Source organism: Accipiter gentilis, chromosome 3, assembly GCF_929443795.1.
Source record: "Accipiter gentilis chromosome 3, bAccGen1.1, whole genome shotgun sequence".
NCBI lineage: Eukaryota > Metazoa > Chordata > Aves > Accipitriformes > Accipitridae > Astur > Astur gentilis.
In genome coordinates this window covers 12,403,932-12,464,879 of record NC_064882.1, presented here as the reverse complement: position 1 = coordinate 12,464,879, position 60,948 = coordinate 12,403,932, and the positions used below count along the sequence as shown (strand labels likewise).

The window sequence follows — 60,948 nt, the reverse complement described above, 5'->3', positions numbered from 1 at the left end:
CCATAACCTCAGCATGTGGCACCATCACCTCAACATGGAGCCCCATTACCTCAATCTGGGGACCACCACCTCAACTAGGGGCACTGTCACCTCAACCTGATGCACCGTCACCTCAGCATATGACCCCACCACCTCAACCTAGAGCCCTATCACCTCAACCTGGGGACCATCACCTCGGCTTGGGGCACTATCACCTCAGCATAGGGCGCCATCGCCTCGGCGACAGTCCCAGCTCTCTCCCCGCCTCCTGCGGAGCCCAGAGAGACGGGAGGGAAGCTGAGAGTCAGCACCTGAGGGGGGGCGGGAAGGGAGCCGGGGGCCGGGACCTCCCACCGGGAGGTCCCGGCCCCCGGCTCCCTTCCCGCCCCCCCTCAGGCGCCGCCTTTCCCCGCCCGACGACGCGAGGGGGCCGGCCCGGTCTGCGTAGGAGCTTGGCATCTAGACGGCGGCCGCAACGCTGCGCGGTTCCCCCTTCCCCTCCTCTCTCTTTCTCTCTCCTCCCGTGCGTGTGAGTATCCGCCTCGGCTGCCTGCGCGGTTACCACAACAAAGCCGGGGAGGGGGAGGCGGCGGCTTGCTGCTTCCCGGGGGCTGCCGGCCCGGCCCGGCCTGGCGGCAGTGGGGCCGCCGGTGCTCCGTCTCCGGGGTTGCCGGTGCCTCCTTCCCCACGGAAGGCGCCCGGAGAGCGGGTGTGTGGCAGTTGGGGGCGGCGGTTGGGGGCGGCGGGAGGGGGCGGCAGGCATTTTCTTCCCCCGCCTGTGGTAATTTTTGCCAGATCAAGCAAGGTGGGAGACTGTTTTGGTTTTACATATATAAAATTTTTAATCATCATATAATTAATATTGTTATTATTTTTTACTTTGCTGTCTTTCTGCTCGGTCCCTGCCTGAGCAACACGTATGTAGGTGTCTCCCAAGCATGTCACACGCGCTATATTTGGAGGGCTTCGGCTGGCGTTTAGCCGCCAGAGTTTAGTCATGCTGCCGCATGTTATGCCTTGCTTCAGTGCCATGCCTGCCCTCGTTGCTCCTCGGGGGGATTGGAAGAGTGGTGGGAGACTTTCTTCTGAGGTACCAGCCCTCTTGTTGGCATCGTAGTTGTTGGCTTTCGGAGTGAGTTACCGTGTCATGTGTGTTGCCATCCTTAAAGTTACCTGACTAGGACGGATACGTTGAAGCAACGCTCAAATAAGAGTTTAGTGTAGTGTTTTGGTTGGGTGTAGTTAGCAGGAATTAAGTCAACTGAAATGATTGTTGTAAACAGCTTGCCTCAAGGGTGTCGAATCATCGCAGTGGTCACATCTCCACAGTTTCCTCGGGACGACAGTGTTGTAACTCCCCCTGCCCTGCACAGGGCTGTGTTCTGCACTAGCGGATCCCAGCGTGGGCCTGTACTTTGGGAAAATAACCAACCACCAAATCTCTTGGTCCCTGTGTATTTGTGTGGAAGTCACAAAAGAGGCAACTGTAAATCCTGGGCCTTTCTTGGCTGTCATTTGTGCAGCCTTTGCAGCAGAACAGAGTACTGAATTCATTGCAAAGCATCTCAGTGAGATGATAAAACAAACAGCAACATATGTCATGCTCGTGAAGCTCCGTTTTTTTCTGGAGTTTTCACAGCATATTAGGGAAATGGGCAATTTAAATTATAGTTTAGCATGCCTTCGGGCACAACCTAATTTAAGGTCATGTAACTTCTATGCCTTGGTAAAGTTCTTCCCTTGTGGTTCTGTTAAACACAATTTTTCAGAAACTGGTTTTATTATAGTATGCAAATGTTTAGACTTGTTCAGTCTTACTGTAAAATATATCTAAAAAGCATCTAGTGTTTGCATTTGGGCATTTATATATTTAAAAACTGTGTGGTTAAAATTTCTATGCAAAATTCATAGAAGCAGCAGGAAAACTATGTGGGATGGAATGAATATAATAGAAATAGCAGCACTAAATTTCTTTTGTATCCCTGCTTTTGTCTGTTATGAGGTGCTTTATATAGGGCATTGAGTGCATTGTGCATGTTTTTGCTTCTATGAAAAAATAGTTAATCTCTCTTTCTTGGATAGAAAGTGATCGCTGGAGTTGTCAGTGGAGAGAGAACGAAGTTCCACAAAAAGTTAAATTCTTCAGAGGACCTATTTGAAGACTAAAATGAAGTCATCATTACTAGAAAATTAGTCACCGGATGTTAGCTTAAGAATGGGTTTGTAAAATAATTGACATTTTAAAATACAGTTTCCAAAAATTCGGACTCAGCTTTTGGAATGCTTCAAGCTCTCCCACCGCTTTTTCCTGTTTGTTTTGGTTTGGTTTTGGTTTTTGTTTGCTTTGGGTTTTTGTTTTTGTAGCGCAGACATTGTTCCTCTTTGTATTTTCTCAGCCTAGATAATCGTTGTAATGGCATGGAATGGAGACCAGAGAAAAGGAGAGAAGTGATTTGTGGACATTCTGTTCCTTTTCTTGGGACTTAAAGCTTTTATGACCTACTGAGATTTTTGTTTTGGTTTAGTGCTTGCCCATGTTTAAAAGGGCATTCAGAGGGTCCCATGTTTCTTCATAAGACTTACGCAGGCTCAGGTGGCCATCAGGACTGCTGAGCCTGTTGAGGCTTTGAAAGTACAATTGGCCAATCCCTTTAGAGACTTGACCCGGCAGCACATACAGGTGCTTCTCTAAGCAATATTTAAAAATTTGCAGGATAGAGGTGGCATTTGGTCTTCTGTGGCATAGGTGACAGGAGCATTTACAAGCTTTTTAAAGTCTGCCCAGTCAGGAGTTGGGTGATACAATAATATACTTGGAGCTTAGAGGTAAGAGCCTCAAAGTAAGCCAGCTCCTAGGTGAGCCTAGGTATCCCCTTAAATTCACGGGAGATAGGCAGACTGTTGTTATGATGGATGCACCTTAGTGCTTCTACCAGAGCTGCTCTCTGAAGTTTTTTTCATTCTTTGCTTCCTGTTATACTTGGCAGAGACTGGTGATGGAATGATCTAAAACATAACCTATGTTCCTTGGGTAAGGTTTTTCCCATCCAACAATCTTCACTGATATTTAAGTCACAGTTCAATGATGGGTATTTGTCATTCTTTAAGTGTTTCGTTTTAATAACAATAAACACTGGAACTCCAGAAAAACCATATTACGTTGAATTTAAGAGAGCCCTATCTTTCAGCATTTTATCTGCTTTTCCATACTGATACTTCCCATCTGAAGAAATGAACAAGACATAAAAATACAATGCAAGAGAGGATCTCAAGAGGCCTTTACCTCATTTGGCCCCAACACACATTCTGAGGAAACATAAACATACTTGGACTAGTCCTAAGTGATACTTACTTAAGCTGTTCTTTGTATACTGATTTAGTGACTGAATTTCTGTACTTCACCCTGCTTATCTGTACCAGACAGTGCTTGTTCCTCTTACATAGAAATATATTCACTGAAAATTAAAAGGACTGCATTTTATCTTCAGTGGCTGTGGAGAATGTGATTGCTATGTCTGTAAAACTGTATGTGTATTTTCCAAACTGTGATAATAGGTGTTATCTTGTGGTCACAAAATGCGCATCTACTTGATCTGTGTGGAAGCACATCTATGCAAAGTGTTGAGGGAAATGCTGATGACATGCCTATTTATGCAGTCAGGTCACTAAGCATACTAAATCCATAACATCAGACGCATGAACAAACTTCTAGTTCAGTGACCATTTCTGTTGTTGGAGACAGTTCATGTGTTGTGCCACTTGGTTAAGGATGGCCTGGTATTCTACAGTATGCTGTGATTTATGTGCTGCTGAACTCCGTCAATAGTTCGTGAAATGGTGCAGTTGCTTCCTTTGTGGTCTTACCATCTACTTCAGGACTGGCACAGAGTCAAATCCAGAATATGCCAAGGTTAAGTGGCATGTGCACGGTATGGATGGTCAGCTCTTGATGAAGTTTCAATGCTCTTGAACTCTGTTACAGATTTAGTTTTGAGGTCTGGCTTCCCAACAATAGCAGATGGGTGTCTGTAGATTCTAAGCATTTCTGGGCCATACCTCTATAGTGTGCAATGAATGAGGAGCACAGACTGAACACAACTGATCTGTTAAAAGGTGAGAGTAGGGCAGAAGTTACTGTACAAATACTGGTGAAATAATTGTTGTTTCTCATTTACTTTTGAACTGTGATGAAAGACAGGGTTTATGCATCTATGTAGGTTCAAATGGGGAATGATCAATGGTGGTTTGAGAGCTTGAAGATGTACACAGAGACCTTTGAGGTTTGTGCTGTACTTTTTGAGACAGTTGATCAACACGGAAGCATCGCTTACAGGAAGAGGCAGAAGTGGTGTATGTGTTGTCATTTGGAAGATGGCAGTACCTGACTCCCAACAAACAGTCTGCAGCAGCTGCTTGGATTGGTCTCAGCAGATTCCAAGGGAGCTAATGTTTGAGTGGTGTGCTTGGGGCTTAAAGAAGGCATGCATACACAGGCCGTCACCCGACTGGTGCACCAGGTTGATGGCACTTGTAACTCCAGCCTTTACGGGGCAGATATGCTGAAGTTTTGCTTTAATAAGAGGAATTGGTTTCCTTTTTCTTGCTTGCCATTGTGGACTACTGTGTCAGATTCACCACCTTCAGTTGTGGATAGCCTGGTTGGATGCTGGTGGCCCCAATATTTAAATCTTTGTATTGGGCAGAGACACTCTTCATAGATATGCACCAGTACAGCAGGAGCAAGAAAACTCAGCCTCCTTTTACCTTGCTCTTCACCCTCAATACCTGGCAGTAGAGTCTGTCCTTTTCTGGGCTTTTTGTACCTGTATACAAATAACTTTGCTGCCAGGAATTGTTCAACATCTGTCTATGTTATCAAAAGACTGTGGCTATGGATCCCTTCTGGGAAGGGTCAGTGCCAGTGACCAGTTTCCCCCTAGCATCTTGCTGCCTTTTGGTCCCTGAGATAGCTGGTGGTGGGACTCTTGCAGGTAGTGAGAAACAGTGTATGGCAGTAGGCCCGTGAGACTTTGATGTGGAATTGCTTATGCTTGGAGAGATGGAAGGGCCTTATGAAGGAAACCCTTCCAGAGGCTGCTGATACTTTTATCTAACAACATATGATTCATTGTCTTTATTTTTTGTTTTGATTGTAAGCTGCTTCTGTTCCCCCAGGGTTTGGAGGGTTTGCTGGCCATTTTCTTAGGGTTCTCAGTAGTGAGTGAGTAGCTGTGGCCTGTTTAGACAGGCCTGATGGGCATCATCAGTCCCATCATTTAACCTCAGTAGTCTCTGACCCAGCCTTTCTGCTCATGAGGTCACAAGGTGACCTCCACTGAAGAACAAATACTAATGTGTGCATATGAGTGAAGTCCTGGAGCTACACATCCATGCCTCTCAGCATAATGTATTGCGGCTTTTCATAGTAGGGGAGTGGCTTGGTTTTGGCTCAAGAGGAACTATTTTTTTTGTTTTCCCTCTTTTTTTTTTTTCCCTTCCCCCCTCCCCTCCCCCCCCTTGTATGTTAACTTTAAGCCTTTGCCCTGCAGTCTAGGATTCTCTGGTGGTCATGTGCTTTCGTTTGCTCTAACAGATGATGGCAATTGACTCTGCTCCAGGACTTTGTAGTGCCCATTTGGTGAACTGAATCCTTGCTTGACATAGTCAGGAGACTGAGGGCTTTCTGTCGGGATCCATTAAAAAGGACACTAAAGTACTTTGGAGCATCTCCAGTGGGCCTACCTCTGTTTGGAGGCAGAACTGCTGTTCTGAGGGCTAACGTCGTAGGTTCGGGAGTTTCTAAACTATGTTTAACAGCATGCAGGGAAAAATCTTTTCCTTTGTGTCCAGCAGAGAGAACCAGGACAAAAAACTGAACCAAAACCAAGAAAAAAATAAGCAAAAAAAAGAAAACCCCAGAGGAAAAAGTGCAGCAACAGCTGGGTATATTGACCCCATAGATTCGAAGTAGCAGGTCTTCCCTCCTTCCCCTTCTGTAGTTAGGAGAGAGAAAAAGACAGTGAAAGGCATTAGAGAGCCAGCTGAGAATCAGCTGGACAAGTGGTTTTCAGATGCACTAGAAACAATGGTAGTTTTGATCTGAGCTTGAATTAGGTCCTGTCAGATCTGATCTGTGAGGGACAAATGGTGGTTCCATGGCCTGTTCAGATTCCTCAGTTCAGGTGCAAGTGTACTACTGTCTCATGAGCCAAGAACAAGAAATTTGTCATGAATCAGCAGTAAATAGTTACATGTAGGTTGTAATCTGAGCAAAGCAATTCACCCCCATGGAGTTATGTCTAGGTGGTTGATTAGCAGCAACATGGTTACCTGTAACTGGGCAGAGCCAGATTTTTCTTGGAGGTGCACCATGAAAGAATAGAAGCTAATAGTTGCAAGATGTGACATGGGAAATTCTGATTAAAGAAAAAAAAAGTCATAGTGAGGGTTGATGAGTGCTGGAGCAGATACCCATGTGGGACATGAAGTGTTCATCCTTGAAAACTTGGTTGGACAAGGCCCTGAGCAAAACTAGATCCAGCTTTGAAGCTGACCCTGCTTTGAGCAGTGGACTGGACTGGATAATGTCCAGAGGATCCCTTCCAACCTAAATTTTTCTATGATTCTAATGCCAGCTCCTGTCTGCTTTGTGTTGTTTTGCAGAATAACTTGGCTGTGCCTCAACCAGCCCTTACGTCTCAGGGTGTAGGAACAGGTCCAGCGCAGGATGCATGACTGCGTGTAGGAACAGAGCTTGGATAGACTTCTAGTGTTGGAGTTTATTCTGAGCTGGGGTTGAGGGCTCGTGTTTTGTAGATTGGTTATGAACCAGTCATGGTTTGGATTGGGGAAATTGGTACCCAAGTTTGGAGAGCATATGGTGTGAAGAACAGCTGTAGCAGGTATTGTGCTCTGAGCTTGGAAAACTGGAATATGTACTAAACAGGCTGGTTGTTTCATTCATTGGGGGTTCCCCTCAAGGGAAATAGTTTCCTGAGATTTATATTTCCTCCTTTGCATGCTTTGTTGTTTCTTCCTAGCAAAAATGAAAGCTTTAATTAAAGAGGAGGTAGGTGTGGCTGGATATGCATGGTTTGTCACATGGCTGGAAGCAGCTGCAGTAGTTGATCTTTACCACTGTTCATTTTATCTGAGAACAAACTAAGTTTTGGATTAGTCTGTTTTACAGGTTTTAAAACTTATGTTTCCCTGTGTTTCCCCTCTTTTTAAACTAAAAAAACCCTCAGAAGTTGGACTTTTCTAATTGTCTTAAATTTTTATTGCTCTCTTCTAGACACTTTCAAGTTTGTCTTTTTAGTGCCTCAGCCAAAAATGAGGAAGGGAGGGAGGAAGGGGGGGGGTGACGTTTGAACTAATGTGTTTTTACATGGTAACTTGTTTAATGATTGTTATTTTTTAAAATGTTAGGTGATATGTTTAGCATTTTAACCCTCTCCCAAGTTCACCATACAAAGAGGTGATTTGGCAGTAAGCAGGTTTTAAGGGGGCAGGATCCCTGACAGAGGGGCAATAACGAGTAAATAGAGTCAGAGGATTTTGGAATGTCCTAAAGAACATCTGTTATTGGTAGTATAAATCTTTTAATTAAAACACTTTAACCTTCCAACCCCTTAGCTCTCAAATACTTGCTCTGCTTTCTGAGATCAGGAGGGTGGGTCCCTGTTCTGAAGAGGTAGAAATTTGCATCTGAAAGGAGAAGTGCCATCTGTAGGAGACTAATATTATGGGCAAGGAGAAGGTTGCCTGCTTGGTTACTTTCTTCTGTATCAATTATACTTGCAAAGCAAAATTAATAACCCTAAACCAGAAGGTGCCTTATTGGAGCTGAATTCAACATTATTATTTCTTCTGATGCTTTATAAAAATGTTTGTTAATACATCCTAAGATGATGTCTGTTTCTTTTTGTTGCAGAAAACATATTGTTGACTCATCTTGAGTGTACTGTAGCTATGCTGTATTATGGCCTTTGTGGTGATGCACAGTATGCATGCAGTAACGTCAGAAATTTCTGATTCAGCCCACAGCATGCTTAAGGGGCTTGTTTTCCACTTTTATTAAATACCAGGATCTTAAGATGTCCTGAAAGCACTTAGGGCCTTCAGAGGATGTATAGCATACAAATTCAGTATGGTGTTCTGCGTGCTAGGAATTTGTATGTTAATAGATAGAGAAAAAACCCACGCCTTTCCTCTCTGTATGAACCATCCTCTTCCTCAATTATGAAAGTAGAATGCTTAAATGGAAAGTACACTGCTTGTACTTTAATGTTGGTTTTTTTCTTTTTTTCTATGATTTATTTCAGTATTCTCTGATGCTTGTATTTCAGATGGACTACATTTAAAAAAGTGAAAGATTGAATGGATAACTTTAATGTTTAACCAAGGTTAAAACACCTTGAATCTTTTACTAGGTATTTAATGTCTTTCATAAGTGTTAGTTTCTAACTTTCAAAAAAAATTACCAAAAAGCAGTATATGTTCAAACACAAACCCACATCTAAATCTATATGCTCACTATATCACTCTTTATGTACTATCCTACCTTCGTATAAGATACTTTATATTGGAGCCATGCCTAAAGGCCTGCTATTAGGCATTACCTACAAAAATATTTCAGGTGGTGCTGTAGTTGGCAGAGTTGCAGCTGTCAGGGGAAAAACACTTGATACATTTAGCGTGAATAAGGTTTTGATCTTTGTTTAACATGGAGGAGGATGTCAAAATCCTGCTTGTCCTTTGGGCAGTGCAGCAGCAGGCAGTGGTTGGCCTGTACGGGAGCTGAATGGTCTGTGCTCTTGCAGTGGCCAACTGGTGAGAACATGGATGTGGTCTTGGTAGGCAGACAGATGCTCAGCGTGTCAACCTCTTGACAAGAAAGTGTGGGTCCCTGCTGCCCTGACAGCCAGACTGTGTGCTCTCCTTGGCTGCTTGGCCACTGCTTTCTGATCTTAAATGGGTCAAGCTTGGTGTTTACAGATGAAGGGATTAAAAAGTGGTATAAACTAGGAGGAACTACAGTGAGGAAGACACAAAGACGAACGGGTGTGCTTAGCTGGGGTGACGGGTGGGTGTTACAAGAAATAGGGGGAGAGAGGTACTGAATTACATGGGGAGAGGAAATATTACAGTAAAAAAGATCTGACAAATAATTAATGGCCAACCTGCTCATTTGAGTTGATCATATTTGTGTTAGAGGGTTTCATGGCAGAAAGCCACAGGAAACATGTATTTTTTGTAAAGTAATATGATGATCATTAGAATTGGCAGTTAATGATAAGTATTTGACTCTAATGACATTTTTCTTGGGACTTCAGAGTATCATTTGTTGATTCTGTATTTTAACAGTTGACAACGTAGCAGAACTCTGTACTTCTCACAGAAGTAAAATTACACTCTGCCCTGTATATAAAGGGGTGTGAGTGTTTGTGTGTGTGCACATGCAGTCAATTTATTACTTTAGGCATGGTTTATCAGCAAAATTGCTGCTTCTGTGTTGCTGCTGCTTGGCAAATTCCAGCTCCCTTAAAGACATTCTAGATGCATGAGGGGAGTAGGAATCAAGAATGCCATCTCTTCATCCATTTCCTCTATACTGTTTTTAGTGGAAACTACAGAATTCATTAATGTTTAGTTTGTGAATGATTAAGAGTGTCAGTTAGAGAAATTGACCAACACAGCATGTCTGTTTTCCATTAAGATGAAGGCTGCAGTCCGCAGGGGATTGTGCCAGAAAAGTGGAAGGAGCATTTGGCAATGAAAGGGCTGGTGTTAACAACTGCTGCTCCTTGGGCAGAGTCAGACTGCTAAACTGCATTTCTCCTGTAACAGTGGTTGCTGTCCATGAATCAGTTATGGCTCAGTCTTCATGGAAAACAGCCCACTGGCAGGTAAGCTATTCCTGAGTCATGCAGAGTGGGAAGATGTGTGCTCCTTGTCTGGTGCTAATGGTGGAAAGGAATGTACAGCCTCCTTGCTATATTTTATCACCTTTTGCCACTTCTATGCTGCCCTTTTCCACTGTCTTGAGTTGAATCCCATCCTTACTTAAGAGACTGTTCAGAAAAGAGACATCTGAGGAGTCATGGTGGGAGCGTGTATTATATTATAGCCAGTAAGATACTGTTAGTGTAGTCTCTTTTGCGGGAGTAGTATTACATAAACTAAAAATACATGGATGTGTATATTGCACTCAATAAAATCTTATATTTCAAGCTGTACTAGTTGGTCTGCATCCACCTGCAAACCTGGTTTTTGCCTTATCCCCTTATGCTCTTACAGGTACAACAGTGCTGACAGTGTATCAAATCTATGTATTTGAGACAAGTGAAATACACCACATGCCTGCTTTTACCAATCAGTCATAATCTAGCTGAAGCTACAAATTGGTGAGATGCTAGTGCCTTAAGTAATAAAAACCTTGCATTTTTTGTTTTAATTGTAACACTGTACTTCCTATATTCATTTTCTTCATAGACTTGACTTTGCCCAAGTTGTACTTGCTAAATAAATAATTCATGATCTATAGTCTACAGGTAACGCAGAAAAACTTGGCTTGCTTCCCTTCTGGTTTAGGCTAGATGAGGTAGAAAATTAAATGTAAATAATGTGTTACTTTTGTGATTATTTTTTTTTTCTGTCGTGCGTGTTTTGATATATTAAAATGCATTATCCTTTTAGGAAGCTGCTCTAGGAAAACTTCCAGGAATTCACATGACAGTTGGGCGTTGCACACTATGCAAGCTGCCTGAAGCCAGGGATCACAAGAAGTGACACAAATATGAAAAATTTCCAAATTCCATGTAGCATTTCAAACTAAGAGTTCCAGGTGTTTTATTCCTTTGTTCTGTTGCTCTTGGAGGAGCTAGGTGCTTTAAAGAGTTTCTCTTTATGGTACCAAAGCTGACCTCTGCTTCTATTGTTTAATAGCGTTTTCAGCTTTATACAGCATCTAACCTTATTAAGTCTCTCTTCAGTTCTTCAGCTTTGTGAATCTTAAAACCGCAGGAGATTCCACACCTTCTGTTTTTAAGGTTTATGTTGTGCTTTTGGTATTTGGGGTGCATATTTCAAATTCCTGTAAAACTGTATATTATTTGAGAAGTGGCAAGATAACTGAGTGACATAGACCTTTAAAAGTTTTGTATTTTGAAGCAATTTTAGCTAGAAGCTTTCTTGGGAATTGTCTTGCAGTTTCAAAGCAAGTTTAGGAATTCCTTTTTCACCTTTGTTTGCCATGGCAACAAACTATATGTGGTTTAAGGGAGACCATCCATCTTGTAAAATACTCTGGTTCTCCTGCCTTGTATAGTTGCTTCCACTGTCTCTGGTTTTGGTTTCCTTGGCTCTAAAGAATGTTATGTGTTTATTGATTGCAGCTTAAAAAAATTATATGAAACCTGTTGTAAATAGGAGAAAAGTATTGCTGGCTAGATGGGAACAGTAGTCTTTGATACTGGCTGATTTTGTTTGGTTGTGAGCTGTTTGGTTTTTTTTTTATTTTAACTCTGTGTATATCCTACTAATGAGTGGAAATGTTCATATCCCCCCTGCCACATGCATAGGATCTAACGCCATGTATTTCTGCAAGAAGTATGACATGACACAATAGGAACAGATTTGTAGAGCATAACTGTTAGTGCTGAGGACCTGATATCCACACTGTATGTATTTGGGCTAGCCATAATCTGGTCCCATGGACTGTATGTTGACTGCTTGTTTAAGTGCACTGGTTTTGTGCCTGGAGCACACTTTAAAGGTTATAGTTTCATCTGAAAGAATCAAGTTTGCTCACTGTACTATGCAGTGTGAGTTACAGAGGACTGTCAAGATAAGCAGGCTTCTGATCCAAACTAAAACATTAACACTGACACACCCTACATCTATTACCATTTAACCTACACAGCCATGGATCTTTTGATATAAATTGAAATTGCTCTTACTTTAAGTGCTGAAAGTGTGCAGTTTGGATGGCTATGTCAGCCAAGATGATAACCACCACATACAAACAAGTTTTTTTAGTATAAAATCCAAACTAATGACAGCTCATTAGTGGCTCTAGCTTAAAATGTCTCTAGCTTAAAGGGACAAAATAAGACACTTCAATTGCTTGTTTGTAGTAGTTAAGACTTTTTAGCTGCTAACAATGTTTGTCTAATTTCCTTAGGAGTAAAAGTTTTGAAATAGTGATGGGTTTTGTTGGCTTAAAGCATTTCAGTCTAACATGTAAGCTGTGTACAATAAGGGGGCACTAAATTTCTTTATAAAACTCACTACAGAGTTGTCCATAGCAACATAATTAATTGCAGAATTATAAATTACTAGAGCTAAAAGTAAAGAACAAAACTATTATGCTAAAAGTGTACTTGCATCTGGTTTTATGCTAACCTTTGGAAACCTTTTCTGATGGTTGCAGGTGGCACTTTATATTTCAGTATGGACCAGTTTGAAGATGTATCAGATGGTGAAGTGGATCATGCTTTCTTTGACAGTGATTTTGAGGAAGAGAAAAAGAAAGCTGAAGAAGATGGTGAATGTATAGAGAAAGGAAGTACAAAGGCAGCTTTTGCACACCCTGATTTGGTTTCTAATTCAAAGGATGCAAAGTGTGAGGAGGAAACTGAAGAAAAGCAGAAAAATTTGCAGAAGGATCAGTCCCTAGAAAATAGCACAGATCATCTTGGAGATGCTTCATCTTTGTCACTTTCTCTAGTTGTGGAGAATGCAGGTACATCTGGAGTGACATCTGCAGCAAGTGGAGGAACACAGGAGAATGTTTCTGCTGGAATCCCAAAAATAGTTAAAGAAGGTGAAGAAGATTACTACACAGATGAAGAAGATAGTAGTGATGATGGAAAAAACCAGAAGGTTAGACCAAAGTCAGCTAAGCAGTCAAACAACATAAAAAAGGCTAGCAAAAAATATACTAATATCAGCTCCTCCTCTTCTTCTTCCTCTTCCTCCTCCTCCTCCTCATCCTCAAGCTCAGATACAGAATGTTCTGATACAGATTCCGATAGCTGTTTATCAGATTCATCTCATTCTTCTTCAAAGAGGAATGCTTGTAGGAACGCTCTTCTGTCTCCAAAACAAAAATTCAAGTCAGCAATGAAATTACCAGAAGGAAAACCAAAGCTTGGTGACTACTTGGAGGAGTCTGAAGATACAGTGACTGACGTAACACCTCTGTCAACTCCAGACATCAGTCCTATCCAGTCTTTTGAACTAGCAGCATCAAATGATAAGAAACTAAAAATAAAAAGACAGGAAAATGTGAACCAAGAATTATACGGTAATTTTGAAGAATTTAAGTACAACACAAAATTTGTAAAACCTAGGGGGCTGGGAAATCCAATCTTATATCTGTATTTCTTTCATTAGATTCCGAGTTTGATCGCAGATATACTCGAAAAGTCTTGCATGATGCCGTGGACCTGAATCAGCTTTTGAAAGGTGATTTTTAAATTTCCTTTTTACAAAATATGACATCTGTACATTGTTGAGAACAATTGAGTTCTAATAGAAGAGAATGAGGTTTTAATATGCCACATGTATTTTTTAAAACTGGTTTGTGATTAAGCTCTGTTGATGTAATTCTTCGAATTCTTATGTGCGTAAATAGTACTGATTCTACAGTGGAAAGAAGCAGCATGTGTATGAGCATGTGTTGGTATGCATATACCTAGAAGTAAGATATATAGACAGGGTGAATCTCTAAATAAGATTTGATATATTAACAAATTGAATAATTAAACTGCACATGCATTTTGAGAAATCAAGGCTTACAGGACTGCCACAATTTACTATTTAAATTAAAACGCCAACCTTTCTGATCAAATGCTGGGTTATCAACCTTCAAAATTGAAAGGCAGTCCAAAATACATTGCATGATAAATAGTATTCATATATTTAAACTTCTGGTACCTTTTTGATAATGAAGTGGAATTATTTGAAATTCTTCTGAACTAAGTGTCTGCCTTCTAAAATACCATAAAGTTGAGTAAAGGTATTTTAAAGAGAAAAATAACAGGTAGTCTTTACTAAAACTTGAGGGGTTGCTTCTTGCCAATAGATTTAATAAATCTTAATGAAGTGTAAGACAGAGAACTTGGTATCTCTTTCACTGCATTCATTGCAAACCTTCATTGTATGGGGTGAGAATGCACTCGATGATCTCATGTGCATATTTTAAGGTCTACACAGTGCTTTTGTGCTTCTTTTCATGGCCTGGAGTTTTCAGTAGTAAAATCTATCAAATAAAAGAGCCTTGGCTCAAGAAATCTGCTGATTTCAGGTGAGAAAAGCCTCTAAGTCTGGTACATTTCAACCCAAGTTTGCTGTATTGCAGTAGGTCCGGCATGATTAAAACTGCATGTGTTGTCTTTCTTCATTTTGCACCTTGTCAGACTGAGCCTCTAGTGAGTAAGGATTCGAAATATATTGTATGCATCATTTAACTTTCCTGTGAGTAGAAATGAGGATTTTACTTGTGTAGAAATTCTTCTGATGGTAAGGAAAGCAGAGCTAGCCACCAAGAAGGGTAGAGCTGATTCTCAACTCTGACAGTCCTTGTGCTCACAGCAACTCTTTTGTACTAGAAAAGGCTCCAACCACTTGTCAAAACATGATGTTAGAACAGTTGTTGCTAGGCAATTGAAATTATGATGTCCTACGTCTTTATTTGTTCCCTGATAGCAAGAAGCTATTTAATAACTGGTGATAATGGGAGGATTCATCTCATCCCTAAACCAAATGGGTATTATAGCTCAGACTAAGTATTCTCAGAGATGAATCTCTGTTTGGAGGCAGGGGCGGAGTTTTTTCCCCAAACTGAAAAACAATTCTAAATAACAATAAGGAAGATTGAGTAATGAGAAGTAGAATTCATATAGTCTGGTAGCTAATGTTCCTGATTAACATGCATATTACTCCCAAGTGCCTCTCTAAATTGGCAAGCACAACATAGCTTAATTACTTTGGGTATTTCAAAGTTTAAATGGGGCAGGATTATTAATGGTGGAAAGTAACCGGTCTGGGAAAACAGGAGCTAATCTTATTCTGAGTTACTGCTTCCAGGTTTTTCTGTACTCAGTAAAAAAAAAAAAAAAAAAAAAAAAAAAGTGCAAATCATTTCCCCCCACAGTCTGCATTAAATGTTCATCAAAACTGCATAGGCATGAACATTGCTTCAAGTAAGAACAGCGTAAGCCCAGACCTGAGTGCATGAAAGAGTATTTAAATGATCATCACAATGTCTCAGATTTGGTTTTAAAGTATAATATTCTTCCAGTAATCTATACTGATGAAACATTTCACTTTAAATTTCTGTCAAATATGCTTGTAATGTAGCTGGGCCGAAGCATTTACAGCAGTTATGCGAGTTCAGTTTCCCAAGGTTCACAGAAGCTTGCAGAATTTCAGTGTGATCTGTTACTGTGTTGTTTCTAGGGGGTGTGCAGTAACTAATTTTGTACAATTCTGTGCACTGGTAATGTGAACATTTGGGAAGACTACAATCTCTTGTATTAAAAAAGAATCACAAGAACAAAGGGAAGAAATCTGTTAAAAGCACATGGTATTCAAAGAACAGGTTTTGGTCTGGTTATTAAGCAGCAAGGTAGTTTGTGTATCTTTAAAATAGAATTCATTTGAAGCATTTAGAAAAAATGTTGCAGTTAAATTAAAAAGGAGTTGAAATAGTTTTTCTTCTACATTATATGCCCTTGATACATATTTGTGCTCATATTGCGAACTATTCATTTTATATGCATTTTAAAAAATCATGTAGGTAAAAAAATTTGTCATGCCCTTACATCTCCTGAAACTATGTTTGTTTTTGATAGAAGCCAAATTTTAAATTATGCCATTCTGAATAATTTAAAATCTCACAAATAACATAATTCTAGTTGGAAATCTCATACTCTCCAGAAGCCAAATTTTAAGTTATGCCATTCTGAATAATTTAAAATCTCACAAATAACATAATTTCAGTTGGAAATCTCATACTCTCAATGCTGTATATTGTGCTTTGAATGCTTTTTAAGTGGGTATTGCTGTCCAGCTTTATCACTGATTTTAGAAATACTCTTTAGTGACCAGAACTCTGAACAAGAGATTGGTAAAGGTATGTGATAACACTTGGTTGCTACATCTGAAAGTTGTCATTTTATGTATGCTGTTACTGAAGTGAATGTTACCACATACTACAACTTGCTGTGTAGCCTCCATTCGCCCTGTGGAAAATAACTGAACTAGTTTTAGTCAAAATGGCTGAAATCTACTTGGTAACAGTAGCTGGGGGCAAAGTGAAGGTCGTGTTTGAAAACTGGAGAGAGGCAGGTTCTGCATGTTGCCGAAGGCAAATAAAGGATGTGAATGTAGTCCTTATATTGGGATTTATTAGACAGGAGTGGATCCCTGTTTCAAAGGGAAGGAGGAAGTACAATAAAATGTGCAGTTTTCAGAACCTGCAGGTTGCATGGCGGTATTGTCATGGCTTTGTGTGCATGCTGATGTAGGAGGGCCATGTGAACAGTAGAGCACTCCTGAGAGCAGATGCAGCATGAAGGAAGACAGATAAACATATGCAGTGAAGAAAGTGTGGAGCCCAGGTATCTGTAAGCTACCATGTTAAGGTATGGGGTGCACACTCACACTTGCAGTTGTAAGAAGCCTGCAGTTTGCAGTGGGAACGGTGTCACTAGAAACTGCAGGCCATAGTGAAAGCAGAGATGGCGCACAGTGGGTGGATAAACTCAGAGCTTTTTGGATCGACCTCTGTTGTTTATTTCCAAATCAGTCCCGTGGCAGTGTCTGATACTCAGTTCAGACTGGCTTTGAGTTCAGGTGGAGGCATCACCTCTCTGCAGCACCTTCCCTGAGGAGCAGAGCCTGCCCCGCGTGCTTGTACTGAAGCCCTGTGGCTGCAGGCCCTGGAGTACTAAAACCAGCCTGGGTCATGTTACAGTCTAGGTCCACCTTGGACCATGTTGTTCAAGTTACTGGACTTAGTGATTACTTATTAATTATTCCTGCATTGTGCATAAAAAATCTTGGGTTTATCTGTGATACTGTTTTGGTAGCTGTGAACTGCTGAGTTGTTTAATTGTTCTTGCTAGTGGTTTTTACTTCTGTTCATGAAAATCACATGCTGTTTAGGTGGCGTGCTTATTTAAACTGTATATAAATGCTAAATACATGACACTTGAATCCTTTCATTTTTGCAGACATAGAAGTCAATGTTTAGGAGGTTTATGTCATTTCATTACAATGCTAAAGCTGATGTCATGTAGCTGTTGTCATTATGGTGTACGACTATAAGAACTGTTGCAGCACTGTGGAGTTGGACAGCCACACTGCTTAGGAATTTAAATACCTTATCAATGTGGCCAAGAACATAACTGCTCACAATTTCAGTTGCTCAAGGTTAGTAGGGTTTATATTTTACAGACCTCTCGTCACTCTTTACCTCTCTTTTTTTCACCATCTGTATGGAAAAAAATACACGTGTGATTATGATTTTTCAGGTAGAAATACACTTCTTCAGTTATTTCATGATGTTGTATAGATTTTTGTATGTAATTCTTTTGTGAATCAATGTTGTTTCCACTTTGCTATAAACCTTAAAGATCTTTCAGAAAATCAAAATAATAACTAACTCAGAGAAATACTCAAAACCCATAATAATAAATGTCAGTGTTATCTCCTCTGCTGTACTCTTGAGTAATCTGAACACAAAAAGAATTAAATATGCCAATGCAAAGAAATAGATTGTCAAAAATTGGTTTTGTTAGTACTTTCATAAAGCTCTGTGTTAGAAAGCTGGGAATAAAAAAAATGGAAAAAATTCTGATGCTGTTTTGCTTGATCCTATGTCTTGATCCAGTATCCCATGTAATTTTAAGGAATTGAGGTTATGCAGATGAAGAGATGGGTTAAGCATACGAATGTGACACAAGCACTCATCCCTTTCCATCCCATTATGCTACAGACTTGCTCTCTGTCTTTGACAAGTTTCTTGATTTCTGTAGTTCAGAATACAGAGCTGTATGCTAAAAATGGTGTTTATCTCTTTATCTGAATTTATGTTGCGTATCAATACAGTAGTAATGGGATTGCACAAGGTATATGGAGTGCTAAAGAATTTAGCACTTCATGTTTTCTTCTCTGTAAAATGGGGTTGATACCTGCTTATTTTACAGAAGTGTCTGTGAGAATTAGTCTGTAAATCCGTGGTATTAGCTATTATTAACTTGAGGAGGTGGTGTGATGGGGTAAGTAGGACAATGGGCCACAGGCTGAAGACCTGAATTCTATCCTTGAAGCTCTCGCTGACCTATATGCTCTCTGATAAATCTTTTTGCCTCTTCTGTGCCTTAGATTTTTCTATTGTAAAATAGTCAGAGCTCACTTGGTGAAAAGCACTGTGATATAAATATCATTATTATGAAAGTAAAAGCTCTGTGTTTCTGAATAAAAGCTATTGTAGAAAACTAAATAGCAGCTTCAACTGAACATGTAGCAATTGCTTTAATTTTTTTTTTTTTTTTGCTATAATTTGTCACTCAGGAAATAGAATAAGTTTTTTATAGCTGAAATTTTCTCTTCTTAGGGATATGTTATTTGTGTGCTCATTCATGCTGAACTAGTATGTTTGTAGAATAACTGTTAAAAAATATGTAAATTTAAAGTAGACTCTTAAATATATACATAACATCCAAACTCTACAGTTGAACTAAGCCTTTACAGCTTTTTCACTAAGTTTTGTTTAGTTTGTATGTTCATAATTTGAACTAATTTTGTGTGCATGTGTATACACATATGCATCGTTCTCACAGGTCTAGTAACTCATGTTGAGGTAGAAGAGCAATTATCAGCTTATTCTTATATTTAGAGTTTGAAACCAGATTGAAAATCTTTAAGATTGCAAAGAGATCCAGACTTTCCCAACATCTAGGGTATCTGTTCTTTCTCATTACATCAAGAAATAACTAGCAGGAACTAGCAGGATTCCCCTAATTAAGCAGGGGAAATTTATACTTGAAAAGTACATTCTCCTTTTCTTAAAAAAAAAATCGAATCACAAATTCTCCAAAATCCTTTTTAAAGAGTTCTGTGACATAAAGGAATGGATATTCTAGGAAATATTTGATTAGAAATGCTACAGGGAAATAGTTTTAGATTGAAACTATTAGATATTGGTGACGAACTGTGACTTAATCCTTTTGTGTTTTTTCAGATGTGTTACAGATGTGGTAGTGGAGCAGTATAAAACAAAAACAACGGGCAAACTCAAAAGTGTAAGCACTGAAGCAATTTAATGCATTTTCCTCTACTGGGATTGCAACAGATAAACTGAAATACTTATGATATTAATTTTAGCCTTAATGCCATTAGGACAGCTGTATCATCCTGTCCTAATTCATTTGACTTGCTAATCATAATTTGTATTTTATGTAGGGTTTGGCCTTTCTCACTTTGCAAGGTCATTTCAATACTTGCAAACTGAAAGCAATAAACAGCTTGTTTATTGTTTAAAAGAAAGTCAGGTGTCTCCCCATGGAAACCAGCTTTCATAGAAATCCTGTGAATACCAGAGAATTTTCTTTTCCTGCTTACCAGTACATGAGAAACAGACTGCACACTGTGCAAGTCTTTATGCAAATGCTGCTGCTTGTTTATCCCCCTCACCCAAATTAGTGATTTATGGTCTAGCTGACAATGAAGTGGTAAGTAGGGATTTAGTTAAATTGGTTATTACCCACTGATAGAGTATGAAGCTATGGGTAAATCATATTTAATTGTTCCAAGACATACAAACTCTTTAGAACCTTAAATCATAACCTTCAACTGTAGTGTTGCCTTATGTTGTCATTGGCCACTGCAAAAATAGTCAGATAAACCATTCAAACGCTTACGCATTGTGACTAAAGAGTAGTGTGTGTGCATTGTTGAATAAATCATTGAAATAACTTTGAAACTCAAATATTTGAGTTAATAACAGTAACTGTACCTGAAATATTTAATCGCTTTTAGAATAAATGCATTTGCCTCTTACATGGCATCTTGATTCTTTTTTGTTTATTGATGGTGAATTGTCCCTGGTTTTGTGGGCTTGTTTGTGCTGACGTCTCTTAGACACTTACTGCCTTTGCCATGAAAGCAATGTTGCTGCTGGTGAATGTTGAAGCACATTCAATGCATATTGGACATACATACCTGCTGTGGATTATCTAATTAATTTTCTGTCATGGTAAGTGTGCAGAGAGAATAGGAATATGATGCTGTATAAGTGGTGCTTTGCAGAGTGCAGGTTGGACAGATTTTTCAGCCAGGTAACTTTGGAAGTAGTGGAAAGTATTACTGCTGATTAGAAGTTCTGGGGTCAGAAGCCTCATTCTGGACCATGGAAATAGCGTCACCCCTGCTTCAGGAAGACCTGCAGAACCTTTTGCGTACTGCCTCGTTAGATTGCTACTGTGATTTATTTGAGCATTCTTTAAGGAGTAGTGATTTCATGGATGACCCCTATCGTCTGCTTGTTCTGTTAGGAACAAGCACTTACTATGTAATATTAGTGATCCTCTTTCAATAAGTGACACGGTATGCATTCTGTTGCTTGTCTTTTTTCTACTAAACTTTAAACTCTCCTGTCACACAGTTCCTAAGGAGATCAGTATTGCATTTGCTGTGATTTAGAAAAGGTTATCTATGGATAGGCTTCAGTCAGTTACGGTTTGTTTTGAAATGGTATTTGCAGCTTAAAATCTTCCTTAACATAGATCTTAACTGAGTAAAACACAACTCTAATATATTAGCTTACAGCTTGAAGAACAACAAACCAACTGCTTTTAATGTGTTATCTGATCCAATGCCTCCATGTACTGCAGCACTACTGCCGCAAAGAGCTACTTGAGAAATTTAAAATGTGGTTCGTCCTTAAGTCATACAGAAGGCTAACTATAAAAAGATCAGTTGAGGAACTGAAGAAACTAGTGAGGAACTAGAGAGTTTTAGATTGATCTTTTCACCCCATCCACTTGAAGTATCCTGTGCGTGTTGTATCAGGTCTGAACTTTTGGTGCAAAATTAATGAGTCTTCTGTAATTCAACAACGTATCAAGAGATTAGTTGCTAGGTTTTGGCAGTCTTCTGCTCAGGCTCCACTTGATGACAGCAGAACCTTCATGGTGATATTAACAATTTTTTCACTTTATTAATAAGTTTCCTTTGAGTTGTGATAAATTGGTATTATCACTGTTAGCAAGCCCTTAGCCTCAAGAGTTGTCAGAAAGCTGTTGGCAGTAGTAAAGGCAGTTTCTACGCTATGTCAGTGTAAGTAATAATGAGGCTAAGATGAACAGCATACTGAAGAAAGTGAGCTGGAGTCTCTTTTCTGCCTGCCGCAAGTAGGAAAGGCTATCTTTATGGTGAGGTGATAAAAGATGTGGGTGAGGCGCTGTAGAAGGAAAATGTATTGAAAGGAAAAAGACTTATGAGAGGCTAAGAAAAGGAGGAAGAAAGAAGAGATGAATGAAAAAAGACAAGGCTGTGTATTGGGGGGATGTGACTGAAGAAGCTGAAAGGTGAGAGTAAAGTTAGTCAGTAAAATTTTATCAGGCTTTACTCATGCATATAATAAGTAGTATCCAGTAGAGCAATGCATGGAAATGTACATAGATATGCATTCACACTAACTGCCTGAGAGCTTCTGGTAAAATACCCCTGGTGGTTAATGCTACAGAAGTTGCACACCACTGCCCTCTAGGAGATCTGAGTGACAACACAGTGCCTGTTGAGTCCCGTGTGTAGCAATCGCTACAGGGTTCCACAAATCATTTATTTCTGAAATCATTTACTGATCAGCATTGAGGGGGAAGGGAAAGGTGTTTGTTCCATGTCATTGCTCTGTTTTTATTTTTTCATCACAGCTGACAGGGGTTATCCAGAAAAATGAGCAAGTCAAAAGATAAGTAATTACCTTGCTGCTTATTTATCTCTAAGCATTTTTAATCTGTGTTTACTGGTTATAGTTCATAGCTACATCATAAGAGTATACACTCTCCACAAAAGTATAGCCAGCTACATTATAGAGAATTAAAACTATCATATACCAGTGAAGACATGAGACCTGTATTTCTAATTAAAAACATTCAGAATGCCATTGCTTTAAATGGAATTTGTCTAGTTCACCATTCACAGAAAGAAAAGAGCTGTTTGGAATTTGCACTGACAGTTATTCAGAAGCTTAAATGTGTCTTGTAAGAGACTGCATCACCAATAGCGTTGGTGCCACAAAGCTGCGTCAAGACTTCAGTTGAACAACTGTTCTTTGCCACAACGTGATTTCCACTCTCGCATATGATGTGCCGTCTTGTTTAATCTGTGAGATGCTATGGATGTAAGGCAAGAGATGAAATTATCTTTCATAGCTTCGTAATAATACAATTATCAATTATGTAACGATATATAATAAATACCTCCTTCAGATAGTTGTTCAAATTACTTTCTTTCAGCTGTGTTCTGCTGTGCTGGTTTTGCATGTTCCCATAAGGACATATGTAATTTTTGTTTTTACTGAGAAGTATACTGCAGCTTGATGTTATCATGTGAATTGTGTGGCTCTAGTTATTTTCTGTGCATTTTCTTTGTCCCTTGTAGGTGTATCCAGATGAGTCTTATCCCAGGTTTGTCTCCCCAAATGGTGTTGATGGCTGTGCTAGTTTTTCCTTGAGAATAACTTACTAAATTGTGTAAAGATGCTTTTCAAGATATTTATACTTTATTAACCTGTTGATTGGCACACTTGATCTGCAGTAGTTTGCATTGTGTCTTGGTTTTGAGGTGATTTGCATTTTCTCTTGACAGATTCAAGCAATTTTTGCTAATGTGGACAACCTCATGCTTCCTAGGGGCAGTTCTTGCCTATATTGGCTAGTGTACTGATGTTGCAAGCTTACCAATTTCCAGAGGGATTTTGAAATTCATGAACTGTTTGGATTTTGAGTTCTGGATACTGTTTCTAAATTTCTCAAAGACCGTAGCAATATTTGCTTGTATCAATTCTGGAATAAACTTGGTTGAGATACTGCAAGAAAGATTTAATTTCGTTTTGTTTTGAAGTAAGAACACTCTCATCATTCTTTGAGGTTTTTAAGGTATTAAAGGCCGCCTCAGACATCCCTCGCCAAAAAATTGCTGATGTGGAAGTATTTGCTGAGGAAATATTACTGCATGCCTGTTTTTTTTCTTTCTGCTTTTCTCAAAGCTTCTGCTCTGGATGCTTGTTTTGCTTGTGTGTGGCTTTTAGGGGTAAGAGTGAGGGGTATCTTCTGGAGGCACTGTGATATTGGAGTAATGTGGGGAATGGGTTGAGTAACGCTTTCTTGTCTGTGTCTCAGCTCCAAAAATCTGTTTGATCTAACCTGCTACCACCATTCCTGTACCATAGATAATGCAGTGGTTTAATGGGGTAATATCATGACAGCAAAGCTCTTAAAACAGTACCCAGAAGATCTACAGCAGAGCTTTAGAAAGCAAAGGCTTAGAAATAGGTCAAGAGCAAAGCTCCAGTGGAACTGTAATAAACATAGCTGGCTCTGACTGAGAGTGAGGTTTCCCAGTTATTATCTTATCTTGCAATTATGCTAGCCTGTCTTGCTGTGTATTTTTAAGTGTGCATTCTTTGTTCTTTTGTCTCAAAACCTCATATCCTGGTTTAATTTGTTGATTTTTACTGTTTTAAATTGCCAGGCCCCAGTAATTTTTCTTCTGTTGTATACGTTCACTCAGTTCTCTCCACCCATTAAATTTAATTTTCATCTTTCCCTTCGCAATTCCTGCACCAACATGATGTAGGATTGCTTCAGGAGCAAAGGATCAACAGAATGACTTCAAGAAATGCATTTTGTGTCTCCCGAGTCATGTTTCCCCAGTGTCAGTTTTCTGTCTGAAACATCATTTCTGTTCTGCCTCTCAGCTAAGACAGATATTTTAGATATCTTTGGAGCAGAGTTTAAATCTCTTTCCTTGCGCAAACATCTAAATACTAATTTGTGGTTTAGTTCTTGGTTCTGTAAGTTATTTCTAGTCCTGGCTTGCTGAAGCTGTTTTTTCTATTGCTTGGAAAACTTTTCTGATGCTTATATTGGTGCCACAAATTATACCACTGTCATTATGATTATTTTCAATGTTGCTTTAGTGCTGTGTAATGGTAGCCCCATTAGCATATATATATATAATTGCCTATGCTGATTGCTGGTACCATAGCAACTGCAGTAAAAATACTTGAGGATGGAAGTCTAAGCATATTGTGTCAATGTAGAAGTTGGGCAACCATACTGGTAAAGGTAGAGATGACGGGTGGTCAGAGTCAAAGGGGAGAATCAGGAATACTGACCATGCAGAAGTAATGACTGTGCACATAAGGCTGATTTGTATTCTGATTTCTAAATAACAGATACATTTTACACAGATGCTTACAGTGTCTGTGTGAATATTGCTGATTCTTTTGTATTGCTCAGTTGTTTGCTGTATCTGTTCAATTCCTCTGGATTAAGGGTCATAAATGGGAAGGAGGGGGATTCCTAGTGAGAAGGAAGCAGATGGGCTTTAACGCCAAAATTATACTTGAGTTTTGTGGTGAATCGTTTGTAAAATCAGTGTACTGAGGACAACTGAGCATCCCTGGAAAATTCTGAAATGCATAAATCTAGAATTCAGATGGGGAAAGATTAAATGTACCTTGTTTTTTCAGGTCTGTAAATAAACCCTAATAATAGAATGCAAGATTTGTTTAGGTTTAGGTTTTTAATCTGAGTATTTTACTTCTTGCCATTTTAAAGCTTTCTTACAGCTGGAGAAGAAAGAACAAAAACTAACCATCGATCAGCCATCTAAAGGAACGAGGAAAAATTACTCTTTCACAAATGAAGAAGTAAGGCAGATTGATCGGGAAAACCAAAGGTTGCTAAAAGAACTGTCCAGGCAGTCTGCAAAGCCAAGAAGAAGTACCACGTTGAAGAAGTCATCTGTACCGCCTCCTAAATTGTACCACAGTGCCCTCAACAGGCAAAAGGAGCAGCAAAGAATTGAAAGAGAAAACCTGGTAAGTTTTGAGAACTGATTTGGATCAGTAAATTGAGAAGGACTATTTGTCGCCACGTGAACTACTGATAAATACTTACAAAACTGGTAAGGCAGCACTTGGAGCTTTATTCCAGTGAGTCTGCAATGAATTTCCATTACTATGATCTTTGTATAATTGTTCATATGTTGTTGGGGGTTTTTTTGGGGGGTGGGGGTGGGGAATGATGCTTTTTTTCCAAATGAAAATAGATTTCAGTTTATATGAATTTGCTCTGCTTTAGTATCATTCATTTTTAGAGGAACAACCATTATTGTAAACGTGCTTATAACTTTGGATAGCAGTCTGACTCTATTCATCTTGTTTCATGCATTGTGATTACTAGTCTCTCAAGAACAGGCTTGCAAAAAATGAAGCAATCAATATGATAGCATCAAACCCATTGTATTTGAAATACAGAGGATACTATGTGAATGTCAGTTTTGGGTTTTGACTCATTTTTATAGTTATCTGTCTCTTTCAATATTTGTAGCACTTTGGTTGTCACGGTATTTGAATGTAATGGCAATCACAATAACTTACTCTAGTGGAAAACAGAAATTGAGGCTCATTTGTAAGGATATTGGCAAAGTTGCCAAATAACAAAAATAATACTGGCTTGAATAAGGTATTTTTAGTGATTGAATTGTGATATATATAATGACTTTCATATCTCCTAGTTGTTCATTAGTGTGTATAAAAAGGAGATAAAATATAGATAAATATTTGGAAAATTTATAGTGGAAGTAATTTATTAACTTTTTTTCTTCTGTGTAAGTGTAGGTTGCAATTTCCTTTTATATAGATAGACTTTCTCCATATTGAATCTGTATCTCTGTTTAATTGACCTACTCAGGAAAATCTGTTAGGCTTTAGTTCTTCCAGCTTTCAGACATCTGGATTGTTAAAACTTTTCAAAGTAGGAAACTTTCTCCCTAGCTCCACTAGGCTACAGTTGACCAAAAGAACATTATACTTCACACACTGAAAGAATTTGGCATAAATACTTGTTATAGATGTGTGATGCTTCTCATTGTCTGGGTAGGAAATGTTTTTAGGCTTCAGTGGTCTTAGGTTCGTAGCAGAGCTTTCTTCATGTGTTGTGGTTTTTTTGTATTATTGTTGGTTTTTGTTTATTTAAAACTTTGAAAGCAGGACTTGCTCTTCTACATGAACCTTGATAATAAGAGTGTATTCTTAGGCTGTGGGGAGAAAGTTCTGTGTCACGGTCACTTATGATCTAACAGTAATATGCTGTACTACATAACAATAGATGATTACTGTAAATTAATGTATGTGATATTTTGCAATACTCTTCTGTTTACCCAAAGCCACAAACCTTTTCTCTTATGCTATATTGTAATATTTTGTCCAACAATGTCTTGCCTTTGCAACTTTTGAATCAAAAATTCAGCAGACCTAAGCACATAAGGTCATTTCACACATTGCTGTTTTAGTACATGTTAGAGATTAATGGTTGTTGCTTGTAGTCCAAGAAATAATATCCTTCATTTACTTACTCATTTATGCTTTAGTTGTTGTCGTCAGCAACATGAGTGAACACGTTTGACATCAGAGTCATTCCTTAGAATTTATGTTAGGACATCATGCTATTTTAGACTATAAAAACATTTGGTTTATTCTTTTCCCCAAACTCAGGATGATATATTCTGTTCTTCTTTTTGGAAGCATGGTTCATCAGTACAGCTCTTACTTTTTGTTTAACATTGCTATCATTTTTGAGCAATTCTGTTTATTTTTTTATTCTGTCTGAAGTGTATGAGCACCTGGAGCATCACAGTTGTTAACATATTGATTTTTCTAGCACTACCTTTTGGGATCACTGCAAGTATGACATGCTTTTCTCAGAGACTATAAGTGAAAGAGCTGCCCTACCCTGCCCATTAATAAGGGGTTTTTTTGCTTTATATAGCTAAAAGTATGTGCTTTATGAACTTTGTTGTTTTCTTCTGGTCATCAGCTTTCTTCACCTTTGTAGATTGAAGAGCTGGAATTCCATGGAACTTCCTTATCAATCTTTCTTCTATAACTTGACAGGATTTTTTTTTTTTTATATATATATACAAGGCCTCAGGTACTGCATACAGGTTATGCTACTTGATACGCTTTTGTGAAATGTTTGTTAGAGAAGGATGCAGGGTTTTGTGAATAACTCAAGAATAGAAATCTAACAACAGTAGTCTGTACAGGGTGTCAAAGAGTTTTGATGCAGAGATTTTATTTTTTTTTCCAGCTTTTATAATTTCTTGTCCTGAGGTTACCACCTTGTCTAGGGAAAACTTTCACTTGTTCTGCTAGAACATTCTTGGAGTAATGCCTATATTTACTGTCATCAGAAAGACAGCTTGATTTCTGGTGCAGGCATTTGGCATCAGAGGTGATGCAAGGAAAGTAATTCAAATATTAGGAAATTAGAGAGGAATCTAAGTGGTTTGGTGCTCTCTAGCTTTGTGAAAGGGTGCAAGGAGGTATAGGGAATATATGTTGCTCCCACAGACTCTGCTAGAAAGAGCTGTAATTGAATAAAAAGGTGCATTGCTCTGAAGAACAGTAGTTATAAGGTAGTGATTAGGAATTTATGGAAAAAGCACAATTAGCAAAATAGATCGCTGTTAAAATTAATGTCATAATTTTGATTGCTTATCTGAGCTAGCAAGACCAGAGTGCGTCTCTTGCCGATAGAGGATGCTGCTGATTCAGCAAACATTCTACTCTTGTGTTTGAAGATACTCCCAACTTCATCTCCTGGCCAGCGGAAAGGGACATAAGTGTGACTGATGTGTTACTTTTTTCCCATGTCTGCTTGTATGTGTCTCTATCTGTATTGACATATTAATTGTTATTTCTGCCAGTATAAATAAGATACTCAGTTTCATAGACTGGACGCTACACACCATTTAAACTTTTAATGGTTTATTGTGTGATGCAAAAATCTGTACAGGTATATACAGGTAAGTATTTGGGGACCTTGAAATACAGATTTGCAGCCACAAGGCCATTCTTCAGTCACTTCATCTAAACTTAGAAGTAATTCATATCTGTATGTTGGTTTTTGTTGGGAGGGTTTTTTTTTTCATCATTTTTATTAATTCTGACTAGGATTTAGGTGTTAGATGACCTTAGTGAGCTAAGCTGCTGTGTTCAGCCAAGTTCCTAGGGACTGATGACCTTTTGAGTTCACAGTGGAAGTTCACTGGAAAATCTCAGCAGGTCTGGGACAGCAGTTCTCAAACCTTAGATCAAGGGGGAGGAGGGTGTTCTCCTTTTCTGTGGATATTTGGTCTTTTCACACATCCCTGTGTGGTCTTCTTGCCCCATGCTGTTATGACTCATTGCACATAACACTCCGTGTTGTTCATTCCCCTACTTCATGCTCCCCCAAAATGTACCCTAAGCCCCAACAGATCCAACTCTGATCCCAGTTCCAGTATAGTCACTCTCCCACACAAATTAAAAATGTCACTTATTGTGTTTCTCAGCAAGGGCTGTCTTTCTCTTTTCACCTGCTTGGTTCCCCAAGTCGTATGTGCTGCAGATGTCGTGAATGTTTCTCCCCACCACTTGCTCTAGTCATCGTGGCCTCTACCAGCACAAAGATCCTTCAGCCAAACTGTTTCCCTTCTCTTGCAGTCTGGGCTGCCTTTGTCTTGCTGGAAAACCTGAACCTCCTTTAGAAATGCAAGTACTGTACTGCTATAAATGAATGTATATTCATTTGTCTCTGCTTCATTTAATGGTGCTGATGGGCTGTGGTAATTGGGTGGGGAGAAAAGCGCAAGCGAGGGATAGAGTCACTGGCTGCCACTACATACAAAGAATATATCTTATCTTGAGCCACAGCCTTCAATCCTGTGCTGCACTGCACCTGCCCTGCCATCCGTGTCATGCTGCAACCAGGGAGATAAATTCTAGGCATGGAAAGAAACAGGAGCGGGAGGGCACTGGTCCATCAGGGTTGTGCCTGGGCACCTTGTACTTTCCTCCCTTGATGTATTCTGCACTGCTTTTTCTCTGTTTTCCCTTTGTCCTGTCCCCAATGACTACATCTGGAGTCTGAGAGCATCAGGCTTCGGATGCTGCATACTGTCATGGTTTAACCCCAGCCAGCAACTAAGCACCACATAGCCACTCACTCACTTCCCCCCCCGCCCCCAAGTTGGGAAAAGAAGTAAAACTTGTGGGTTGAGAGAAGAACAGTTTAATAGAACAGAAAAGAATAAATTAAAATTATAATGATAACACTAATAAAACGACAATAGCACTAATAAAAGGATTGGAACATACAAGTGATGCACAAAGCAATTGCTCACCACTTGCTGACTGACACCCAGTTAGTCCCTGAGCGGTGATCCCCCCCACCCCCACTCCCCCCCAGTTTATATACTAGATGTGACATCAAATGGTATGGAATACCCCTTTGGCCAGTTTGGGTCAGCTGCCCTGGCTGTGTCCTGTGCCAACTTCTTGTGCCCCTCTAGCCTTCTCGCTGGCTGGGCATGAGAAGCTAAAAAATCCTTGACTTGAGACTAAATATCACTTACTGGGTTCAAAGGCATTGTATGCCATGACTAAAGACAAAATGTTGGTAGTTCCTGAGATTATGAAGTGCAATGCAAAAAAAAAAAAAAAAAGAAAAAAAAAAGTTAAGATGTTTCCATGGCCCTCTCATCAGGGGAAGCTATGTGGAAAGGGGAAGGATGTGGGATTGGCATGCAGATGTGCCTAGCTAAAATATACTGCAGTACGGTGCAAGTATAGTGCAATTCTGTGATCATAATATTTATGGTATAGGCTCTTTGTGGTCAGATTTTTTGTGGTCTGCTGATTCCTGGCCCAGACTTGAGATTCCTGAACACTGCTGTGGTAATTATAATAAAGACTGACTAATTGGCAGGTTCAATCAGTCAGTTCAAGAAAATTTTGGTTATTTTGCACACTGCTCAATTTTGTGGGATTATTTTTGTCTTGCACTCTTAGCTTACTTTCTTTGTGGTGATGCTAGCTACACATAAACTTGATAGCTGTTCAGTTTAAAAGACTTTTCTGTAGGTTGAAGCATTTTTTGACATATAGAGTTTGTCAGGTTAGAGCTAACTACTGCAACTGGCAATTGAAAAAAATTACTTGTATTGATAAGAACAGAAAGCTGTCCCTGAATGCACTGTTATCTACTTCCCCCTCCCCCACCTGGACTCTGCAAAAGGACGGTGTGGTCTCTAACATCAGTGACATTAGAGGAGGCATAACATAAATAAATTTGAACAGCTGTCAAGGCACACTAGTCAGCTGGTTAGGATTCAGAGGAGGTGAAACTGAAGCCTTCATGTATTTAAAAAGCAGAGTAAAACAAGAAAAGGTATCTTTTTTGCCTTCTCTCTGAACTCAGTTTAGGAGTACTGCATTTTCAGTGTTGTTTTCTTTCTTTTTCAACATAACTGCAGAAGAGTGTGTACTGATTTTTTTTCTTTTTTCTGACAGAGCATTAGAATTGGCTTTAGTGCTCTCCTAATATGCCCAAAGTTGAATTAGCAGCATTTATCTTGTCCCATTGTATAGCAGCAACCTTTTGATACAGTGTCAGGTTCCTTTGTTCTCCAGTTGTTGGCAATCTGACATTTCCTTCTATCATGGACAATATGTATTTTGGTGTCTTTATAGATACTAATCTATGTCCAGATGCCTTGATTTATAAAGGATTATCCTACTCCTGGAAGGTAATCATGCAGGAACACCTTCCGTGATTTTTTTTCTTTTTTTTTTTTTTATATTATTATTCTACTTTTATTGTAAACTGTATTATAATAAAGTAAAAGATGGGGAAAATGGAAGCCTTGGGAGGCTTTTGCCAAGCTGGGAGGTCATCAATGATATGATATTATATATGTATTGATCTTGAATCAAGAGCTTCGAGGAGCTACAATGCAATTTAGAGCAACTAATGACATTCCTGCCATTATAGTCTGTCTGTCTTTCTGTCTGTCATCTGTCTTTTCCTTAAATTTGATTGGGAACATATATTGGGATTATGTTATGTGATCTGATTCTTTGGTCATTAAGATCAATAATGAAATTTCTATTCTCTTTAGTGGTGCAGGATTAAAACTCCAGAGATAAAGCACTTAAAAAGAACAAGGAAAATTGCAGTATTCTTCAGTCTATTTCTCAGAAGGACAACAAAATGAAAGAAGTAGTAGATTTATATGCACACTTGAAAAAGAATATTTGTTCAAGGTACTTGTACCATTGTACAAGGTAGTTCCTTGGTTAAGGACCTCAGAACTGTAGAGTTGGTAATAAAAACATAAGAATTGGATTAGTTCCGGTTTACAGACTTAGTAGGTCAGGACTGCCATTTCAATGTGTTGATGAGTTCATTTCTGTATGCAGCAGGCGGTTCTCCAAACTGCAAAACTCATGACTGTAAATAGTGTGTAAGTTAGCATGCCCTGGGTACAATTCGCAGCAGAGGGCAAGGGGACCACAGGAGCTGTTCTCTCTTTCTCCAGAAGAGCTTTTCTTAGAACACTTCTGCACCACAGAATCTATATCTGCTTTTTCTGTAGCTCAGGGCTGTATCAAGTCCAGAGTTAACCTGTTCAAAAAGTAATGTTTTAGTATTGAGAGAGGTCTCTTTTTGCTTTAGTAATGGGGGCTTGATACTTGTCAAAACACAGGTATAAAAGCAAAAGCAGAGAATTGTATTTAAACTAGAATAAAGCAGGCTATATAAAAATATTTTATGTTCAGAATCAACCTTGAAATTACTGCAGTGTTAAGGTATGCAAATTCTATGAGGCTGTTACAGTTGGAGTGCAGACTTGAAACATGCTTGACTCATAGGGGAGTCACTTATACAATTTACCCGATCCATTTGTGATTGAACTGAACGTATTGAGAGCTTCCATTTTTAATATTGAAGGTAAATAAGTGATCTCTGCAAGTCTAAATGTATGTAGCTGTATTAGGAGATGCAGATGGAGTTGTGAGTAAAATGTTGGATGTAACATTTAGAGACAAGTCTACCATTCCATGTTCTGCAACTGGCTTTAGTGAAGAGCTATTTCTAGCTGAAGTCCTTCCTTTGACTTTTGCTTACTTAGGTATTTCCACTTGACGATGAACTGACTGGCACTTGATGCAAGCACTTGTGACGTGTTGTCTGAGCCAAAATCACTTGTCCTTTCTCTCTTGTGCGCTCTGTGCAGGTTTCCAGTGCCTATGCATAAACTAACAAGAGTTTGTAGATGCCTATTACAGCTAGACAATGACAACTGACATCCTGTGAATACTATAATACTTCCTAAATCACTTCCTGTAAATTTTTTTATTCTTCTAAAAAGAAAAGAAAAAACAGTACTTGATTGGGAGTGGGGAAGAAGAATACTTTCCTATGAAGTGCAGTTTAATGGCTATACAGACAGATTCTTGACTTCTACCATATGAGTATGCATCTAGACAATACATCTTTATTAACAGAGGTATTTTTAGTATTTTGGAGACTTGTGTAATCGCAGTTTGCATTGTCTCTCATTGATAGGATGCACGTCATAACTCTGACCAGCAATGGTTGTGTCATTGCCAAATGTTTGTAGGCCACCAAATGAATTGAAATTAGTTAGTGGAGGGAGTGTATAGATCTATGCGAGGCAAGCACTGGAGGCAAAATATATTAAAAATGTGAAGTTGTTAATTGGAAGTTGTATGTAGCTGGGTACTCCCAAATTTGTCCTGCCATCGGGTTCTTTTTTTAGATTATGGAAATTTCTTAAACCAATAAGTCCTGTTTCAAGTAGAAGTAGTTATGCAGGATGGGAAACTGTCTATATCTTACAAATACTGTGTAAGTAGCTGTTCTAATTTAATGCTTGCTGCATGATAGCCAGGGTTAATTTCAACAAGAAGAAATGAAGTCTATAACAATTTCAACTGGAATCTCTTAAAATTATATTATGGATAAAACAAATAGTATCTGGTGGATGTTTGTGCTTTCCTTTTGACATTACTTTCACAGAATTGAGTTCTGTCATTTTCTTTAGGGATCCTGTAGGGCAATATAAAATGGTATAAGTATGCTTCCAAAGCAAAGGTTAAAAAAAAAAGAAAACAAAAATCCAAAACTTCTCATCCTTCTGGAAATTTAGAAGAGAAGGGTAACCAAAGGTAGGATTAGAAGAGCGCAGCTCATCTTCTCACCATCTTTATTATTGCCAAACAGGTGTGTTGTTTCAAGTTATCATATAGAACAGTGAACTATGGGGTACTAAAGAAGTACTCAACATAGAATTGATGATATGTAAGGGATAGTTACTATTTGTGTCATCTTATTACACTGAGAAAACAATTGAATGTGAGCAGAATAGCCTATGCTCGTCACCAGTGGAGGAGTTTGTGTTGGCAATGCTAAAAGTTTGGGAGTTTTTGCAGTTCAAATAAAAAAATCAATTTGTGAATGTTTGTTTCGTAGCTTCTTGTTCAGTCTTTCTTTCTTGATGGTATTTTTTTTTTATATTAAGGCTTTCCTGAAAAGACTGGAAGCAGTGAAACCAACAGCTGGTATGAGGCGTTCTGAACAATTGATGGACTATCAGCGCCAGATGAGTTACCTAAGTTCTTCGCCATCTGTAAGAAGAGGAAAATCTGCTTTCAGCCAGCTTAGTCCTTCGAGTAAGTACTTTGAAGTTGCAGATTCTTGCATATCTTTGCATGTATTTATCTTTTTGTAATTCAGAATTGTGAAGCACTTACTACTAAGATTAGCAAACAGGTTCCTTTCTCTGTCTTCTGTCTTCCTTAGCTTGATCATTTATCACATGGAAATCATTAAAGGATTTTTTTTTAATCATACCAAAAGTGTGATGACCGTATGAATTGTTTACTTACCATCCTAAATTTCTAATAAATTATCTTGTTAATCATCTTTTCCAAAAAGGTAAAAAAATCCCTGTTGTAAAGGAATATTTCTCATTTTGCCAGTACCCTTTATTGAAGGGAGAAGAGAAGGAAACAAAAAAAAAACAACACAAAAATGCCAAAGAAGGTTCAAATTGTCATTCAGAAAATGTAAATCTACTGATAGTAGCCTTGTTTCTCTTAGAAATGATGCATGTAATGTTTGGAAGTAGATTGTGTGTCCCCATAGATCCATACATGTCAGGTTGAAGAACCACAGCACTATGGCATAGGCTTGAATTCTTTGTCCTGACCATTTACAAACAACTCATAACATTTTGGGTTTGTATTCAACTTACTGTGATTTGTTTTTTTTCTGGAAACTATGGTAATGAGGGTTGCAGTACTAACATAGCATGAAGTTTTCTGTTGTACTGAGTATAAGCACTCTCACTCTTTTTTTTTGTGTGCGTGTGTTAACAGGAGGCACTTCAAGAGCATCCACTATACCAAGTACAATGAGCCAGAGGAACGAAAAACCTGTGTCTGATTCAGCAAGTGGGGCATTACAGAGACCTAAACCCACTAATGTTCGTGCTGCTTGGTTATAAGTGCAGTCTTTGCCTCGCGTTCTGAGATGATACTCAGATTTCTATTTTTAGTGCTTTTGGAAATTCTATGTGCAAAAATACTTTCTGCATTGTTCAGTGATTAAAATGCATTGCATATGATATAATTGCTTATAAAATGGTTTTAAGTGAACACTTCCACTTCAGTCAGTGTTTTTTTTCCATGACAGGAAGAACACATGAAACGGAAGGAGGTATTTAAACAGACATGTTAAATGGAAATTGCTAAGTATTATTTTATTCTCAAATCCTAAGTGGAATTTGTATCCATAACATGGAAGGACAGAACTTCTGCACTAAAGAAAATCTTTAAAATAATAGTATTTAAAAATATTGCGTTAAACTTGTAAGCGTATGCTTAATTCCTAGATCGTCCTTGTTTCTCATCCTGGCTTTAGGTAAGCCTTATGAACTTCGTGGCTCATGTTCTTATGACTGAAAGAAGCTTCTTTTTACAGCAGCATGAAGGGGTGAAAAGCAGATTGTGTATTCCTGCATGGTTAACTAGAATACTGAGGCTGCAGAAGATGATATTTTGCCACTTTTGTACTCCAGGTGTTGAACATTTGTTTTGTACTCAAGGCTGTGTCTCCTCCAGATTTAAAAGAGTTTTGGAATTGTATCGGGACCTTTGTGTAGGAAAGAAGCATCTGATGCTATTTGAACAAGAGTAAAGACTGAAGTTAACAACAGTTTCAGATTCACTCTGAACAAGAGTAAGTTTTAGTGACTCAAGCTAGACAATACTAAGCAAGGGAAACATTTCATGGCCCTGCTTTTGCAGATCCTTGCCCTTCTCGGTGGGAAGATACAAACTTGAGCTGCAGGAAACTTGAATGTCTGGTTTTGAGAGTGACTACTAACAGTAGAAAACAGAAAATCTTGTTATGCTTCTTAACCTGTTTTTTAATGTCATGTTCATACCAAATATTTGTAGTAGTGTCAGATAAGCTTCAGTAGCAACATCCATTTACAAGGGGAGCAAAATTTAATGAAATTGGTCAAATAGTAGGTGGTATGATTTATTTCTATACATAAAGGCAGACTTTCAGTGAGCTTATTTTGTAGGACTGTAGTCTTATGAAGAGCATAAATTGTGATGCTACTATCCATGGATATTGCTGGAACCCTGCTTGCTTCCCCAGCTTCTTCCCAGGAGAGATACAGGAAATATCTTTCTGTTATGCATAAAGGAAAAAAAAAAAAAGCTGTATTCAGTAGTGCTGGATCTTAGCCCTGTGAAAAGGAAAGTTTATTATTCTTTGCTCGTGCTTGCATGAGGGCTTAGGCTTTCAGGTATTCTGCATTGTAACAAACTTCTTATTTGGTCCCGTGCGATAGTTTGGCAGAGCTTCTGCCCCTGGTGACCTGCGGATTAAATTTAGCTGTTTGACAATATTTGAACTTTTAACTTTAAGCAGCATTGTGGCAAACAGATTTTTATTGCAATTATTATTCATTGGTAGGGACTGTAAGGGTTGTTTTGCATAGTGCTGCTGTATTTATTTGTACTATTGTGCTAATTAAAATTATTCACTATTTAAAGATTTTTTGTCCTTGAATGTGAATACCAGGGCCACAGTTTAAATACTTTCAAATGTTCATATGATAATTTTTTTTTCTGTGAAGGAGTTCACGAAATGGATTACTTTTAATTGCTTCATCTTATTTTATCGAACTTTGGTATGAAAGACTGTCAATTTTCTATGTCATTTTTGTAAATAATCAGAAATAAAATATTTAACATGAATTGTCACTGCTGTGGCTTCTTTCAGAATTTTATAATTGGTATTAAAGTGCAAAGGAAGTCATGGGAGAAGTGTTTTGTACTGTGTGTAGTGGAGGAAAATGCAAAAAGCAGTTTATTCATCGATACACTTTACCTGTTAGTGACTTTGGTGCGGGGTTTTTAAAATAAGCCTTATTGACAGGTCTTCATTAACTTAGATAATCTCATCGACTTTTTTGTAACAAAAAATCCTGTTTCCAATAGACTTGTTTTCTGTATTTTTTGTAAACTGCCGATTTATGTTCTCTTCTACTTTTTTTTTTTTTAATCCCCAGAAGATCTCTTTGAAAGAAAAGTGCAGGCTGTTTTGCTTCCTCAAAGTGAACTGCCACACTAGTTTGACACACAGTTTCAGGTAGGAGGCAGCCTCCCTGCTGAAGTGACAGCATTGCCAGTTTGGGTGACAGCACTGGTGTATTGATCTCACTAATGTGAGAAATGGCCTGTGATGCCCCTGTCAAGTTTTTGCTCTGGAAGTGTCTCTGCCTCATTGTGGGCTCTGTTTCTTCCAGAATAGGGTTCTGCTGTGTGGTCTTTCTACAATACTGAAGGTCTTATAGAAGGCCCTAGCTCAGATGACTAAGTATATGAGAAGAACAGGGAGCAATGATGTATCCCTGCCTGGGTAGGTGACATGTGAAGGGTATTTTCCCAAGCAGACCACTGAATCCTTTAGAACTCAGTTTTAATCCCAGCGAACCTAAAAGATTCAAGCTAATTTGGATGAATCGCACAAGGCCATTCCTCATGCAATATTTAGACTTTCCCATGTGCCAGAGCCTGTCTTCTATCAGAATGCTTGCAGTCTTTACTGAGGATCCTGAGGCATCTCTGCTGTCATCCTGCCACTCAGATGAGAGTTTGTGTGATTGTCCTAAATCAAATGGCTGGATGGATTTATGTGTCTTCCGTGATGTATGTAGACTTTGGACTGTATTTTCCTGATTTTCATCTAATGAGTTCCAGGATTAAGCCCCTGGAAAAAGCCTGAGACACTTCCTTCTAACAGGTCACCAATAAAATTTTTTATCCCAGTCTTTTTCCTTGTTCTCCATGGTCAGTAGACAAAAATAACCTCTTGCCTTCCCCACCTGGGTAGCTCATTGTGTCATCTGGTAGGTGAGAGCTTGTGCAGACTGTGCTCCAGGGAAAAGCACATCAGTGTGGTGGAGATGAGGGCAGTGAGGTCACTTACATCAAGCTGCCTAGCTGTGCAGTCATGATATGCAGGCAATGATGAATATTTTCACTGTGATACATCAACAGGAAAAGTGGGGGGGGAAAGGGGGAGGTTCCATCTGTGTCAAAGTGGTTTATCTTATGAGCCAGGTACACTGAACATCAGGTGCAATCTTTGTGGTGGTTCCATGCTGAAAGTCTTGAGCAAAGTAGTAGATGAACCATGTCATTACCACCTGAGGAATGAGAAACACAGAAATAAGAACTGTATTTGGAGCCATCTTCCAGGACCGAAATTATGTTGAGGTCATACTGTTTCAGGTATCAGCAGGGCTTGCTAATGCTTGTGATAGAGGTCTGGTTTGTCCTCAGGATGCATGGTTCTCATACCTTGGTCAAGAAAGCTGCTCTGTCTCCTGGTAACTCTCCTCCTGGCCAAGATGAGACAGGATTTGGCAACATTGATCCTTTTGGCTGTCACTTCTGGTTCCAGGACTACTGGTGTTATTCACTGCAGAGTCCAAAAATGCTGTTCATGATTTTTGTTCCAGGCTCTGATTGTGTACAAAAATCATGGATCTCTCTGCTGTCTATATGGTCAGAGCTTGGTACAAAAATCACAGGTCTGGCTTCTCTCCACACAGTGGCTCTTAGGACTAGAACATGCTATTGAGAGATTTTGCTGGTTTAAAGTGAGAGGGGCTTCACAAGGGGAACAGGTTGAGATTTGCTACCTGGGGCATGGTGCTGCTTTCCCTGACATCCTAGGCTGGCTAGTGGTACTCTCCATCTCCAGCTGAGATTATCCAGTAATGGTAACTGTGGCATCCCTGCAGATGGAGTGTTCTTCTGTTTTTTTAACAACTTTGTAAGGGTTTTTTCTTCTGCTGTGCTTCTCTCCATGTCTTGAACTCTTCCGTACAGCTTTTAAAGAACTGATGGCTGCTCCTTCCATGATGAGTGGAGGTTATCACCTTCAGAAAGGTAGGGAAGGTTCAATCTGGTGTCATAGATTCTCCCCCTCCTGCTCTCTGCCATAGGCTTTGCTCTTTAGAGACATGTTTCTCTTTCAGACCCATCTGAATTTCCTAACTTCATCTCATCCAAAAGATCAGTGTACCTCAGTTCCCTCCCCAGATAGTGTCCTTTTAGAGCTGGGTACTACAGTACATGCTCGGCAGTAGGCGGGCTTTGTCTTTTTGTATTAGTAGGATGTATTACCAGGCTATTCAGGGCAGGTTTCCTAGTGTTGGGAATAATGGTTTTGACACAGGTTTTTGCCTGCGTAGTTTGTGACTAACTTCTGCAAAGGTGCAAAAGGATTGGGGCAGTGGTATCAATAGTCTGTGACAACTGAGGTTTCATCTGACTGGAGTTCAAGTAGCAATTAGAGACTATCTGTCTGCAAAGTCTTCTGTTTTCCAGCTTTGCAGAGCTGATGATAGGTGGATTTTAGGTTACGCTTTCAGCAAGTGTTATGCTGAGTGCTGCAGACTCAGTGCAGAGCTACTTTCAGGTGAATGGTTATTTCAGTAAGTTTTGAACTCTGACTCCAAGTCTCTCTATGGAGAGTACTACAGAAATAAGGAGCTGGTTACCTTTAAGTGTTTTCCATATGTATTGTCTCTTCCCACAGTGGAATTTTCCGGCAATGATACACCTCACTTCTTTTTAACAGCCTTTACTGCCCCTTTGTCTTTTGCCTTTTTTTTTTTCCTGGACTATAGTAACTTACTTCATTTATGCTCCTCTGAGGTTTCTTTTGCTTCCTCTTAATTCTCTTACTGCTCATTCACACAGAGGCTTCCCCCTAAGGTTTGGTACATCTGTGTTATTACAATGTCATAGTCTCTGGTATCTTTGTAGCCAGTCTTCCCTGAAACATTCAAATGCCATATACAACCTTGTCAGTGAAGTAAATGTGAAATGAATAGTTCCAGTGTGTTAGCAGGCTTCTCATAAGGAACCATTAGGAATGTGTGGAGGAAGGAGAAAGGAAGAAAAAGGGCAGAAGCAGGCAGGTAAAACTAAGATTACTGCAACAGGCACTTTGAAAAACAGTAGAAGGATTTTCTTCATAAACTTATGGTTCAATAGCTTGCAACCCTGGTTATTTACTACCAGGAAGAAAACAGACCAGGTATCTAGAAAAGCAAGTGTTAAAGATAGTAACCATGAAAGAAGGGAGATAAATGATCAGGCCAGGTTGAAAGAGACACTATCTTTGTGAGACAAAAATAATTAAATTTAGGTAATTTTAAAATAGGCTGTCATTTTTAGACTTTTTTTTTCCCAAATGCATCAGTCGTTCAGGTGGATAGGTGTTGCTTCCAAATACTGTCCTACTAGCTTGTACCTGCTGTTAGGGAGACAGAACTGATAGTCTTAGCTGTAGCAGACACACACAGCCCATCATGCTAAGTGATAGAGAGCTAGGACTACCTCCATCTGACAAATTAATTTCAAATATAGGAAGGGGATAACTGGAAGCCATACATATGAAGCAGTAAAAGATGCAGCTGAAATAAAAGCTTATTTGAGTATCACTTGCTTAGTCTCGCCCCTTTTTCCTAGGTGGATACATGGCAAACATCTGATTATATGTAGTCTAACTGAACCACTGAAATGGACACAACTCACTTTGCTTCCTTTGCCTAATTAGAGAGCCTGTTCTTCAGTGAGTTCATGACCATGCAGCATATAAGGTTTAAAAACCTCTGTATTAAGCATGTTCTGATCTCACTGGTAATTAAAACCTCAAGTTGTTAATAATGATGTAGTTGGAAGTACAGTTATTAAAATAACTTAGAAGTATTCCATTCCAGAATACTTTTTCAAGTAAAATAAGCAGCAATGACTTCACTATCAAATGGAGACACACATCAAAGTTAAGGGTAATATAAATTAATTATCAAAGAAGCTAACAATATATGGTCATTTAGCTGCAAAACAACTGGCTGTACTACTCTTAAGCTGAATTCACTTGGTTTTGCTATTGTAGAATTATCAATAACCATTCCACCTACCTAAAGCTCTGTTGAAAAAACTTTCAAGAGGCTTAGCAGTACCAGACAATCACTAATAGTGTGCTGATTAGCCCATCACCTTAAAGGACATGTACTTGTCATGTGTTCGGTGTACTGAAAACAGGAAAAAGTTCATTAATATATTAATTTATTTCATTATTTCAGTTTTAGTTCAATTGAACATCAGAGCAGACAACTTTTTGCTTTGTGAAGATACAGGGAATTTTTGAAACACTATTTCCATATTTTACAAAGTACGTTTGAAAAATCAGATTATGGTTTCAACCATATGATTGTATAATTTGTCAGTGAAAAGGCTGCAGTTAGGAACTCAGCCTCATGCTTTACTATAGTTTATATTTTCAGACATGCTTTTCACTTAGTATCATATTAAAAAAATACAGCTTTAGAAGAAAACATGATTTTAATTCATGTTAAGTGTCATGACACTGTTGGGTAGCTAGAGACATCACTTAGTACAGTAGGTATTTCTGAAGACATTCTCTTAAGAGTTCACTATATTAGATTTTAAACTAGGTATAGACCACCTAAGTCTTGTCTCTAGACAAAATGTATTACCTGAAATTTGAAGTATAATATATACACAGGTTCCAATACAAATGTTGGAGAAATTGTCATACAAAATGTAACTGTGATGTAGCGGACAATTTTTAAATTAATGCATCCTCATCTCAACCAGATATGTTACTTATAAATTTTATTCTGTTTCCCTAGGAAATATTTTGTTGTCCATTACATCACAACAGCATTTTTTTAAAAAAGTTGATTGAGAACAATTGAACTACATTATGATGTTAAGTTTTAGACATATTTCTTGATTTCATCATAAAGTACTAATACAAAAGCTCCGCCCATGCCTCTCAACACATTTGACCAGGCACCTTTGAAGAACGCTTTGGATCCTTCATCTTTAGCTATCTTCTTCCAGCAGTCAATTGTGCCCTTGTACATAATATCAGCTGTGGAAACAGACATAAAGGTCACAAGGCTTGAAGTTATACAGCAAGTCTGTTTAAACTTTCATATATTTAAACCAACAAGGAATAAGCAAAATAAGTAATCAATTCATGAAAAGTAATTTTAGTTCTCAGTGTCTTAAGTGAACATGACAGAAATAGCCAACAATGTGTTTCCCGTGGCTTTTTTTTTGAAGGATTCCAGTAAGAAGGTCATCAGTTTTCCATTAAGACAAAAAAGGACACTGCATCTCCCATCACACCTTGATGAAGAGATACTTTCTGCTGCTAGAACACCATAGGAGAACTTATTCTTACCTCCTTTTCGGCCAGACTGCATCATCATCCTACGTCGCACAGTATCAAAAGGGTAAGAAACCAACCCTGCTACTGCAGTGACAGTCTGGGCAATCATCCAGCTCACTACGATATGCACATTCTTTGGATCAGGCAACATACCTGTCATCAAGAACAAATGATGAGAGTCAGTACAGAGGGAAAGGGCTGTGGGAGAAATAGCTGTGGAAGGAACAATCACCCACCAACCCCATGAGTCAACCAGGTAAACTCAATCAAGCTTTCAACTTCTCCCTTCGTCCACATTTGACTATTAACAGGTACTATGAGTGAAACAAGTTTATGGGAATCTTGGATTTTGGGATCTAAGCCCTCTTCATGCTTCCTGACCGAAAGGTTTCTCCTGCAGAACTGTCCCAGGCTTGTGTCGTGAGCTGCAGTGAGTAACAAGCTACCATAGAAGCCCATCTGTCTTAAGACAGAGAAAGAAACTGGAAAGTGTCCAAAAAAACTCTGCAAACCCAAGGCATCTGATCAGATCAGAGCAGCAAGTTGAGGGAGGCAGGAATGCATTTCCAAACCACCTGTGTGTATCTTAGCACTAGCACCCTGAACTGGTGCTGAGCCAAGCCCTGCTTGTCCTCGTACCGCCAAACGCCCTAGGGTGCCTTTACTGGATGGACCTTCCCTTGCAGTCACTCCTCCGTGCACTTCTTACCCTTGGCCGTGTCGTAAACCCCAAAATAGGCTGCTCTGTAGATGATGATGCCCTGGACAGACACACTGAATCCTTGGTACAGGCCCCTCAAGCCATCAGACTTGAAGATCTTGACGATGCAGTCGCCCAGCCCAGTGAACTCCCTCTCGCTGACTCCTTTGCCCACATCAGCCGCCAGCCGGGTCCTGGCGAAATCCAGCGGGTAGACGAAGCAGAGGGAGGTGGCTCCCGCAGCACCCCCGGACGCCAGGTTCCCCGCGAAGTAGCGCCAGAACTGCTTGTGCCTGTCCACTCCCCCCAGGAAGATCTGCTTGTACTTGTCCTTGAAGGCGAAGTTGAGGGCCTGGGTGGGGAAGTACCGGATGACATTGGCCAGGTTGCCTCTCCAGAAGGAGATGATGCCTTGCTCCTTGGGGATGCGGACTATGCAGTCGATGATGCCCTTGTACTGCTTCTCGGCCGTGATCTGTTTGCTGGCATGCTGGACCTGCACGGCGGAAAAGGAGGAGGGGTGGGAGGGTAGAGAGAGGGACGCTGCAGGGGTGACCCCGCACGGCGGCCCGCTGAAGGGCAGGGACGGGGCCTGCCCCGGCTGCCGCTGCCCCGAGGCGGTGCTGAAGGGCCCGGGCAGCTCCCGCGTAACCGGAGCCGGCCGAGCTCCTTCCCATATTTAGTCACGACGGCCGGCGCCCGCCGCGCCGGCACCCACCTGTGGCGCAGCCCCGCCGGGCTCCCGCCGCCGCCGCCGCCCCCCGGCCCCCGCCGCCTCCTCACCTGCAGCAGCAACTTCACTCTCTCGATGGGGGCGACAGCCGTCTTGGAGATGGCGGCGGCGACCCCGCCGGCCAGAAAGTCCTTGAGGAAGCTGAGCGCTTGGTCACCCATGCTGGGAGCCGGTCCGACACCCCCTGCCCGGAGAGAGCCAACGAGCCGCGCGCCTCCCCACCCGGCCGCCCCCGCGCACCGCCGGCCAAATGGCCCCCCGCCCCGCGCCGCCCCTCTTATCCCCCGCGGCCTCTCGCGATAGGAGGAGGCGTCCCCCGGGGCACGGACATTGGCTGGGACCCCCCCCGGGCCCGCCCCCGCCGGGGGGCGCGGGGCAGCGGCGCCATGTTCTCTTGTGGAGGGAGCGCGAGGGCCGCGGGGCTCGGGACGTTTAAAGGGCAAATTAAAGTTATCTGGTCGCTGCCGGGGAACGCTATGTCAGAGCATGTGCCTGCTGTATTAATAGCTCCCGGGAGGCACAGGAGGGGACTAAGGAAGCTGGCAGGAGTACCTCAGGCGACATTAACTGTTTCGTGCAGGCCGGAGGCTGGTGCTGGGGGCTGAAACTTGCCCGGAGAGGGCTGCGTGCAGCGACCGGTCAGCTCGTTGACTGAAGTCAACTGGAAGAAGCAGGACTGCTTTAAGCTGTGACTTTGCGTGCATGGGTTCACACCATGAAGGGCGAGGGGGACGTGGATGCGGGGCAGGTGCCCTGGTTGTGGGTGTCGTGCCCTACGACAAAGGTCACCGGGGATGCGTAGCCAGCGTGGAAGGTGGTGCAGTGGTGCAGTGTTCATGAGCATCGGCACCCAGAAATGGGCTAGACCTCTCTGGGTCCAGGACAAAGAGGGCTGCTTCATGTTTGATACGCTGTGTGAACTTGCAGGCGCCAGGGTCTTTAAATACCCCGGCATGCTCCAGGACCTGGCTTTCCCAAAGAGCGGACAACGTGCCTTCCTGCATTGTACCCTCATCTCAACCCTGCAAGGTCAGACCCTCGCAACAGTCGCAGTCAGTCCCCTCCAAAGGCGGGAGGGGAAGGAACTCCGGGAAGCACGTGCCCAGGCACTCTGAAGTTGCTTGACTCGCACCAGATGCAAAAGAGGAGTAAAGGCTCTAGTGAAACCCTGCCTTCATTTAGTTTCTGGTTCTTAGGGAAACATTTGGGTCTCAGATGAGTATTACGTGGCTCCCTCGCTTGTTTCCCTGTTTCTCATCTGTTCTTTCTGGCTGAGCCCCATGAGAAAGCAGGAGCTTATGATTCGCTGTTGGGTGACTTTGTTGCGTGGAATAGTTAACGCAAAAGCCAATGCAGCAGGTTGTAGATTCGTACCTAGGAGTTTGCCTTAAAAAGGCATTAAGATGTGCCCCTAGGACGATGTTATACTGAGGAATGCATAGGGTAATGGGGTCTGCTTTGATTTGTTAATATGGTATCAATAATGGAAATTGGATTCTTCTTAATGTAGGTGCTAAAAGATTGGCCATTCCACAAAGAGACATTCTCTTCAGGACAGCAGATCTCTTCTCGCTGACGTGTTTGTTAGCACGAGTCAATGAGACTGTAAATTTGATCCGCTGTCTCTCTTGCCCTCTGCTGCTCTTGGGTCTGTTGAGGTAGAAGTCTCTTCTCATGAACCTCAGCTCTGGGAAGCAGATGACAGCTTTAACTTCCAGGAACACCCTTTGCACCTTGGCCATCCTGAGCACATGGAGCCTTTCCCCAGCTTCTAAGAAAGGGGAAGAGAGCTCCCCTGAAGAGACCTTTTCCCCAAGCAAGGACTAAAAGCAGGTGCAAGCAGGAAGCATAGGGGATCCCTAGAATTAGACTGTGAGTTGAGGGGAGTATTATTTAATGTGTGTGCCCTTGACCTCTCCTTTTTCTTCCTCATACTTCACTCACCAGGTCTGGTGCCTCCTCTTCACAGGAAAGTAAATATCCCTTTTAACATCTCAGGGCTTCTACTGCTGGTTTCATACAGACCCACGGGATGGTGGTGCTCACAGTTACTGCCCAACTGTCCAGACTGATGTCTTCTCAGTGTGTGCACTCTGTTGACTCATGTATGGTGAGTGAGAGGTGGGAGAGTGGCAGTGGGATGCTACTGGGGAGGGAGGGGAGTGGGGGCCTGGAGTGAGACTATGGTGGGGGGAGGTCTAGCCTGAAAGAGTCTTTGGCTGCCTCTCCTCCACCATCTTTGTTTTAGCTCATTTAAATTGCTTTTTTATTAAATGACATTTTTAGCTCATTTAAATTGCTTTTTTTAAAAATTACACTTTAATAAAGTCTTTATCGCAAGAATCACAGGTAGTTTTTGAAGTTTTTGTTGTGCATCATCATCCCACCCCACAGAGGCACTTTGGTTTAGTAAGTATTTCTGTAGCACTAACACTGTTTACCCATGACTGCCAGTATTTAAAGAAAGCAGTGCATAGAAAGCGAATAGCCAATTTTTCTGCTTCTGCTCTCCCTTCCTTGAGCCCAGATGTCTACTTCCAGGAGATACGTGGCTTCCAACAGTTTTAACAAAAGTAGGGCTGGACCAGGACATGTGTCTGCTACTCTGAGGGTTATTCTTAATTTGTTTGATTTTTGCTCCAAATGCCTGTGTATGACAGTGAGGCTTTTTATGCTGCTTACTGTAGGAGTTCAAATGTATCCTGTAAGGAACTTACTGCTAACTCCAAAAGTACCACCAGACTTGATGAAAAGCGTTTCCACTAGCTGGAAATGTCATTAAAAAAAAAGTGAAAGGAACTTTGGCTTTTCATACAGTTAGTTGGTATTTGGTGTTCTATATTCAGAATAGTTGTTGATACTTTTCGTAGAGAAATGGTTAAAACAGTTCTGAAAATGCAAGCTTTCCTTTCTGAATTATTGAAAGCCAGCTTTTATGCCTCATCTTCCTTAGATCTTTGCAGCTTGGGAAGGATTAGCTGGCTTTCTAGGCTGAGTTTGTGGGTGCTCTGTACTGCTGACATAGCATAAAGACACTGGAATTTGTTCCTAAAAATTCTGAGCTAAAAATAATAACCTAGGTCTACATTTTCAAAGAGATTAGTGACTGACTGCTTTGTGCTTTGATGTGTGAATAGCCAGCTTGAAACACTACAGGAGATCAACTTTTACAAAGTAGTGTGTACCTTTGTTTATTTGCATTTCCAAGACAGTGGGAACCCTAGTGTTGAGGCTAGGCCAGACACAAAATAAAAAAGCTTTTCCTCAAAAGTCAGCAGTCTTGAGTCTGACAGCAGACACAAGGGGCAGCACAAGGAATCAGTCAGACCATCCTGACCCCCAGCACAGACAGTGATGGATAGATAGTGTATTGGTATGATACCAAGAAGAAATATGTGGGTTTTTTTCAGGAAAGATTTGTAGGGTTGTAGTAAATTCTCCTTGTGTAGGGTTGGTTTATGTTTGTGGTCAGGAGGAGGAGAGTAAGAGAGCCCCAAGAGGCTAAATAAGGATGAGACTTGAGGAGAAATAACAGGGTTGGTAGTGACAAAGATGGCCAAGAAGAATGAAGAAGTGTGGATTTTGAGTTTTGTCTCGGGCAGATACTAGGGTGGTTTTAGGTGGGTATTGGTGTTACCTGGCTTAGGAGCCTCCATTGAGCTGGAGAGGAGGAAAACTGGACAGTAAGTGTAAGCAGCACATTGAGGAGGGGAGTGTTAGTGCTGAAAATAGCAGTGGGAGTCAACATAGGGTATGTTTGTTTATTAGAGCTTGTATGTAATGTGAGGACAAGGAGTTGGAGGAGGGTCAAAATTTCAGAAGAAAACTGAGGAAGTGGATGAAAATGGATATGAAACAGATCAGAAGTTACGTTGTAACAGGGCAAGCATGGGGTGTCAAAGTAGGAAGGGAAAAAATACACAACGTGACACAAAGAATAGACTTGCGGGAAGTGGCAGTACCGTATTGATATTTCCTTTGGCAAGGATTTGTGCAGAAGATGTTCAGAAAGAGAGCATTTGAGAAGTGCATTAAAAGTGGTGAAAGGCAGCCACGTCTTCAGTTAATTTGGAAAGGTAGGAGGAAAAGTTAGGAGGATGGCACAACCGGAAGGGGAGACAATTAAATGGTTGTGGATGAAGTAAACCTGGTCACAGGCCAACCAGGAAATACAAGGTGAAGGCAGACTGAGGCATGTGTTGGCAGCCAGACTTCATAATTGATGAGACAGGAGTGGAGAGTAACAAACAGAGAGAATCTCCAATCAAATCTGTGCTAGGGAAGAAAGGTAAAGCAGGAGGAAGAGGACTGAGATTAGGTGGGATTTTATCAGTTTGATGAGATTAAAATAATGGAAAGAGCAAATGAGAGGACATGAGAAAGGACATGGCAGGTGAGGGAGCAGGTCAGAGAGGAAAGGTGGGACAACAGAGATCAGGGGTAAAGCAAGGGTTGCTGCAGACCGTATCAAAGGAATTGCTCTTCCAGGGAGTAGAACACTGAGTGAGGGGTGCAGGTGAAATGGACAGGCCAGGGCAGGGAGACATGTGGGTGTCTGCTATAGGGTGTCAGCAAGGACATCACCGTGAAGGCTGGAAGCTTCATGAGGATGAGTATGAGAAATTGTGAGGAAAGGAAGAGTCAGCTGAAATCACAGAGGAAGGCTGATAAGGAGGAGCTGGCTGGCTGGCTGGCAGTTCTTCAGAGGGGAAGAGAGCTGAGATACTGCTCAAAAGCAGGTAAAAAGTGACGGGGATGGTGAGGGCAGCCCCAGTGTGAGAGTAAGGGGTGGAATGGGATGAGAAACAGAGGTCTCTGTAAGAGACTGAAGCTGCAGAGGGAGATTCAGACAAGGGGATCCAGGATGTGTGGACATTGAGACTTGATAAGCCTGTGGGAAATATTTGATGTGTATCTTCCAGCAGCTGCAAGTGAAGAGAAGGAAGGGGAGTGGAATGGTCGGAAGGACAGAACAGGAATGCAAGAAGGGCTGATTGAGCAAGGGTAAAATCTTGAGAGAGTGGGGATGGAGAGGTGGAGGTATGGCAAATGTCACTAAGGGCAAAAAGGAGGCAGAATAAGAGGTAGGGCTTGGTGCCTCTGGTAGGTTTTTTAAGAAACAAGAAGGAGTAGCTGAAGGAATAAAAAGGGAGAGAGAAAACCAGGCTAGCCAAGGAAGGAAGACTAGAGGAGTACAGAAACATGTTGCAGCAAGAGGGCAGGATGAGAGATGTGGAGGAGTAGCCCACAAGCAGGGTTAACCAGGTTCGACAGAATCTCTCTAGTGTCCATTGGCTGGTTTCTTCTTCATGCAGGTATGTCGCTAGGCATGTTATGTTTTTGACATCCCCTTTTGACTAATCTAGTAATGAAAGTACATGTGTTGACTGAATGTCCTCTGCCATGTTAAGGATTGCCTTGGTGAAAGCAACTAACCTAATTTTAATAAGTTTTTTCAATTTTCAGTGCTTCATTGACTTCACTAGTGGCTGCTCTGAGGTAGTGGAGGAGAAGGCAAAGGTCACTGGAAATATCGGGCATGGGAAGCCAGGGAGAAAGGAAACAAATCAAGCACTAATCCTGCAGGATTTGGTTCCTCATCAGAGGATTGTTTCACACAGTTTTCAGAACCTCAGTTTCTTGTTTAATTCTGTTGCAGTATTGGGTATGACAAGACTGCTTTGAGTCAAATCAGTCAAGCACTAATTCCTGCTACACTAGTTGTTTGGAGAATTGAAATCACAGACTTTACTCTGAAATAAATTTCTCTTCTCTATAGGGCTGTAAATGCTTGGTACAGTGTAGACAGAATAACAGTATTGCTAAGATTTAGAACTTAAGTAATCTTTTCTCATAGGTCTCAATATACCTAGAGAACAAAAATCTTCTTTTATGTCACAAGTGTTCATTACAGTAAATAAATGGGTGCTGCAGGCTGTCTTAAACATTTATATTACTCTAGAACATCTATTAATTGCTTGATAATTAAAGCATTAATGCAACAAACATAACAGTATACATTACAGATTATGGTAAACTCAATCAGAGGCATTGTGGACAGTTTCCAAGCCATGGATATAAGCAAATTAATGACCTGTTAGACTCCATAGTAGTTGATTTACTATTTATTAACTCTTTTTTAGTAAATATATTTTTGATATCAAGTATGACTCATTATCCTCAGACTGTATTTTGGAAGAAAAGGCAAAGAAAAGTGGAGTGACTTGCTCAAGGTCATTCTGTCAATGTGTGACAGAGCAAGGCACAAATGCAGGTTTCCTAGTTTTGCCAGATGTCTCTCATACATGCTGTTTGTATATATTTTTTAATTTCCTTTCACTCTCCGACTCTGTTTTTTAATGGCTCAAGACAACCAGCTGAAGTTGGAAACTGAGCCAGAAGTAGAGAGAGTTTTACCAGCAGCAGGATCAGTTTGCTGTACTAGTCTGGAACACAGCTTAGAGCTGAAGTGGATGAAGTAGGAATCTGCTCAAATGCATGAAGTAGGTAGATGGGGTAATACACATCATGAAATCAGGTTTTGTATTTAAATAACTGATGTAAAAAGGGTAACTTTGAATGATAGTTTCCATTGCTTTCTAAGTTCTGTTTCCCATCTGGTTTGTGGTGCCCTCAATCGAACAGAAAAGGTTAACTGGTATAATTTTGTACAATTCAGTTAGCTAGTAACATTCTGCACAAGTCTTAGTGCACAACTGCGTAGTGTTACACACACTACTTCATTGTTATTACAAAATTAATTTATCCACACTGAACTGTGCTCTCACTCGATCATTATTAATGGGCAAGACCTGCTGAAGACAACAGAAAACGGTCTGGAAAGGAACTGAGTAAGAGTGTCAGAATTGGGCTAACAGTTAATAGGTTTTCTCAAACTGTAAGCTGGCAACATAAGCTACTGCAATAATACGAAAAGTCAAGATTGTATTTATTGCAGTAATACCAGTAAAGCTTATTCAGAACAAGCGTAAGGCAGAATTTGAAAGCCTACTTTGCAGCTGAAAGGAATATTGTACTTTTGGTGTAGATCTCTGCAGAAAATAATTTCTTTAGTCTTTGCCAAACAGGCATCATTACATGGTGGAGCATATATCCCTTCTTGGATTCAGTGATTTTCAGTTTTTGTGCTTCCAGGAAAAAATACATGCTGAGGGGATCTCTGATATTTTTTAATTTTTTTTTTAATTATTATTATTTTTTTAAATTCTCATTAGAACATATTTTGCATGAAGAAAGGAGATCTGGAGATTGTTTTGCTCTACAACAGCTATTCAAAAACTGTGATGTTCAGGGCAAAGGGAAGGTCAAGAAGGTTTGCTTCTCAAGAAGAGCCTACATTTCCAAGGTCCTAATCTTTACGTTTGATAGATAATGAAAGCTTCATTTTCCTACTTACTACCTTGAAATGTTCTATTTCCTATCATTTTTGGTCTTATTCTTCCTAAAGATAGTAGTTTGCTTTTGTTTTTTCAAATCAGTTTTAAGAGATAATTAAAATTGTACTTCACTTTTCTAAATGTTCCTGTTCATTCCCAGAGATATGCTTCTCATGGTGTTGACCAGATTTCTTGGAGGGCACGACAGCTGCAAACAGTATCAACAGTGTCTGGGTAGGTATGTGATCAGAGAAAAGCGAAGTTATGGATGGAAGCCCTCTTATGTTTTCCATAATACACGATAAAAGTTTCTCACTGTTAGCAGGTAATACTTCCCAGCAGTAGCATTCTGACTGTGTTTTATGTCCTGACCAGGAAAATTAATTCTTCACCTAGTTCTCCTGCTTACCTAGTGGGTTTTTTACGTTCGTTTCTAAACCGGAGAAACACTGGGTTGCGTGCATGCAGAATTCAGATGCGCCTGCCTAAGCAGCATGACCAAGAAAAAAGGTCTGATTTGTTTTCAAAGCTTAGTAAAGAAAAGCTATTAAAAATCGAAAGTATTAGAATAGATTTTTCTGACTTGAAGTTTGCAACATGCCCTTCTTGAGAAAATCTTTTGGGTTGAAAGAATGTCTAGTAGGTCACCTAGCCCTCTTTGCATAGTGCAACACTGTTTTCATCATTCCTGCAGTATCTTGAGTGATGGCTCTCATGTTCAGCTTTCCATAGCTCTGGTCACTCCTGCATATTGTTAATTGCCTGCCTCTTCTTAGAGTTGTAGGGGCCTGTTCTTTCTTCTTATGTTCATGTAAACCAGTAATTACCCTTCTGAATCAGTGATACAACAGTGATGCAAATTAGTGTATATGAGGGAATTTCATAGCTTGTTTTAGCTTTGGGTTTTTTTACTGTTTTGGTCAAGCTTTCTCTTCTAAACATTTTTCTATCAGTCTTAATGGGATAATGAAAGTACTTAGTCTTTGCTCTGTTCAGGTCTTTTTTATCATCCTTTGTGTTGCAGTAATTTTGGAGTGTCAGAAAATTATTTAAGTTGATCTTTTTATGTTTGTGATCTTTACTCCTTGGTTCTATTTACTAAGTCGCTTCTGTGTGTAATTTTACTGTTCTGGATATTTTATCTTTTAAAAATCCATTGTTTCAGGCTGACAGATTTGAATTAAGTGAGATCATTTATTTGGTTTCCATCTGGTATTTCTGACAGATTATAATAATTTTCTTTTTAATAACAGTGGCAATGTTGTTAGCTCCTGCTCAAGTTGTTACTTCTTCCTGTCTTCAGATATTTTGTAGAGTTTCTCATTCTGTGATTTTACTTTAGACTAGTCTTTGTTCTGTGAACTAGTTAGTAATTTTCTTGCTGACAGTAATTTTATTTTCATATATTGTAGGACAAACTGAAACAATTTCTGACAACAATATATGTTTAACTGAAGCACAGCTTTGTGCTCTGTCAGATAATCTGCATTGCAATAGCAAAACAAAGTAATCATATTTTTATATTATGGAAACAATTGGAGGCATTAAGTGTAGATGTCACTGTTATACATACTTGCAACAGGTATTACCACAACAATTTTAATAGAAATTCAAGTTTATTTTCAAGTAAGTGAGAAATGAACAAATTATATTGCACAGTGGCTGAATCATCAATTATGTTAGTTGAATATTTCACAAATACATGGTTATTATAATTCAAATAGCATTGATTATAATGCCAGATGTGTTTTTTTAATAAATTGAAGTATTAATCTTTCTGTATTTTGCAAGAAAATGGCAAATTAAGGCCAACTCCACACCACACATTATTAAAAGTATAACTCTATTGATCAAGACTGTGGGAAAAAAATCACAGCCCTGGCTTACAGAGCTACACATGCACCTCTCCATCCATTATGGAGGTGCAGTTTGTATTGGCAAAGGAGTTCTTTTTCATGATACAGCTTACTTCATTTGAGGTGCTTTGATTATGCTAGCAAAAATCTTACTTTTTTTTCCCAGATAAGCCACCTGTCTGCTAAGGGACTTTGTTAATAGAAAGATTAGTCTTATCAGATATGCCTGAGCATGTAACGCTTTTCCATATTTGCTCATATACTTACCCTATCCCTGTATACATGATATCCCCACGTTGAAGCAATAGATAGGTAGTTGTTAAGGCTAGATGTGTATAATGTCTGCAGCCTAATTTCAGGTCATGTTAGAGACGAAGGAGTGGGGCCATTGCTCCAGAAAATATGGTATTCTGATTTAACTGATCAGCTGAGGCTGGTGAAATGAGACAGTGAAATAAAGGGCCTAGATTCCTTTTAAATTATAGGCACTCTAGTAGCAACTTTCATTTTTTTTCCCAGCTGGGATCCTTTGTTATGCTGGTGGGTATTCCACATGAACCATTTTCCTCTAAATCTACCTGGAGCAGAGCTAATCACGACTTTGCCAAGAACAGCATTTTTTCCATCAGAAGCTGTCCAAATCATGAAAGCATAAGCAAGGACATGTATTCATTTCAGAAAAAAATCCTCAAGTCCAGCGTGGATGCGTGAAGGAAAGAAAGGTCAGCAGAACAGCCAAAACCTTAGCAACTGGGAGGCCAGTGTTGAAGATGATAACCATACCTCTGAGGGGAGAGAAGAGTGGTTGAGACAGTCTTTAGATGTCAGAGTTTATTCCTTCTGCCTTGTGAACAAAATCCAGAGGGGAAAATAAAAAGGAAGAAAGCCAGTAGAAGAAGAAACTAGACAAAACAGAGAGGGGGCTAAAGGCGTGGAGGCTGGGAAGAAAGTACTTGAGGGTGCAAATGACAGAGGAACACCCAGTGATGTCTGGGACAGAGCTAAAGAAGACAAGGTGAGTGTGTCCTAATGGGCACCTTTCTTTCATTATTCTCAGCATTGTTTGTCATGAGACCCGTGTGACAGAGATTTGTTCCTTTCTCTCCACTCTGGCCTCTATCTTAAATTACGTTAGGCTAAGGATCTTAAAAAGTTTAAGTAACTGGAACATCCTCTGTCTGCTTTGCTTGTTGGTTGGGCATAGTTTCTGATGGATCAGTTCTGGTTTGTTAGTCTATGATACGTAGCCTCATAGTCTCATATTTAGCTTAGTCTAATATTTAGTGGGTGTAGTCTTCATTCTGTCTGTGGGTGGTATTGCTGAACCTTTTTGTTTGCAGTGATCTGGTCTTTTTCTCTAACTTTTGCTAACTTAATCAAAAATTTCGTGTAATAAACCGAAACGTCTGTTATTTTAGAATGTTAGTCCTGTATAGATGACTGTCAGTCATTTTCATGCCTTTAGTGTCTGCATCGCTGAGGAGAATGCAGATAAGAACAGATTCCTAGAGAATGACTGCCTGTTTCTGATCCCATGGGAAAAGAGACCTTTGAATACTTCCTTATAGGTCATAAGAAAGAAAGGAAGATACTGTATTAATATACATTCTTAAATGTTTCTATATTACTTGAAATTAATATATAGTATGTACAGTTGTATTATAGGTAGGTATGAATGAATATATGCTGTAAAAGTGTCTTGCAGGTCAACACTGTAGAAAGAATCGTCCTTTCGCTCCATTTAATTTCTTCTCATTTATAGTAAGATGGAGTAACAGAAGAAACTGAGCTATTCTCTATCTGCCACACAGCTATAATGGGAAAAAAAGAGAGGGGATGTTCTGAGTCTATATAGTGGGAAAGATGGAAATCGTGGGAACAATCATCCAGACATGAAACAGTCTTTAAATAGTCAGACCTTCCAAGTTACTTCCAGGATCATAGTGACAGAGGGGTCACCCATGAGCTGTACAAGTCTGCTGCTTGTGTATTATTTGCCTTTCCTTTCAGGTGTTGCGGTGTTGCAGGCTGGCACCCATTTTCTGTGTATGGAACTAGATCAGTGACTCAGGTCAGAAGTAACAGTTCAAATACAATAGATAGATCCTTATGTAATTGAAAACGGTCTCTGCGGCTTCCGTGCATTTCCGTCACTGCCATGCTTCATTTTTGTGAGGCATTTTTGAAGTTGCAGGCTTTCTCATTCACGGCTAATAATCCAGAGCTAAAAGGATGAAAAGTTGTGAGACAGCAGTGTCCTGGTCCCAGCAGCTTATTATTCTACACTTTTATTTCTTGTTCTGCTCCTCACCTCTGCAAAACAAGATAAAAAAAAACCCTTAAGCAGACCACTCTTCCTTTCTTCTCTTCCCCTTTTCCCTCCACTTGTAAAACACCCTCACTTCCAGAGAAGAAGAGATCCCACTGGCACAGCTTTTGGGAAAACTACCCTAAAGCTGTGCACTTTCTCCTACTGGGCACTGCTCAGCAGGGGAGGTTGTTCTCAGCTTTGAGCAGCCAGTAATGGAGGTGAGAGGAGGTCGGTTATAGCAGGGGATGAGAAGCATGCATTTACATAGGCTCCTTTTCCCCGCCACCTCTCCACTCCCCAGCAAACGTGGGTTTATTTTAGCATTGGCCTTCTGAAGCAGGATTAATTTTCCCCTGAATAGGTCAGCCTGGGACAGAGCCAGGATCCATGGCCTTCCATAGCTGGGGTGACTCGGGAAGCCGGAGATACCTCCTAAGTAGACAGGGCCTCTCACTGCTGGGCCTGTGCCCAGTGCAAGAGAAGTATCCTGGAATAACCTTCCTGATAAACAGCAGAAAAATCCGTACGGGGTCTTTTTCCAGAGGCTGGCGTCAGGCTGAACCGGGCTGTAGTGCTGCCCTCTGCTGCTGGGATTCGGGAAAAACGTAAAAGCCAGTGATAAAATCCAGCAAAACGTTAACGAAATACAGCTAGGAAAGCAGCAGTATGTGAATACATTAATTATTTCATCCTCTCATTTCATACAGTGCTTCAGCCAGTTGAAATGTGCCCTCATGTCTTCACTAGCAGTTCAGTTCGTAGCAACAGAATATAGCTAATAGTCCTGTCGGGTTTTAGCACTGGTAAGGTCCTCGTGGCTGTGCAAAGCATATTGTGAGACAGAAATCATACTTTCTGGCGTGCTTGTTTGTGTTTCAATGTGCAGGGGAGATGCAGAGGAAGGAATTTCTATCAGTAATTCAGATTTTTGTAACTTTGTAGTTCTTCTTATTATTATCTAGAATTATTAAATTCCTTACAAGGACTTTATCTCAAGTTGTGTAGCCATCCAAAATTACTCTTGTTTAAGTACAGGATGCACAGAGGTGTCTAGGACTTTTTTTCCACAGCTGATCTTTGAGCGAGTGTGGAAGCAAAACGGAAGTAATATGATATTTCCATCAGAACTAGAGGGAAGTGCCATGGAGGGGTCATTTCCTAGCCCTAATGCAGTACACCCCTGCTAGACTTGGAGCATGCGTAGCCCTGAACTCTTGCACATCTGCAGATATCCCTGGCAGCTGTAAGAGCTGTGTTTAGGGCTCTGTTCTGGAACATAACAGCTGCATCTGAGCTGATTTCATGGTGCTACTGAAGTAAATGGTCTTGTGGTATATGACTCAGGAAAACTACTGCTTCTTTTTGCAAAACATGTTGTAATGTTAAGCCTCGATTCTCATCTTAATGTTTGTGTCTTTAAATGTGATACTCATCTTTTACTTTTTGATACTGATTTTAAAATCCTTGCCTTCAATTTCTTTGCCTCTGACGTACTGCCCCGACTGTGTGGAGTTTTGATTTAGCTATCAACATGCCTTAGAGAACACAAGTGATGGCTCCCTTTCAAAGAAAAGAAACTTCTCACTTTCTGACTAGTACCAAAAAAAAAAAAAAAAAATCTAAAAAAATCTAAATAAAGGCAGAACTGATCAATATCCCTGTGACTCAACCAATGTTGTACAGTGATAAATAAAAGCAACTTTAGTCGTGAATCCTGTCAGCAACTCACCAAATTGTTGTACACTGTGCAGAGGTTTGCCATGACTTGTTTATGCAGGCAGTTCATGAATGGTAAAATAAATCAAACCTTCTATCAAAATATGTGAGTTAATCAATGACTTTTAGAAGTGTGATTTCACTTTGGGAAGTGGCTGTAACAGTGGAGCTGTTAAGCTGTTCATTGGCTCCTTCTGCCTTCAGGAGTGAATATTTTTATTTCTGTTGGAGAAACCCTTTTCTAACATTCAGGCCTGCAACCTCAAGCTGAGCTTTAAAGGTGAGGACTTTTGTGCTTGTTTGGTAAATAATATCAGGCCATAACTCTGGGTCTGTTTGGGGGAAGACGAAGAACCAGTAAAAGTGCCTATTAACCTTCCTTTCCACTTGATTTGCTCTTCAGTTTGGGGATCATTTGGCTTCCTTTCCCAGGCTCCCAATAGCAGAAGAGAGAGGAGAGAGACTATACCATTGCCCGGCTGGGATGCTGATTTGCACAAGCAGTATTCACACCTCAGCCTGGGTGGCAGGAGGACCTGGTTGACTAGACATGATCATATTGCTCTCTACATAGCCCAGGTTTTTAGTTGGCTAGTATTTGATTCCACCACATCAGTAGTTGCAGCAGAAGAAATTCTAATGGAAGATAAAAACCAGATAGGTTTTACTTGTAGTCTCAGAATTTGACGATATGGGTTGAAAAAAGTGGGAATGGGTAAAATCTGATTGTGTTTTTTCTTTCATAGATTTCACAGAGAAATGGGAGATGGGAGAATCAGCCCAGCATCTGGTGTGACTGCAGTTGAAGCTAAGATGGCAAACCTGGTTCAGTCTCTTTTCATTTCACTCTTCGCCATGTTCTAGTATGTATCTGTCCAGTCACATTTATTTTGTTTAATTTGCAAGCCCTTTGTGAGTGTAAACTGCTGAAGTCTGTGAAATTTGAAACAGAAAAATCACCTGTGATGGAAGAGAGGGATCTCTTTCCAACAATAATAGTCTTTGGACAGGATCCTACAATTTGATGCCACCACATGGGCACCTTCTGAGATGTGTCAAAAAATCATGCATTAGAAGTGTCTGTATCTCTCCATTATATTTTGCTAGTTGACACGTAGATAAGGACTCTGTGAATATCTGCATTGGGACAGGTGAATTGCATACCAGTTTCCTGCCTGCACCTGTCCTACACTGTGAAAGGAGAGTTGCTGAGAATTCATGGGCTCTGTTGTATGGAAAGTGACAGCATCACCAAGTTCATTTCAGGAAGAGACATTTGCATTTCTGCAGAGGCAGACAAACCACAAGCAGTGATCAGTGGAGAAATCCTCGGTCTTTATCACCTTTGCACTCCTCATGCAATATGAAGCTGACAGATTAATGGTTTAAGGAGCCAGGTGGAAATATCCCTTGTGGATATCCCTGGTAGCTTTGAAACCTTGGCATCTGGCTAACTGTCAGCTGGTGGGTGTCTGGCATGCTCCATTCACTGCCTACTTTTGCCCCTCGGTCACCAGAAACGCTAGCCACTGGACCCCAGAATGATGCCTGCTCTCATCTTTGCAGAATGTTGTGTCTGCCCTGCAGTTGCAGTTTGGCAGTGTTAGCAAAAATTTGAGTGTGGATCTCATGCTATGTATTTTTTGCTAGTGTTTCTCAGCTGGAGACTGAGGTGTTTCTCAGTGCAGTAGCCTTTATCCTGGAGAAGTTCTGACCACAGAGAAACAGTTCAGAAGTAAATGTTTAGTTTGAAACATGCCAGCAAAGTGTCCTAAATGATTCACTACTGTGCTCAGTTGGTTGTTTGAGGTTTCTGATACGTTGTTTATATAAGGCACTATTTTTGTAAACTCCATTAAGTCTTATGCCATTCCTGTACAGTGTGGGCTGGAGCTGTATACTGGGAGGGGGAAGGGAGACAATTTTCCACTTACCATATAGGGTAGGCAACATACTTGAAATGGAATTGGACCCTTTCTCCAAGTGATGGAATCTCTGGTTAAAATACATCAATCCTTTCACTAACCTAAGGCTCGTTTGTTTTCAATGTGTATGAAATTGTGTTTTCTTAGTATTGTTTTGTCTTTTTTATCATTTTTCGCAGAAAAACTGACAAATGTAAGAGAAAGGTGATTAATCAGTGGGAGTTTCACGCAGCAACTGCGTGCAGGTAAGAATGATTTTTTTTATCCAGAACCATCTAGCTGTGGGGAGATAGAATTTTAACTTCCTAGGAATGTTTCCTTAAACACCCTCTTTCACAGTGCCTGCAGCTAAGTGCATTCAGGGCACACATGTTCTGTTTCTGTATAAGGAAAACTATGTGAAGTAACGAGATTATTTAAGGGGCAGGGCAATAATGGATTTTTTAGTTGATTTTTCATTTTCAAGCCACAGCTGGACAATCCTGCTACCTCCCCATCCTCAGTGTGCCTAACGTACTGATGTTCTGAAGACTAAAAATCTGACAAGCTTTTCATTATTCTTAGAATGATTATTCTTGCACGTTCCGGTCAGTCACATTCGAGATTCTTGTCCTTTGTCCAGGGCAGTGTGGTATCTGTAGCTTCAAATGATTGTACAGGTTACTAAATATCCTATATCTTTAAGAGGAATATTGCATAATTACTTGGTTTTATTTGCACTTCATTCTGAATAGTTACAGAGAGCAGTTCACCCCTACTACCAAGTAAGCAAGGCAGAGACACCTCTGAAGCTTCAGGAGTTGTTTCCCTGGGTACACCTTACCTGGCATCCGTCTCTAACAGGGAGACCTCAACAATGTTCAGGAATGAGTTTGACAGCTCCTGATAGTACTTTGATTGCAGTCTGTCTGAATGCGTGGAGGCATCAGCTTCATGATGGTTATTAGTCACCAACTTAATATTGCTTCAGCTCAAATTTTCTTCCTCTTAAGCGCTTTCCCGTAAGTCAGATTTATTTCCAGTACGGGTTTTTTACTGCTGTCAGTGTTTTCACAGCAACAGATACCTTTACATAAGGGCCCTCTTAAGCCTTTCAGATGGAAGCCCAGCTGCACCCAGCTTCTGTTTTTTCTGGCCGTGGCATACCTGTGGATGGCTTGCACTGAGTGCTCAAGATTCTTTAGCCATTTCACCCATTTCACTAGTGGGCATTTCTGGGTGTTGTCCTAGATAGAGGGAAGTCACTCTGAGCTGGAAAGGAACAGGTGATGGTTGGAGGAGGTGCCGCTTTCTGCTCCCACGGATAGAACCAGAGTCTTTCCAAGATTGTGGGGGATGTGAAACTGTCCTGTCAAACAGCTTAGAAACTGGTGTTCACAGAGAACTTTCTTCTGTGTTCGCTTCTGAGAATAGATTCCTTTTTTTCATTGCTTATTCCAGGTTGGAAGCAGCAGGCTCTGCTGCACCTCCTACAGTCACCTTTCCACAAGGAAATAACAGCTGTCTTGGTTGTCACCAGTAGCTATAATCCTTCACTGCATCCTTCACTTCTCCTTTGTGTATCTTTAAAGACCTCCTTGTCTTGGAGGTGCCGTTTCAGTACATTGTTTCATTAGCAATGGAATATAAGACTAGAGTTGGACCATCAGCTCTGAAATGTCTGTCTGTGGTATCTGCTATGAAAAGCTAATTGAATGCATGTGATGGGTTGGCCCTGGCCGACAGCAAAGTACCCACAGAGCCACTCACTCACTCTCCCCCAGGTGGGACAGGGGAGAGAATAGGAAGCGCAAAAGTGAGAAAACTCTTGGGTTGAGATAAAGATGTTTAATAAGCGAAGGGAAAAATACAAAGTGATGCAAAGGCAATCACTCACCACCTCCCACAAGCAGACTGATGCCTGGACGGTCTCTGAGCAACAGCTACAATGACTACCTTGGAAGACAACCCCACCCCCAATTTTTATAGCTGAGCATGGTATTACATGGTATGGAATAACCCTTTGGCCAGTTCAAGTCGGCTGTCCTGGCTCTGTCCCCTCCCATCTTCTTGCACCAACCCTCCCCAGCCTACTCACTGCAGAAGGGCAGCGTGAGAAAAAGAGAAAGCTGTGCAGGCACTGTTCAGCAATAGCCAAAAGACTGGTGTGTTATCAACAGTGTTGTAGTCACAAATCCAAACCACAGCAGCATATGGGCTGCTATGAAGTTAACTCAATTCCAGCGACACCCAGTACAACAGAGCTGGTTAACACTAATGCATAGGAGATCAGAAATTGATGGTACAGTTTCACAGTTGGCGTAAGGATCTTGATGACTCAATGACAGCTCTCAGCTCCCTCTCCCTTCCCTCTCCCTTCCCTCCCCATCTCCTC

General features: G+C 40.4%; 2 protein-coding genes across 7 annotated transcripts; one reads left to right on the top strand and one right to left on the bottom strand.

Annotated features, from left to right (window-relative positions):
- The first annotated feature begins 423 nt into the window (after nt 1-423).
- On the top strand, nt 424-36,382 carry CFAP97 (cilia and flagella associated protein 97). Of its 6 annotated transcripts, XM_049796863.1 has the most exons (7): nt 424-508; nt 9,829-9,887; nt 12,432-13,288; nt 13,378-13,449; nt 24,840-25,102; nt 33,655-33,805; nt 34,514-36,382. In XM_049796863.1, the coding sequence occupies exons 2-7, from the start codon at nt 9,841-9,843 to the stop codon at nt 34,639-34,641; spliced, it is 1,518 nt and encodes a 505-aa protein (XP_049652820.1). In that variant the 5' UTR covers nt 424-508; nt 9,829-9,840; the 3' UTR covers nt 34,642-36,382. The 6 variants fall into 6 exon arrangements, with proteins under 6 accessions (XP_049652820.1, XP_049652831.1, XP_049652813.1 ...); XM_049796874.1 differs by lacking the exon at nt 9,829-9,887 and having other exon boundaries at nt 440-508; nt 12,413-13,288; XM_049796856.1 differs by lacking the exons at nt 424-508; nt 9,829-9,887 and adding an exon at nt 976-1,069.
- Nucleotides 36,383-40,811: 4,429 nt separating this feature from the next.
- On the bottom strand, nt 40,812-43,608 carry SLC25A4 (solute carrier family 25 member 4). Its single transcript, XM_049797146.1, has 4 exons — nt 43,420-43,608; nt 42,646-43,132; nt 41,949-42,089; nt 40,812-41,633 (listed from the first exon to the last, which is right to left on the bottom strand). The coding sequence occupies exons 1-4, from the start codon at nt 43,528-43,530 to the stop codon at nt 41,476-41,478; spliced, it is 897 nt and encodes a 298-aa protein (XP_049653103.1). The 5' UTR covers nt 43,531-43,608; the 3' UTR covers nt 40,812-41,475.
- Between the last annotated feature and the right edge of the window lie 17,340 nt (nt 43,609-60,948).

Excerpts from the sequence above, each read along its gene's own strand:
- CFAP97 (XM_049796856.1), top strand. The coding sequence starts at position 987 with ATGTTATGCCTTGCTTCAGTGCCATGCCTGCCCTCGTTGCTCCTCGGG. Across the intron at positions 13,450-24,839 it reads CCTGAATCAGCTTTTGAAAG|CTTTCTTACAGCTGGAGAAG; the intron begins GTGATTTTTAAA and ends GCCATTTTAAAG. Across the intron at positions 33,806-34,513 it reads CAGCCAGCTTAGTCCTTCGA|GAGGCACTTCAAGAGCATCC; the intron begins GTAAGTACTTTG and ends GTGTGTTAACAG.
- SLC25A4 (XM_049797146.1), bottom strand. The coding sequence starts at position 43,530 with ATGGGTGACCAAGCGCTCAGCTTCCTCAAGGACTTTCTGGCCGGCGGG. Across the intron at positions 43,133-43,419 it reads GAGTGAAGTTGCTGCTGCAG|GTCCAGCATGCCAGCAAACA; the intron begins GTGAGGAGGCGG and ends TCCGCCGTGCAG. Across the intron at positions 41,634-41,948 it reads GCAGTCTGGCCGAAAAGGAG|CTGATATTATGTACAAGGGC; the intron begins GTAAGAATAAGT and ends CTGTTTCCACAG.